Source organism: Neolamprologus multifasciatus, chromosome 5 (genome assembly GCF_963576455.1).
Source record: "Neolamprologus multifasciatus chromosome 5, fNeoMul1.2, whole genome shotgun sequence".
Classification (NCBI taxonomy): Eukaryota; Metazoa; Chordata; class Actinopteri; order Cichliformes; family Cichlidae; genus Neolamprologus; species Neolamprologus multifasciatus.
Window position 1 is genome coordinate 27,842,248 of NC_140443.1, and position 61,202 is coordinate 27,903,449.

The 61,202-nt window shown below is 41.1% G+C and overlaps 2 protein-coding genes across 3 annotated transcripts in view; both read right to left on the minus strand.

The window, feature by feature from the left end:
- prickle2b (prickle homolog 2b) overlaps positions 1-3,293 on the minus strand; it is an 88,405-nt gene extending 85,112 nt beyond the window's left edge. Inside the window, exons 1-2 of one of the 2 annotated variants that reach the window (XM_085158954.1) lie at positions 3,030-3,293; positions 2,501-2,583 (exon numbers count right to left, since the gene is read on the minus strand). In XM_085158954.1, the coding sequence (XP_085015080.1) occupies positions 2,501-2,583; positions 3,030-3,071 (125 nt within the window). In that variant the 5' untranslated portion in view covers positions 3,072-3,293. Of the gene's footprint in view, positions 1-2,500; positions 2,587-3,029 lie in introns of both variants that reach the window. The other variant, XM_085158956.1, reaches the window with a different exon arrangement.
- A 6,459-nt stretch (positions 3,294-9,752) lies between these two features.
- adamts9 (ADAM metallopeptidase with thrombospondin type 1 motif, 9) lies at positions 9,753-49,445 on the minus strand. Its single transcript, XM_085158953.1, has 40 exons — positions 48,927-49,445; positions 48,230-48,630; positions 46,711-46,873; positions 43,196-43,533; positions 42,529-42,612; positions 42,324-42,448; positions 42,146-42,186; positions 41,920-42,025; positions 40,816-40,962; positions 40,191-40,332; positions 39,540-39,644; positions 38,005-38,150; positions 37,441-37,622; positions 37,174-37,310; positions 36,712-36,829; positions 36,433-36,528; positions 35,366-35,532; positions 35,055-35,184; positions 34,019-34,145; positions 33,714-33,924; positions 33,429-33,593; positions 32,405-32,566; positions 30,726-30,845; positions 28,264-28,371; positions 27,997-28,164; positions 26,380-26,622; positions 25,351-25,512; positions 25,041-25,217; positions 20,507-20,677; positions 18,810-18,986; positions 16,471-16,641; positions 16,061-16,255; positions 15,474-15,603; positions 15,041-15,135; positions 13,213-13,307; positions 12,932-13,065; positions 12,458-12,549; positions 11,955-12,059; positions 11,028-11,136; positions 9,753-10,856 (listed from the first exon to the last, which is right to left on the minus strand). The coding sequence occupies exons 1-39, from the start codon at positions 49,021-49,023 to the stop codon at positions 11,047-11,049; spliced, it is 5,823 nt and encodes a 1,940-aa protein (XP_085015079.1). The 5' UTR covers positions 49,024-49,445; the 3' UTR covers positions 9,753-10,856; positions 11,028-11,046.
- Positions 49,446-61,202: the final 11,757 nt, after the last annotated feature.

Genomic DNA, 61,202 nt, shown 5'->3' on the forward strand with positions numbered 1-61,202 from the left:
GGTTAATGTTAATAAGGCTGGTAATGAGTCTCATTAGTACAAAGAAAATCAATCAAGCCAAAGGCAAGTATTAATTATTTAGCAGGAACATGTTGAGCGAAGAGAATCCGCTCCTATCACTAACCTACCCAGAGCAGCCAACTTGGCTTACTCTGTTACACATGGACACTAACACACACGCAGCCAGCAAACCGAAACTCTTTCATGTGTCCATTTTGTATCCACATCAGGACAGCAACTTCAAAGATCCCAAAAGACGTTTAGATGTCCTGGATCTTCCACTGTACCTTTAACATTAAGCAGACCGGAACCATTTGGTTTACTTTGGTCTGTCTATGTTTTTATTTTTGTACACAGGTCTCTCCAGAAAAAGAGTTCTCAATCTCAGCGAGATAAATGAAGGATTTATCAATAATAATTATTATGATCGCATTTGAGTAAAACAACAGCTATAGCATATTCTCAAAGGGATTGTCTCCTCACTTTAGCACGAATAGCTAATTTCTATAAAACACTCACTTTTATAAGCCAATCTAAAACTAAACCAGGCTTAGCTTTGTGGAAATGTCAGAGATTAAACCAGACCCCTTACTAGGTCTAGTAGGTAGAGTGGTTGCCCCATGATCAGAAGGTCGGGGGTTCGACTTCACTGAACGGCTACCCTGAGGTACCCCTGAGCAAGGTACCGTCCCTACACACTGCTCCCCGGGCGCTGCATTGGTGGCTGCCCACTGCTTCACTGGGTGAATGGGTTAAATGCAGAGGAGTAATTTCCCTACGGGGACTAACACATACACATTACACTACATTTAGAGGATTAAATGGCAAAGAAAATGTCAATGCTGAAATTCTCTTTTCAATTACATAAATTTATCAGCGTTTTAAATTTATATTAAGAAATTTGGCAGCAACACAAAGAGAGCAACCACCTGAAGTCCCAATAACTTCCAAAGACTAATCCTAAATTATCCCAGATAGGAAATCAAGCTCGTCATCAAATTTAAATTCAGCTTAAAGAAAAGACTAAGAGTAGCACAACAGTGTTTTAAGTTGAGTCCATCAGCAAAGCGTGAACCTTCAGCATACATGGATATATGAACCAAAATGTCACGGCAGATCATCCAGTAGGGTGGATATTACCACATAATCTATAACAAATGTGTGTTGTTTTTGTCAAGCAGCTACTGTGACCAGAGCGCACAGTAAGTGTACACACATGCACGCATTTCCCCCCCTTCTCATTCCTATCTCTGACCCAAGGGTCACTTTAAGTCCACTGCATTGCAAAACATTACAACTACGCCTTAAAAAAAGGATAATAATTTTTTTTTAAGCATGAAAACCCATTAAGTTTGGCCTGGTATGGAAGTAGGACATTCCTTAAGAAGTTACCCTGTCTTTTTCTCTGTTTAGCCTCAGACACAAAGAGTTGCTGAAGCAATAAAACAGCCTTTTGCCTCAGCACACAGTCGTGTTCCTGCAGGCAGTCTGTGTCCACTGACTTTTTATTCCAGCTTGGTGGGGGTAGAGGGTGGGGAGTGGGTTGACTTTTTATTGTGGGACTGCACAGACGAGCAATTAAAGGCTGCATTCCTGAGGCTGCCGTTGCCTCTGTATAGTTACCGGCAAAGGAGACTGGATGGTCTTTATGGCTCAGAAACTCCCAACCTATTGTGGATTCCTATCAGACAGACAAAACACTTCATAAATCCATGCTCTCTGAATGAAATGTCTCCGACCCAGCTGACTTTTGTTTTACCAAAACACTGCGGTGAGTTATAACGTCTTTTTGATGCGTTCTACATCTGTGAGAAAAATGGTACTAAAATAGTTCTAACATGCTGCAGAACAAGGTCATACTTTATAGGTTGCACAGGTGTAAAAAACACAAACTTCTCAGTGTTACTGAACTTATAGTTTGGAACCTCTCTTCTCCATGTAAGCCTTACTAGGGGGCGGGGTCAGGCAGCCTATTCTTTTCCAATGCTCACAGCATCTCCACAGTTGCACAAGCACAGTCACCGGCATTCACACTCTAACCCAATCCTCCCGTACTCCACAGCAGGATTACGTCTCCCAACAATATGCAGTTTGTTTCGCAGCATAAGCACATTTATACCCTCACAGTTGTGACAGTGTGACTGCAGAAGCAGCAGGCTTGAATCCTTCCTGCTGCATGAATGGTCTCTACTGTAAAACTATTATCCTGGAGCACACAGGGGCACAACAATTGTTTCCTCACAGTATGATGCATGGCTGACTCCATTCAACAGCCCAGGAGTTTGGAAGAGTTCTTGAAGAAGAAATCACAGTGTTGAGAACGGCTGCTTTGCCAAACTGGGTGCAGGAGCACAGCAAATGACTCTCGCTTGAACCCTTTTCAATGAATGAATGAATTCAGTGACTTGTAAAGATGTAAAAAACAAAAGAAACATTGGACCTTCCCCCATCACTGGTGTGATATGGATTGCCCACCCATCTGGGTGAACAAGTGCTGTACCTCCATTTGTGCAGGGCAAAGCCAGGACACTGCTCTCCACAGGTGACACAGGGCTGTCCTCTCTGACTCTCATCTGCAGGGTTCTACTTGGAACAGAAAGAAACACAGGTCACAATAGCAGGTCCCCTAAACTCCTCACTGCATGGGGCTTTAAATGACTGTCAATTAGCTGGTAATTTAGACTATTTACATAACGCATTGCATTTTCAAAGTGTAACAATATTTTAAATGACGTCCCTAATATGACTTGGGGGGTATTTATAATGGAAATATGTGTGTGCGCTTCAGAATTCGCTCAGAAAGCAACTGTTCGCAACAAAAAACATCATCATGCTGACTGTGCTGTTGTGTCACATCTTGAGTTACATATCTCGACAGCTCAGATTATACTGGATCTCCTTAGCAACAGGGCAGAGCAGATACAGAGAAGAAAACCACACAACAAACACGAGCATACCGCGTGCAGTGGGAGCTGAAGCAGCGCTATGGAAACCATCAAACCTCTACTAACTTTATCCTGCCAACTTACCGATCTGCTGGGATCTCTTCTCTTGGAGCTGCGACTGAACATGACCAGATGTACAGTCGTGCGCTATAGAGACAAACTGAGCACAGAGAAAACTCGGGATTAAAAATAACAATAATAATAATTAAAAAAAAAAAAACCCCTCAAGATTCGTCTAAAAGTGCGCAGAGCGCTGGCGGCTGTCCTGCCCTATTAACCTCCTTCATTAATGAATGAAGACTCGCTGTTCCGGGTAACAGCTCCACCCTGTTTATCCACAGCCAATGGAAATCTGGCAGTGTGGGGGTTTTTTTCTTCTTCTATTGGACAAAAAAAAGAAAGAAAAAAAGAAAGAAAACAGGTTATTACAAAATTTTGTTGAAAGTGGTGATTAATTAATCAATTTGCTGTGTTTTACTTAAAAGCTAACAGCAAACTTGGGCTGAAAGTTGAGCAAGTTTTAAAAGTCACATATTTTTCAAAGAGAGAGAGAGATGTCCACGTATTACAGTGGATGGGTACACGAAGCAAATAACAGAATTATCACTGAGGAAATACATTGTTGATGTGTTTAAGGCTGTTTTCGCATGTTCCTGTTTCTTGTTTTTCCTCTATTAGAATGAATTAATGATAGCACTTTGGTCCAAAACGGAAAAAGAAAAAAGCGAGAAAATAATGCAGTCTTTCTTTTACTTTACCACAAACCTGCACTGAGCCCTCCTGGGTGCTTTCCTCTCTTTGGTCTGACAGCGTTGACTCTCCAACAATCGCCCTCCATTTATCACCAGAGAAAAGGCTTTTTAACATCAGTGTAAGACTGATCTGACTCACAGGCAGCTTTTATGCTGCTCTGACAGCCAACTTAAAGTTCAGGGATGCAACAGTAATGTGTGATGGTTGCTGTGCACCGTTTTGGTCGTTTATATTAGACGTAATGGGGTTTCTTTTCTTTTTTTTTCTTTTTAAATGAAGTGGTAAGATTGCACAAATGTCACTGCTGACTAATACAGCTCCACGGTCGGTTTAGAGACTTGCAGTCGTACTGCTGCTGTGCACAGCTTAAGAAAAGGAGGCTGAAATTTGACATCTGTTTAGACTGTTTGAGAAAGCGTCTGTTGTCAGATAGGGTTATGGCTGATAAGAACGAAGACAGACAACCCTGCAGGTGTTGTTTCCTTTAAAGAGGATGAAACGAGGAGCAGACAGACAAACTGGGAGATGTCTGCTTGTCTCAAGGACAGAATCACAACCTTGAGATAATCAGATGTAGCAATGGATGAAGGCAAAAAGCATCAATAGTCAAACGATGGCAGTGTGAAAGAATAACAGAGAAACAGGAAAATGAATCCACATTTGCTCACAAAACAGACAATTACCTTTCCAGATTCAGGTTAGGTCACCTTTGCTCGGGGTCATCATTTGAATGACCTTTTAGCTACACGAAATTCTTGAGTGTTTTGTTGCCTGAGCACATGGGGAAGAAAATGTGTGATTCTTTGATTGTGATTCCTCATTGTTGCATACAGTAGAGTGCAAAGGCCTTTAGCCATCTTTCATTTCTTTATATTGCATCAGGAAAATGGGAAATGAGTGCAATGATTTATTGAAACATCTGCAAATATTCACTGAAACACAGCATGTAAGGCAAAGGCAGAGTTTGTACAATTCTGATTCTCTTGTAATTTCCTGAAGTATTCTTCAGGAATAGTTCTCCAGACTTCTTGAAGGATATTCAAAGCTCTTCTTTGCATGTTGGCTGCCTTTTATTATATTCTCCATCAAGATGATCTCAAACTGCTTCAGTAATGTTTAGATCTGAGCTCTGGGGAGGCCACTCACTGACTGTTCCATTGTGTTTTCCTATCCAGGTGTGTTTTTTCTGCATTGGCGGTGTTTGGGAACAATGGCATGCTGAACGCTGGCCATGCATACAGACACTTTGCAGATGGCATTGCATGGTGGATCAAATATTGAAGCTACTTTTCTGTATTCATAAGTCCATCATTTTTGACAAGATTCCCAAACCATGAAAAAGCCTCCACCATGTTTTATAGATAGCTGTAGACACTCATTGTCCATCTCTCCTGACCTCCTCCATATATATTGATGATGATTCAAACCAAAAATTTCAGATTTGCATTTATCACTCCATAAATCCTGTTACCAATGATTTTCTGTCCAGTTTTTTCTCCCTGCTTCCATTCATTAAGCCATTTTTCCACTCAGACCATTTGTGAGTAGCTGCTAGCAACAAAGTACTTAAAGATGCAATTTAAAATGCACACTTTGCCAAATTGTCTGTTATGACACAACATTGGTTCATACCTTAAGTTAGGTGCCTTTTTGTGCTTGAATGATTCATAGGTCAGTGTTAAGTTGTTCAATGATTAAAAAAAATAAACTTATTTTGAAAATAAGCACTGAAAATGAGTGAAAAAGAAGGAGAACTATTAGTCATGACCACTATAAAATGAAAACAAAGCCTGGCTGCTAAGAAAGAAATGAGGAGTACCTCAAGATTTTTGAGCATTTTCTGAAACATATTTACTGCATGCAACAAATACAATTTGTGAACATGCAGGAGCCTGCTCAGATAAATAACTTGGTGACAGAAGAGAAAAAGAGAAAGCATGTGTGGCAGTATAGTAATAGGAATACAAAGGAAGGGGAATAGGCAAGAAACTGCAAGGAACATATTCCAACTACAGTAACAATGCAGAACAGTAGATGTAAAATGGGTTAGATTACAAAACAATGTAATCTGTAAAAGAACACCTAGGCAGTTTTGTTTTCTTCATTTGAATCATAATTTTTTTTTACTGTAATATATTATTGTACAAGCTGGGATAGGCTCCAGCGCCCCCCGCAACCCTGAAAAGGACAGGCGGGAGCAAATGGATGGATGGATGGATATTATTGTACATAGTAGATCTATTCTGCAGGATTCTTTCACACTGATAATGTAACTGTCCTGTGCTTTACATAGACAATGGGACTGATATGAATGTAGAATATGAAGAACCTGCTTCTACTGGTTATCATACTGATTTAAATTTTTCAATGTTTTGACATCCTCAGTTTCTCAAATAGTCAAAGGAAGCGGTCTCTTTGGTCTGGGTGTGAGTTACAGCCCATTGCAGGCTAACTATAATGTTATGCTGGATACAATGTGCTGCTTTCGAAAATGCATTTTCAAGTGCTTTGAAAATGTTTCAAAAAATGTGGCAAGGCAGTTGAGGAAAAAGTGTAACACATAACGCCAGTGTATCTGGGTATCCAAATTATTTGTGCGTGCATGCCGGGCCTCAGGCTTACTACTAAGCCTCAGTTCAAAGTCAGCCCAGATTACCTTTAGGAATGATGATGATAATGATGGTGAGGGAAGCTGACCCTGGGGACTCATGACTTTAAAATTCCCCTCATTAAGTCTCAGGTTAAGAGTCTAAACAAGCTTGGCAAAATCAAAAACAGCTTTCATGCTATTTCCAGGAGCAATGCAAGAACTAGGTGGCAGTCAAGAAAAGCTCCTTTTTTGGTTGCATGCTAAACAGGGTAAAGTGAGTTTTTTTATGCAGTGAACTGCTGCTGCCACACGCTCAGATCTTCTAATTAGGTCCATTTTTGCTCATATTTTTTCACCATGTAGCCTGTGAACCTTCGACCACCAGAAGTCTGACAGGGCTGATTTTGAATCATTGTTCGCAAGCTTTTGGAAATGCCGTTCAAAGGTTCTGAGAAAGTCTAATACAGCAGCTTAGATCACACATATAATCCTTGTGGGAAGGTCTGTGAGACGAGGGTGCAAAAAACAGTCATATAAAGATATGGAGGCTACACAGACTGATCGCAGTATGAGTATGTACATGTGTAAATGTTCGTTTATTCATTTCCCTAACAGTGGAAAAATCTGATATATTCTGTGTCAGTTTGCGGACTTATTGTTGGAACACTTGTATCAAATATTGCCCGTTCTCTGTCTCCACCTAACCCTAACTATCTTGGTCACGCACTTGCAGACTAATCAAAAGGCACTTTAGAGGAATGCCTCTAGCGCCATTCCAGTTTGTAGCTACATAATTCAAAATCATACCTCTGTGGTTTTCTTCAGTCAGCGATAAAAGTGCTCATTCTTCAAGGGAAACATACCTGATGAGTGCTGTGGATCACTGAACCTGGAGATAAGAAGAAAGCCTGAGATAACATGCTGCTGGAGTCTGAGTAGATGTTAATAAGAAATTATATCAAATAAAGGCTGTAAAGATTAAAAGTGTATTAATATTAGTGTGTCATTGTAAAATCCAGTCATTTAATCAGATAAGACATCTTGGATGAAAACCTGGAAATAGTGGCAGATCCAGTCTTCCAGCTGAACATGTCTTGTTTTTTAAAAAAATCTTTATGTTAAATGCATTTTTACCATACCTGAGAAATTCATCCTGACTTTTAGGAGTGATGAAACTCGGAGCAGGATTTCATTTGGCTACATCTGCCGGGGAGAGAAGGCTTCTCCGTAAGTGTTTTCTTTCCTTTTCTGGAATATCTGATGCAACGGAGACGTGCTGACATGCTGCAGTCATGATAGCAATGCTGTTAGACTTTTTTAAAAAGGGGAAACACAGAGTTCTCCAACTGACCCCAGGGGTGTTTGCACATCTACACCTGAATCACGTAGTTAAGTTTAGACAAGCCTTGTGGAGCTGCTGAGAGCTCCTCTCTCCACCAAACTGACTTCTCTCTCTTTCCTTTTCACACTTTTCCCCATCTCCTGCTAAACAGCTGCTCCGAAGCAGCATTTCACTCAGCCTGCTGACAGACATTTGAAGCATCAGCCTCAGAGTGACTGGCCAGCTCCTGTTGCTATGGCTCACCTGAGAATACCAACACAAACAGTAAGAAAAACTAGAACACGGAGGCTGGTGCAAGGTGGTCAGTGCTGCATACTCATGCCTCCACACAGTTGGCACTTCATTCCTTGCTCCATTTAATATTAATATCAGGTTACGTACATACAGGATGACTGTCTGCTGAATACAATCAAGCAAATATTTTATGTTCAGCTTTCCACATGTAACTGAGCTTTGTGGACCTAGTTTAGACAGTGTTAAACATAAGGCCCGGGGGACAGAATGAGACTGGCAAAGACTAGAATCCAGTCCACTGGATGGCTCTGAACTTTAACTGTATTCCTTAGTTTTACAGTTTTTCCTAGAAATAAAGAACCAGACTCTTTCTGTTTATATTGCTGGTGCTCCTTTTGAAATGAAGAATATTTGCTTATAAAATTTAGATTTTGTTTCATTTTGTTATGGACAGAAAATGTCTGACAATGACTGGATGTGAGTCTAAACTGGCACTGCAGTTTAGGGATCTGCCACCTATAAACATTCATCTTTTCCTTCTGCTGAAAACTCCTCATCGGTGAATTAGATTTATTTTGGAGGACCAGTGCTGACACTTGGTAAATGACCCGATAATTCACAATTATGAAGACAGACAGAGGTTGGATTAGCTTCCACGCTTGCCCGGTTAAAAATCCAACTGCTACAACGATGGCATAAAATGTGTTACCATATAAATCAGAAGTGCTACGGAGCGAGAATTTTATGGTGCAAACATTAACCAGACTATCATCTTCCCATGATTTTTTTATTTTATTTTTATGGCTGGTATTAAAATCGGACGACACGTGAAGGACAAACTGTAGTGAAAATGATATATAAGTGCAAAAAGCAGACAGACAAGTGCATTGGTATTACCCACCAATCTTTGCTTCATCTGCTCTCATACATAAATCATCCTTTTCACGCGGATATACAATTATATTATTATAATTGTATTATTATACAATTTATGCAAATATGACACACATAAATAAACGCACTCATAAAACAACAAACGCTTGGCGAGATGCTTCATTTTATGGCAATACTGTGCTGTGATTCATAGTCGTTTATGATCGAGGCGTATGTACATTCACAAGAAAAGAAAAAAATAAATATTTGCATATAAAACAAAGAATATAAGAATATGAAGACAATAATACACTTTTATATGTCTGATAAAAATGCAGCAGGTATGCAACAAATAATAATAAGATAAATACAGTTAAATACAAGAATCCCTTCTTTTATGACACCTGAGAGCTACATTCTGACATTCGCAGTGAGAAGAGCACCTGTCAGCTGTGGTCTTCAGTAAGACACAAAACGTCTTCTTCCCTGTGTCTTTTGTACTTGTTTGGCAGCAGATTAAAACTGCACTCAATTCCCTTTTGGCTGAATGTGCACATTTTTATATAAGGCACTGAAACAGCACCATATGGAGCAGCTTACATGCACAAATAAGGCTTCTTAATCAGATGTAGCTGCATGATGTACCACACAGAACAAACAGAACACAAGGACAGCTCACAATACTGCACATCAGTGGCTTCATAGATACAAAACCCAGACTTTTTACACAAAATAAGAAGTACCCTGATAGCTAACAGAACAACAAGTCAGGTTGATCTAAACAGGAGCAGATGAGTATGCACACTTTGGACAGACTCTTCAAAACAAAGATGGAATAAAAGAATGTGAGGTACAGGAGGTAATGGTTTGCAAGCAGCATCTGGACAGAAATCAGGGCCTGCAGGGCCTGTGAGCTCAGCAGTCTGAAGGGTGTCTCCAGGGATGGACCATCACATTATATGGATCTCCGGAATAACTGCTAGGATTTTATAGGCCTGAGGTGAAGTCTTTTCCCCCCCCCTTTCTCTCTCTTATGAAATTCTTTCAAGTTGCTCCAGATAAGATAACCTGCTTGTTTTGTAAGATCTAAAAGCTAATGGCTCTCCCCAGCCACTGCACACTACTTGAGAGATATGCAGGAACACAGAGAATCTGATGTTTGGTCCATTTAACTCAACCATTTTTATAACCTATACCTTTACAAAACTTTCATCATCTCCAGGATAGCGGTAAAAATACATGGCACTAACACCTGACCTGTTGCTAGAGTATTGTACCTCACCCTGGTACTCATCATTTGATGAGGCTGTAACTCAGTTCGAAAGATGCACTCTCCTCTTCCCTGTATACGTGCTTGATGACCTAAACCTACAATTAATAGATGAAGTAGTTGTTGATGATTTTGACAAAAATCAAACAACATCTCACTGAGGCGGCAAAATTTGGACTTTGACAGGATGTAGAAAAAAGTTGAAGTAGGTGTACATAGAGTCTGATGTACTTACTGCAAGAGATCATCTCATCACACAAAAGGAGGAAAATTAACACCTCCGTTCAGTGGCCAACATAATGGCCATCTACACATGCGTCTATAAACTCTGAAGCTATAAAAAAAGGCCGATAGCTGGGAGACACCTTGCTGCATGAGAACCACAAGTCTGGTGAGCACCACAATAATATTACTGGATTAAATACAACTTTGATAATAGTTATTTTAAAAAAACTACCCACCAACAACAGCAACTACAACAAAAATGGCTGTAACAGAATTACTGTGGCGTAAGGACAGTATTAAAAAGTTAAATAGGCTAATGCTAAAATACAAAGCGCATTACTTTGGTAAAAATCTCACAAAAAGGCAACTGTGTGGTGTTATTGCCTGATGCACGGTGTGGTGCTTTGGAAAACAAAACACTTAAATTACATTACAGTATAAAAAATAAATTGCACAGTACAATAAATAATAAATTTTATCCTTCTCTTTACAGTATTTACATCATTTTAAATTACGCTATAAACACACAGGAGGAAAAAGAGGTTGTTTGGAACAGTTTGAACTCAAAGTTGGCTGTAGCACCAAGGAGGGACATGTTCACACAATGAGCACCTGAACACAACACTGCAGATCAAAGAAAGAGAGATAGAAGACATGAGCCACGAAAGCCAATTACCCTGCAGAGTAGCAGTACATCAAAAAAAATGCATTCGGTGAGCGCAAAAGCAGATTATAGTTCTGTTTTTTGATAGAAAATATTTCATATTTACATATTGTTATCCATGTTCACCTCACCTGTTTGATGGCGTTGTGTTCATTCCACTGTTATGGGCAGACTGTGACCAGAGGACGGTATACATTTACCACAATAGCCTCCACACATTCCTGACACTCTGCTGCCATCCTGTGGACACGAGAATAATAACATGGGTACTGTGACTATCTGCTGTTTCAAGAATTTGAGGATAGGTACAAAAGAAGCTGAGTGAATTCTTCTCTGTCGCCTTTAAAGTTTTGCTTTTTCTTGTTAATGATTTTAGGAATCTTTGTAGAAAAGATCCTGACGCGTAAATTTAAATGCACCCTGAAATGTGTTGTTTTGGGGTTTGTTTTTTTTAAAGACACACAATGTCTGAGGCCCACCAAGCAGGTTTGTTTCTAAAGTTTGGCAAACAGCCTCTTAGAAACAAGCGAGAAATGTGAGCTAATAGAATTTCACTAGCGTAGGTAACAGAAGAAGGCAACTTAATAGTAGTTTCATGCAAACATCTAGAAGCAAATTGGAAACTGCATTAGAAGAGTGCTCCAAATTCACTATCCCATGACATGAAAGCCACAGCACCTAGTACGCGCTTTGTCTGATTTTAACTGGAGTGCTGTCTTCATCCCGCTGTCCCAACAAGGCTTTATCTAAACTGCCTGGAGTGCCCAAAGGAGGGCCAGCTGGCTTTGGATGTCAGACTCTGAACACTTGTTGGCATCTCTACTTCCTCCTATTTTTGCCCTGCCAAAAAGCACTCTCCAGCCTGATCTCCATTTCAAAAAGTGGAGGGTGGTTGTAGGGGGCACTTGAGAGAGAGCAGCTGCCCAATAAAGGTTCTCTTTCAGCAAGGAGCTCTGAACACCGAACCTCCTTTGGAGCTATGTCTGCTTAATCTGAAGCCCAACAAACACAAAGCAAGTATATGAATTAATCCTCTGGGCATGTACGTGATGTTTTACCTGAGATTTTTTTATCGTCTTCACTACAAAGGTGCCCTGGGACATCCAAGAGGTGTCGTCAGCTAGCCTGAGCCCTGTTCCTGAAAGGTTGATCTTAAAGCGGCCCTAAGAGGACAGATGGATGGAGAAAGGACAGAAATGAGATCTGGCATTAAATTATAGTGAAAGTTCCAACAGAAATGAAAGTAAATCTTGCTCTCTGCTTCAATACAGAGACCTTTAAGTGCCTGATGTGCAGTGAGCTACAGAAAAATAAAGAAGCACAACATCACAGAGTAGGAAAGGGGTTTATTGTTATTAAAAATATATATTTGACTGCAAATTAATTGTATTATTTACATAAAAGACAACTTATCATATAGATTAGATATTAGATTATAAGAAAAGCAGTCCTTGGTCAGCTGAGCAGTTTATTTGACATTTTATTTATCTATTTTTTGCCACAGTTTGGCTTTTCTTGATATGAAAAGCAAAATAATTATAATAGATGTCGTCATCCTCACCTGCGGACAAGGAACGGCACTGTAGCAGTCTCCAGCTGTACCAAATGGAACACTCTTGCCTTGGTGGGTAAACGCAAACTGCCAGTCTGTAGCTATAGATCAAGATAAAGCAACAAAGTGATCTCTTAAAAACGTCTCTCTAGGTATTAGTCGCTATAGTAGCTCGAATGAACCTTAATAATCGTGACTTGCATCTGCCATGGTGAGCAAATCTTATGCTATTTACCTATAAATCCAGCCTGCGTTTCAGGCTGAGCCAAACTCATATCAGTATAATTCCATCTAGTTAGAGCAGTTTCATTTAATCCCCTCAAGCCTTGTAATTATGTGTTCCTTAAATGGACCTTAAAGACATCTTGAGCCCATTAACCCTCGTAAGCATGAACATAATTAAATGCCAAAGGAAGTTCTCATTTTGAAGTAATGTGGAGTTAACATTTTGCACAGGATGCTGTGAGACTGTGGGCAACTTACTGATGATGTTCATCTTGCTGAGGTCCAGGCGGACTTTGGAGAAGGTGGTGATGCCAGCGGCACTGTAGTCTCTTCGACAGTCGCAATCTTCTCTTCTAGAGCCATTGGCTGGACACTGGGTGGGGTCATTGAGCCTGGGAAAACACACGTTTGCCAGATACCTTAGCTTAACTTTACACTTCCATGGAATTTCTTCATTTACAGAGAACATAACACTGCCAGGAGTCAGGTGGAGTTTTTGTAATGAAAATGGCTGTTTTTATTGTTATCCTCCTGTTTACCTGAAGCCAAAGATCTCTGAAAAATTCTCCCCTTCACCCGTCGCCAAGGTGATGTACTCCCGCGGAGCCTCTGTCTGCATTCCAGCACAGAAGACCTGAGGAGGGGAAAAAAGCAGCAGAGGAGCAAGAGGGTAAGTAAAGGAGGGAGACCAGAGATGGGGCGAAGGGTAAAGGAAAGGCATAGAGGTGATAGGAAGATACAGGAAGATTTGTCAAAGTACAAACAAGGTGCAGAGGGGAGGAAAGAAATAAAAATAACACTCGTAAGGAGTTGAAAAAAACGACAAGAAGAGAAATGTAAAAATGAACAATTAAAACCCCCTAAATCCTGCAAGAGCTTGTGGATATTTTGGCAAATGATAGTATGTAATGGTCAGACAAAAAGACAGATTTCTTGTGTTACATGAAAAGTGCTACATCTATTTGCAACCTCATATACAAAGCCACTGTGTCCAAAAAGTACCTAAAGATTTTAGTGAGAATTGATTTTAAGCAGCTGTTAAGTGTGCACGTGAGGAGATCAAAGATGTGAGCAGTGTAGAGGAGCATTCTTTGATCCTCAAATTGGACCTTCTTAGCTTCCACTCAAGGAAAATAAGCAGAAAGCAGGTTTGATGCACTTTTGCTCTGGCTTCACTTTCCACACCTGGGAGCCAAGTCCATCTTAATATACAATCTATGACAGAAACTTTTTCCAGTAGGATCTCTCCTCAAGACATGCTGCAACACCGTCATTTAACTAATATAAAGGTGTATATATTTGGTATATAAAGCTTTTTTAAGATCTTTGTCTTCTGTAAAACACAATGACCAAACCAAACTATTTGGGAGGCTCCTTTTTCATGACGCTGGGGCAGAGGACACAGTGCAGGCGACTGACAATATGAGTGGAGATTTTGACTGTGAGCTGAGTGCGAGCGTTATCAGGATGACTAGACGAGATGCACCATAACCTGGCTTCAAACTGTTCTTGACGGAGTCAAAACTACACTGATAAACACAGCCAACAGAGAGAGATGCACTGACAAACACAACTGGGGGGATGTGGAGCGGACGGATATGCATATATGGGTGTGGTGGGGGGGGGGGGGGGGGGGGGTTCTGCTCAGGTGCAGAAGTAGAGGTGGGGCAGAGAGGTTCAGGCAGCAGCGTCACGTAGGACTTACGAGCACAGGCAGCCACACACTTACAAATCATCTGGGCCTTCCTAAGCAGCACAAGGCTGGGACCTTGAGCTCTCTCACACACACGGAGAGCTAACTCAGGAGGGAAGACCTTCAGGATCATTTGCGTGGGCTCTGGGGCACTGCGCTGGTTAAGGAGCTCGCAGCCTTGCATATTTTACTGTGTGTGAGCTCCTTCACTACGTAAAGCTTAATAATCAAAGAAAGGTCTTTTCTGTTTGGTGAAATGCTCACCGATTATGTGTCCTTCATTTTAACTAGCAAATATGTTTTAAATAGTAATAGTAATAAATAGTCACTTCCTATTTTATATGTTAGCAAGCAAGAAATAAAGTCCTGAGTTGTGTCGGTATCATCATTTTATCTACTGATTCGTTGCACTTTAAGGGATTTGTTTGGTACATGCTATTCTAAAAGATTTGGAGAATCCACAAAAATCCCTGTACGGACAGGGTCTGAATTATTTACAGTTTGGATAGAAGAAACGGAATAATTAACATAAAAAACATAATATACGGGTAAGATAGAAATATTTCAAGAGCAACCTACTTTTCAGCTGCGTTTTCCCCATTATTAATCAAACCAGTTGTGGCCTCACACTGTGCTTTGAGCAGTTGTGGTGTAATAAGCTGATATTATCTTACCTTGAGTGTTTTGCCTTGTATGCTGAGAAAATGCTCACTGTCTAGAATGGGGCCATTCATGGTCTGGATCTCTTGACAGCTAGAAGGCAAACGGCCTTGGAGAAACACAAGAAGAAATGAATAAATATTCTGTGGGGATACGGGCTCGCACGGTGCACAAATGTGCAAATGTTGGCAGTCACATCAAGTGGGGCAAATCTTTTTATCGAACCAAAGAAAATGAAACACCCCTCATGCTTTGATGTCCCACGGTACCGTGGGGAAGCAAACAGGCTAAACAGTAAATCTTTGATGTTTGCTTCGGCTCATAAATATTTCACTAAAGTCCAGATTTCTGAAATGACTAGGTCGTGTTGAGCAATTCCTTGGATTTTGTCTAATCCTAGTAGTCTTGACCTTTGTTAAAAGAAAGGAGTTTTATCTCAGCACTCACAGTTTGGATTCCTGCAGACCTTTTTGGCTCCTGGCATTACATCTGGGGAACACTCGTCGCTTTTCTGACCACCGGCTGATACACACTGCACCGTCCTCGCCGTCACTCCATCTCCGCAAGTCACTGAACACTGAAAGGAAGCAACTTATCATAACAGTCCGAAGGTAATTCTTGCAGGTGAAAGTCTGTCAGAAATTCTGTCTTCAAAGTGTCACTTTTTTAAAAAAAATGGACATGATTCATTTGACCAGTGTTTAAGCTCAATGCTGAAACACTAGTTGAAGACAAGATTTTTCACATACAATCAGCCAACTGCTACTGTTTTAATGTCAAAGAAAGCCATGAATCGTCACTAAAAAAAAGAGATTAATTTTATAAAAAAAATCTTTCTCTCTCTCTCTCTCTCTCTCTCTCTCTATATATATATATATATATATATATATATATAATTATAATTTAATGTCAATAGTCATGCCTGGCGAGGTGAAAAACAGTCCATTTTATCATGCATTTAGGATTGACATCAATCTGCCTTTGATAAACTGATAAATCACTATATCCCATTTAGGCAGTCCAGACTCACTCACCGGTCCCCAGATTCCAACCCTCCACTCTTGCAGCAGTGGGCACAGGCCCAGATTACAAGGCATGTAGCTCTCAGGAGGGGTCCCAGGGCAGTTGGACAAAGACTGATGGCCATACTCATAGTTGTCATTCTCCACATGCACCTCACTGCATGAGATCAGACGCTGGCGGTAGCCCTGGCCACAGCTGGCCGAGCACTGGAAGATAGCATAAATCACCGGCATGAAAAAAAGAGAACAGTGTACTTTCCATCATGTGCGCGTCATTGGACTGAAAGGTGGTGATTTGCATGCTCGTTCTGAAGAGCAAAGCATTACCAATTTAACTAAAACACAACTTTTACAATTAAGATCTGAAGACAAAAAAATGACTGACACTACATGGTCTAGATGTCTGCTTGTTTGACTCTCACCTCAGTCCATTCCCCTGTAATCCAGATGAATTCGCAAGTGTGGGTGTTGCAGCTTTCTATTTCTGGGGGTCTGATCTGGTTCACGCAGTACATCTCGTGGACCTCCCGCTGGTTGTGGTCCACGCATTTCAAGGCTCGTTGTCGGCGACCCGATCCGCACGACTTACTACACTGTAGAGGAGACAAGACAGGAAACAATCTTTCACAGAGGGTACAAATAGAAAAAGAGCGGTATTATTGGAAACTCTGTGGCACTGCCAAATTAAAGTTGCAATATACAATGCACACACAGCAAGGAAGCTCCAGTTCAAGCAAAGCAGGCATTCAGTCATTAAGCACTGCTTTGGGCTATACAGATGTTAAGAGGAGGGGAAAACACAGTGCTCACATCCCGTGCCAACAACATGTCTGATCATAGATGAAGTTTCAACACCTAGACCCTTGGCCCAAAAAAGAGCTTTTTTCTTACTGTCAGACAACAATCATCTTCTTATTTTGAAAGTAAAACTTGAAGCATGGTACCCATTCATACCATTCTTTTATAACAGCTCATTAGATCAGACCTAATATAAATGATGTATATTTTCTAAACAGAGCTGCTTTAGCGCAGATCAGCAGCACAGCTTAATATATCTCTGAGGAGATTTGTGGTATACAAGGCTGGAAAGAGAAACAGATATCTATGATCAGGGTGTAACAATCTAATAGTAAGTGCAGAATTGTGTGATCAGCCCCTGACCTATACTAGATACATTTCCATTTCAAAGATTGGAAAAGCAAAATGGGCACAATAAAAACCAGTTAGCACCATTTCGTGCCATTGCACAAGTCACCGTGGCCAGTATTAAAAGCATAAGAGCGGCAGAATGAGGTGACTGGGATTAATTTGTTGGTTTTTTAATCATGGAACTACTTTAATAATGCCTTGTAAAGGGGCTTATGTGCTGGTTCAGATGTTACAACACTCAAGTTTGCTAGAGTCATAAAGATTTATCAAAGGTCCAGAAAGGCTTCCACATGTGTCAGAAACACTCAGCAGTCAACCAGCAGGTCTTTTTCACTCTTAATATCTTTAACTTTGTCAAACAACTGAATTACCTTAATCTATCATAGCGAGTTGTGCTGTCCTGAGAGGTACTCAGGTTTTAGGTAGCCAAAGATACTATATTTCATTCTGAGATGTACCGAGACAGGATACTGTGTCCTGTCCTTGTACAAGGCAGGGAAAGAAATACTGCCTGTGTGAGATGTAACTATCTTATATGTGGGTACAGTGTGTCTAAAACACGGTAATACTTCCTAGTTGAAATGTTTTAACTGCCTCCAGCTGTTAAATGGGACACCCAGGCAGGGACCTCCGAGCACTTCTGCAGAGTGATTGGACTTTTCTTTCAGAAAGGCATTTCATGTTGTTTAGTGACGCACATTCACCATCACATTAGCAAAGTGAAGAAGGAGCTCCTGGTGCATTTCCTGTTCTAATAAACAGCAAACATGTGCAGACTCTATCCTGCAGAAAATAGCTGATCATTACTTTGCACCAAATAAAAATGGTTAATATTAAAGGGACAGCTCCCCCCAAAATCATTTACTTATTTTTTCTCTGTTGCTCTTCATCTATCCAAACTGACCGAAGCAGAGAAGAAAGAAAATAGTTCCTAAATAAAAGCTCACATCAAAAGTTGATTTTTTTTCCTTTTATTTATTTATTTATTTACTGTTTTATGATTTCTGAAGACAGGGGTTTTTTGTCACTTTGAGCAGCACATGGTAAGTCACATTCGATCCCATATATCCAAAAGAAAGGTAACATTTCCACCCTGGAGATCTCCAACTCCATCTCTTAGCAGTAAAGAGTACATTTCCCTCCTGGCACTAATAATGGGGCAAGTAACAGGCAGATCTGTGTAAATGAAAATTTACACAGATCTGCCTGTTGATTACAACTCACTGAATTCTCAACCAATTTTCGAGCGCTTTTGTTTGAGTATAGATTAGAATAACCATCTGACTGGTTATTGGATCCTCAGTGCCAATTAACAGTTTTGCCAAACTGAATACTTTTTGCGTCGTCTTTGAGTTTAAGTAAATAGACTAATTCGCTAATGAGAGGAACTTGAGTTATTTTGGGGTAGGGGAAAAAGGGGATTGCCTGATTTTCATCTGCCTCTTCTGCTCCCCTCCCCTTTGGCCTCCTGACAGGCAGCTGTGCCTCCTACAGAAGCAGAGACTCTCATCCTTGCCCAGATATATCAGAGCAAATTCATCCGCGGCACTAGAACTACTTGTTTAAGCATGCAGATTACAGTGTTTGTTTGTGCAGACTTCTACTGGCTTACCGGTTGCCAGTCCTCCTCTCTCCACCGGTAGCGAGAGGGACAGTCGGTGACCCGGCAGCTCTGGCTGGACGCTGGTCGGGAGCGCTGGGGACAGCCGGTCTCCTGCGAGCTCCGTTGGTCTTCAAACTGGCAGAACACCTCCCGCTGCTGGATGCCATCGCCGCAGGACGCTGAACACTAAAGACAGGGCAGGTAAGAGCTTTGCAATGAAATCATTCAATCTGTGTTAGTAGTTATCCATTGTAATATATTTTTATATAGAAGACTCATAACTGATTTAGTCTAAAGTATTTATTTATGGGAATGCTTTTGCCAAAATGGCTATTTTATTCATTTGTAATGCCAAGTAGATGCTTTTATAACAATAATAATAAAAGACTATGCAAATTACATTTTAATGATAAAAGCAACCAAGTGTCTGTGCAAACATTTAAGCTGTATCAGATCAATGCCAGTTCTACAGATATGTAAAGAATCAAAGTTGAAGTCTGGAAAGTGGTTTGGCACATCTGTGTTTAATCTAGAGCAGCATGTTTGAAATGAAAGTGTCTTTTCTGCTGACATACAGAGCACATCGTGTAGAGGGTCAAATGAATGAGACTGGGAGGTGGGGGGATGCCTGTCGTTTTCTGCCCTTAACCTTAACTGAAACGTAAAACAACTGTCTTATTTTGACTGTTTGAGATATATTTGTAAGACGATATCTTACACTAACCAATTTTTGTCTCCTTTCAGACAGACCGCACTTCACTGATATCAATGTAATGCTCCTGGATCACATAACGCCTATGTAATAACAGATGATTTCGAGACAAATAAAGTGATGGAGGTGTAAGGCGGTTTGTGTGTTCTGGAGCTCAACCTATAAAAATGCATTTACTACAGGCATATTTATGTGTCCATTTATTTGTAACTCAGTGAAGCAGCTGAACTTTGAGGCACTCCAGTGTGCTGTGCTGTGCTTGACTAAGAGCCTCGAGTGGAGTATCATTTTCTCCTTGCGTCATGCTCCACAGCTGTTTAGAGGGGGATGCACATCCTCTCTGACATGTAAGATGTTTCTGTGTGCTCAGTCCACTCCGATTGAGAGAAAAGGTGTTGAAAGGCAACGACCAGGTGCACTTTGTTGAGTTTGTTTGGCGTGATGATGTGAGTGTATTGCCTCGAGTAGCACATTCAAAAGACCAACATGTGGTTCCCATTGGTGAGGCAAAAAATAAAATTTAAAAAAAGAGAAAGAAGGGAAAGAGGGTATGGAAGAAAAAGTGGGAGAGGGGATGAATGGAGACAGAGATGAGAGGAAGTTGAGGACCACAGAAAAAGAAGCTATAGAGATGAAAGGGGTAGAATTACACTGGCTCTAATTCAAATACAAAGGAAGGGGTGCACATCCATCCTGCCGCCCAACTTGGTGGACGGCGGTACTGTAGCACCAGTGTACACCACCTCAGACTCTGGCTCCACCCTGGCAAACCGCCGTGTGATGTTTAAAAGCAATCACGCCTCAGTTAGTGGCTTAGCATGGTCCATGAAGGCAGTCAGGTTCAGCTGTGGCCTGTTTCACACATATAGATATACTTGCCTGTAAGCTGCAAAGTATTAAAGTGGGGCTACGAGAGAGAAACAAAGCCAACATGTCTGGCACCGTGAGAACAAATAGCTGAGAAGTGTTTAATGGCTGGGTCAGAGAGTCCTACCTCCCCCCAGTTGCCAGTTTTCCACTTAGGACATCGTCCACCTCTGCAGCGGCGCCGCTCGCTGGGTTTGGATGACACGTGCTGGCAGTACTCCTCTGGGACAGGACGTCCTGACCGGGTCACACAGCTCACTTTGCGGGATTTGAAGCCTCTTCCACAGGAGGCTGAGCACTGCAAGATGGAAATAAGGAGGCCAATAAGAAGCATGTGAAGTATGTTTTAACCTAAAGCAGAAAGTGTAAAAAGTGACACATTTCAAAGCAATGAAACTCAGATTAATAATTTCCTTTTTATTGTTTTTATTGAGGGGGTATTTTGTTGATATCAAGTTTAACTGTAATTGATTATTCAGCATTAAAAATGGGATGTAATAAACAAGAAATGAAGAAAAAATCTCATTAGTATTTGTGAACTTGTGGGCCCTATTTGTCACTCACAAAAAAAGGATATGAGACCCGATTACATGGGGAGAGGTGGTCCAATAGTAAAGCGTGCCTGATCATCCCGGCAGCAGTTTGTTTCACCTCCGGGTTCACCGCGTTACTGAAAAGCTAACTCAGTGTGACAGGCAGACTCACACACACACACACAGCAGCACTAAGGGAGGAGTGAGTTGGGCTGGACTGTGCTTGGATAATCAAAGGGGGCGTTGCATGTGGGGATGGATGGGAAGCGACAGGCTCAGAGTTGAACGAGTACGTGGCCCAGCATGTGGCTCTGTCCTGATCAGCAAGGGACTGTACCGGACAGGAACAAGCTGTGACCCCTCGCCTCATTCAAGGAGGTGAAAAGGTAGGAAGCCTTGTAAAAGGAGGGACGACTAAAGTGCTTGTTCCCCGTTATAAACGCAGGCATGCCAGTGCGTTTTGTAATGTACTTAATTTATTGTAATTGTCTTGCAGGTAAATTGTTTATCCAATCAATAAAGACAAACGTGAGTCATATCGATACAGTGTGGTTATTTTAAGGAGACTTTGTTCAAATTTTGTAACATTTCACATCATAAAATTACACTCTCCTGCTACGCTTGTGTGTCTTTACTGGAATAGTACATGCTTATCGCATGTACTATTCATATATTACTATTATAGCATATATTACTATTTTTCATATATTGGTGTAAAATAACTGACAGTGCTGATGTATAAACATAGCTGAGAAGATGATTTCCACCCATGAAATTTAGTGGCAGATCTTTGGTCTACACAGTGTGGAATGGCATCTATCTGCCCTCCACCAATGTCACTTTATTTTGTTTGGCTTTTGTCTTTTATTTCATTTTTCTAAATCTAGATCACGAGTAATTTCCCACAAGTCTGTCTGTGCTGAAGGGATGAATCAGGATGGGGCCCCTCACTAGATCAAATGTGACCTTTGACCTGCCAATGCACCACTGAATAGTCTTGCTGACGCCACCTTTTATTCAAGTCACTGTCAAAGGCCCCCACAATGGTCCACTGTCATTAACCCGCATTAGACCAGAGCAGAGGGGCCTGCCAGAAAGGGGGCAAAGGGCGCTAGCAACTCCATAGCCGAGCGTCCCAGAAAAAGCCTCAGCGTGCATTAAGAGTGAATGAGCACAGTAAATGCAATGGGAAGTACGCCGAGGCATTGTCCCGCAGGACTGAGATTTACCTTAATGGAAACAGCTTTGAACTCTTGACACATGGTGAGAACATACTCGCTGACAGAGGTCAACAGAAGCCCTGAGCGCATAAAACAACAAGGGTAACGCTTGGGAAAAGAGGACTTCTTTATAACCTATTTGCAAGCGTTCTTTTCTCATCTTTTAACCTAAAGCACTAAACAATAAAGGCCACTTCCTTTGCATGAACACACTGCAATTATCAAAAAGCTTGGGCTGGTGAAATCCTAATATGGGGGTTAGCAGCAGGAGTACAGTGTTGCAAGCACTGATGCTATTAGCATTAATGAATGTTGCTAAAGGCTGGCACAGGGATCGGTTGCTGCAATTTCAGCATTTCATTTATTTTTAAAGCCAGTCAGTGCAAATCACCAGCATGTTTTAAGTCGTGTCTTTCCCTCAATTTAAAGCGACCTCGGTGTGGTCGCTGTATGTGATGTAAACCTTTTTATTCAGGCAAGAATGAAAAAAAGCCTTCGATAGTACCTCTACTTCACTTTAATTGTAACCTTTTCTGCAAATGAACAGAAATCCAACAAATCTGTAAAAAAAAAATTAAATATTGACATAACATTATAATGAATGAACAATAAATACAAGTAATTACATAAATATACAGAAATATTCTTGAAACATAGACTAATACTGCCATTTGTGAATAAGAGACATACATTATACTTATTTCAAGAGCCTGTTGATATAGTGTTTGTGTTATACTGCTATTCTGCGACAAGAGGTTGACTGCTTAGACTGACAAATGAAACTGGAGGGGATTATGATATAATTCACTATTGTGTTCCACTTTCACTGATTCAACCTAGATTTGGTTTTGTGCTGCCTTACAATCACACGTGGGAGTCATTACAAGTAAAAGTTCTCATTAGTAAATGACGTGTGGTAAAAGTGTACTCACTGCTGTGTTAACAGGCCCTTAAAATAAGGTGTGATGTTGGTACAGACATTTATGACCAAGAGAAGTAAACTGGGTGGGCTTCAGGCAAAGTTGACCCTAACCACAGATTCTGGATCAGTTTGAACCGTCCTCACAGTAATGTTAAGCGTTACGGGGCAGGAGATGACACGCGCTACAGATCTGTGTTTAGGGCCAGCATCTGCGCAGGGTAGCATCGACAACTCATGCTTAATCTTAGCCAGCCAAAATCCCTCCAGTGCAAGGGAGAGCAAGATACGGCAGGGGGGGCAATCATAACAGAGACTGAGGTAGACACATTAGGTTGGCTCAGAGTAAGAGCTCTGAATACAAAACACCATTAACTTCCCCTGTGGTCACAGGTATTACATGTTTCAAAGCATGACATTTAACAGCCCGTTCTCTTAAAGGTGAGACAGTCAAAGACAATTCAAACATTATTTCATCAGATCTGTGATACACTTTGCATTTAGCTGATCAATCAGATCAGTGCAAACTGCTCATGGAAAAAAAAAAAGTACAGAAGAGGCAACGTGCCACAATAAACACCTAACCAACCAAAAAAATTTAAAGGTTCTCTTTTTGAAAAAATATTTATATCTCATATCTCCCTTGTTTGGAAAAAGCACCACTGTTATGCAGGTCATCATTGTTTAATGGCTAGTTGAGTTGTGTTTTGTTCCAAGTGAGGTATTGTTGAGCATAGCATATATAGCAACTCCAAGTACTTACTGTACAAAGCAAACATTAACTAACATAATATAAATACACTCATATTAAGCACCTTTGAAGGATTTAAAACTACTGTTTTGGCCACACTAAGGAATTCTGGGTGCAAACCCAAAACTGGAATACAATGGCTATCCGGCCTAACTACCACAAACTCGTCGGAAAGAGACACTTTATTTTACAGTGGCAGTACAGCCACTGTTCGCTGGTGTTTACTACTGATACTGGACGTTTCAGGCACTTTTGACTTGACGTATGTCTCCTTCACTGTCATTGTCATTACGGGACAACAGCGTTGTTGCTTTCAGGGGGGTAGATACATGAACTGTAAAATAAAGTGTCTAAATAAGATTAGTAACTTCTCTACATGTGCCTTAAAACAAATTGAATTCCTAATATAATAGCCATTTCATAGATGCATATAGTACAAAGATGTATATATAGTATACAGCCCATATACAGTCAATATGTAAGGTGGTGCCTTTTACGTTCATAACAGAACATCGACTATATCATGTAGCACCTCATACGTGGAGATCGTGGGCCATTCTTTGGATAATAAAAGAACAAGGCAGCATATTGTATATTCCTGATATACAAAAACATTCATCAGTATTTGCATATGAACAATGATTGGCTAAATGTGCGAATACAAAGAGCTAAGACACCAAATAAGACACTTTTTTAAAGTTAATACTATTTACAAGAGATAAAAAGGAAAACATCTCTCAATAAATTATCTTTTAAAAACAATATTTTACAAAACTAACTTTGATTGTGATACAACGTAATCCTGAATTATTAAAATAAAAAGAGGAGAAAACTAGTACGAGGCTCAACAACAGTTTTCTAACTACTCATGAAAAAAATTCTTACGGTCACAGCTGTCACTGAAGTATTATTTTTTGTGTGTGTGTCGTACTTTTTTGGCATATTAAGCACATGTTTGCCATTCAAGTGCAACAGAAATGAATCTTTCCAAATGTCTTGAGGAAAAACTGACTGAGCAGTTGCCAGCAGCAGAGAGGGAGCAGTAAGTGGAGGGGGTTAAAGGTAAAAAGCTGGAGTGTGACATCTCCAGTGTAAAAGCACCACAGTCAACCTGCCTCTTTAAAACTGTTTGTGAAAGAGTAAGACTACATGCATTTGAACATATGTGAGGTTAAAAAAACCAACAATAAAAAACGGTTATAGAGTATTTGTTTTTTTGTTTTTTTTTATGAGCGTACCGAGGTCCATGGGTCTGTGCTCCAGTGGGGGTTAGACGGGCATGGCTGAGTATTGCACTGCTCACGATCTGGGGGCTTGTCATGGATCTCACAGCTCAGATCATTGAAACGCTCGCCGTTTGGACGCTGACACACCACCAGCCTTGTCTTTATCCCACCTCCGCATGGCTTCGTGCACTGAGGACGGCACACAGAGAGGTCACATTTTATAGATGCAAGTTTATGGATTAAAAAAAAGGAGCTGACCAACATGTTTTCATGTCAAAATATGCCTGTCTTATGTGAGATTACTTTAGTGTGTCCTTCTTACCTCTCCCCAGCTGCCATACACCCACTGTGGACATGGCCCCGATTCGCAGGATCTTTGCTCGCTGGGTCGGCTGCGATCTTCACAGCTGTTGGCAGGGTAGCCGTTCTCATCCTGGCACACTACCACACGCCGCTGGAAGCCTCCTGCACATGTGCTGGAGCACTGTTTTTGTGTTTTTTTAACAGAGATAAGAGGGCACAAAAATAGTTCCTCGTTATTCAGGTGTAAAAGAGTTTAGTGGATATTTTATGCTTCGTTTAAACGTTTATTCTCAGCCTCGCGGTATTAAATCAGTGCACATACAGTATGTGCAATATGAGGTGTATATGATGTGAACACAAAGCCCACACAAAATTCTGACAACGCGGAGACGTCACATGCGACATGGCTAAACTTCTCTGCTTCTAAAATAACGTTCTGAGGAAGGAAGCGTGACCAGAAATATCTTAAATCCTTCCCAGAGTTATTTAAAGGTCACGGCTATTTTTTGTCAAAGATTATCAGTAACCCAGTTAAAACAACAAAGAAAAAAAAAACTGCAGGAACAATACAGAGAAGGAGCTCAGTGGGACAGGATAGCCTGGGGCATTTAGGTCACAATGTCCTTCGGTGCTATTTCTAAAGATCTCATCCTAAAAAGAGTGAAGGGCCTAAAGAACAGAGTCCAACTTTTGAGCTTTTATTCAGGACTGTGTGACATTACACAATGTTTCTTAAACCCTACCCTGCAGCTCCAAAGCACAGATGACATATAGGTATGACTTTGATTTAGGGCGCCTTAAATGAATAGTCCAAATTATCCTCACTCTGCCCTTGCTATAAGAAAAGCATAGATCTATATAGGAAGTTTTTATGGTTGATATTTAAGTAGAATTTGAAGATTGTTAGCTTAGATTAGCACAAAGGTAACAAAGTCTGCCAACCTTTTACTTATTGAAGTGATTGGTCCCAAAAGATTAATGCAACATCTTAAATATCACACCCCTGAGGTTTGTTGACCAGCATGATGTTGTGTTTAGGAAGCCTCACCGCGCCCCAGGGTCCAGTCCGCCATTGGTGGGATTGGCTACGTGGCAGGTTCCTGGTGCTGGTGTTTGGTGAGGACGGAGGTCGGGAATCACTGGAGCGGGACGGGCACTGAGACATGGCACAGTCCTGCTCTGTGGCAGGACGGTCGTCTGGGTCACACTCACTAGCGTTCACTTCTTGGTCACTGAAGTTGACGCACAGCACTTGTCGCATCGTCTTTCCCTGGCCACAGGTGACTGAGCACTGACAGCACAAACACACGGAGAGGGTGAAGAAATGAAAAAGGAAAGGTAAATACAAATATACACAAATCCAACTGCCATAAAAGGAAAGCTGACTTTCTTTGATAGCAGATTCTTGACATTTCTATTCATTGTGACCTGCTGGTGGTCGAACCAGACTTGATGAACAGAACCATGTCAGATACAAAAAGATGTCATCTTCATGCTACCAAAGAGCTAACTCAGACTTAACCTGGTGTTAAGGTTACAGCAAAACTAAAATTTCTCTTCAACAGACTCTTACAGTATCACTTATTTAGAAAAATAACACAAGGCAGATCTTCCACCAATGCTAATGGTGTCTCCAATCTTGCTCCTCCCTAGCAGAGTCCACTCAGTGTCTCGCGTGATCCATTTTACTTATCCAACAGCAGTTCATAAAAAACATGACCTATCCAGAGGTTTACATGACTCTGTCACAATGTTTCATGTTATTACAGATACTGTAACATGGTTCTGCATGCATTAAGTTGATGTATATACTGTGACGCTACATCGAGCTGTACTGTACTGCAAGCTGCACTGGCCCGGAGAGCAGTCACAAAAATCTCTCAATTTGGATTTTTCTGTAACAGCGAGCTAGAAAAAGATGATTTGCTTTGGGTTTATAAATCTGCCGTTGTCAGTCTTCTGTTCGTGTGTGTGTGTAAACATGGGATAGGCCTCTGAAATTTTAGTGGCCTTGGGATGATTTAGGATATTTCTTTTCAGGGGGTCAATGAGTGTCTTTGGCTTGGCAGTACATGTGTGGGTGTGCATGGTTGTGTGCTTGTGTGTGTTGTGTATGTGTATGTGTATGGTGACCAGACCTGCAGTCTGCCTGAACTGTATCGCTAAGGCTCTGATGAGAAACATCTGTAAACAAGACTGGAGCCCCTCACTACAGCCCCTCGCATCTCCCAGCTCAAGAACTTCATTCCTGATTCCTCTCTCTCTCTCTCTCTCTCTCTCTCTCACACACACACACACACACACACACACACACAAACACACACACACACTCCTCCTATAACTTCACTGCAGCCCTCCTCCAGTCCAACATCCACGCATTCCAGCTGCCACCCTGTCTCCACATCCTGGCTGGCTAACACATTAACATCTGCATAGCGTGTGCAGACACTGGTTGTCAGGGTTAAAATGAGTCTACAGTGAACAATGGAGCAAACATGGAGGGGGGAGAAACACATCTGGATGGCAAATATTGATGACACAATGTAGGTTAATCTGTCACTATAAGGAAATAATTATTATTGTCAGCAGAAAAGCTCTTCTGCAAGTTCTTAATTATTTGAATTATTTGAGTCAGTCAATCATATACACATGTTGGTCTTCTTACCACTGTCCATTCCAGCACTTTCCACTGTCCACATGCCACGACTGTGCACACTTCCCTTGAAGGAGGCTTTGGTAGGTGGGCGCATGCCGACTCGTCGGCCACGCCGCCCTGGTCGTCACGGCAACTCACATAGCGCATCCGTGTCCCTTTGCCACAGCTGGCGCTACACTGTTTTGCGGAAGACAACGATTAAGAAATCGGAAACCAACCAAATGAGAAAAGCAGATAAAAAGTAAAATAAACAAAAAATGTGACAGCACTGCCAACCTGGGTCCAGGAACCAAATCGCCACTGGGTTTTGTGGCCCGGGTGGGAAGGGACTTTGGTCCCTGGGGGAACAGGGTGGCTGCTGGGACACTGGGCTATTTCACAGTCCTGTGGAAGAAGAGACACATACACCCATTCATGCAGTGATTAGCAAAATGAATATACTGTAACAACATCTGTCCCTGACAACAAAATACCATGAATATCAGAGATAGCTTTTCTGACATGGGACAGTCGTGAGCAACTTAAACTATATTCCTTCGGCTCTACGTTTGAGAGTAGTTATGCTTCCCATCGACCCTTTCCCCTCAACTTACCAAAACAACATTAACAGGGTCCGCCCCGTCAGTTCAAACTATGGATTGTGGCAGTAAGCCACTCAGCATAAAGCCCTGATCCCTGTCATAACAGGTCATAGTGGAGTGGTATTCAGGGCTCCAATGCCTATGCTGGCGTGGTTGTAAACTCCACCCCTAATCCACCCCCTTGTCCCGCACCTTCCGCCTTTCCCTCTTTCCCCTCCATATGCCCTCTGGTGCCCTCTGACCTTGTGTCTTTAGGAATAAGTGCTGGATCGGGTCGCACAGACTTGGGCTACACAGTCAGCATGCAGCCTCCAAAAAGAAACAAAGTAACAGGAAGCTCTCCACATGCTTCCTGTCGTACTTGCATTTGCATGCATCAATAGAATATTAACAAATATATACTACAAGAAATCCAAGACATGAACAACCTTGTACTAAAACCTCCCTCCATCTATCAGTCTCTCATCCTATGCCCTGGAGCAGGGTGGTGGTGGGACTAGTGGCCTGGTGGCCGACTTCATGGCTGGCTGGTTAGAATCACAACGAGGTGGGGCGACTGCTTCAGGGTCACTGGTCACCAGTCTCTGCTGGTCCAAGCACCGGAATTGCGAGCTGCTGTGACTAGAGGGGGGCCTCATCCTGAGTCTGCATGCTAAGCGCTCTGAAATGGGTTTACGCCCTACGCTGACCAAACAAACCTCTCATTCAGTTCAAAATATTGCAAGTTTCTGTCGGGGTTTCTGTGCAAGTTGTGTGCAAAGTTCACCATATACACACACACAAACAATTGGCAAGAAAATTAACCTGGGTGAGTGTCATTTCCCAACATCGTATGATGTAGACTGACATAACCCTTTGTCAGTCTACATCATGGGTAAGTGGAGGAGAAGCACGGCTTTGAACTAGCCTACTTTAAACACTGGTAATTATTTATTTGAAGCATGTCCTCTGTGATTTCTAATTTATTTATGGCTGCCACAAATACAGGATGTTTTGACACAAAACATGCGTGAAAATCAAACTGGGGGTAAATAACTGTGCACTCGTGGTGCTGAAATCATTGGAAAGTTGAGTGGTAACGAGACAGAGAAATCGCAAGCTAGTGCTTCTTCAGGTCCAAAAAAATAATGCTTGTAAGTTGGAAAAAATTAGTTAATACATCCTTAAGTCCAATCACTTTCTAAAACATTCATCCATCCATGGAGGGAACTAACTGGAGCCTATCCCAGCTGCATAGGAGGAGGCAGCAGGGATGGGCTCTTATGATATGTTTGCTAGATAATAGAAGGTCATCAGTCTATCACAGGCTTAATATAGAAAGACAGACAACCAGTCACCCTCACATTTACATCTAAGGTCAGTTTAGATCATCTCTGTATCATGCATGTCTATGGACTGAGTTAGAAAGCCAAAGTACCTGGAGAAAACGCACAGAAAGGACCCAGTTGGCTGGTGGACTCCAACCCCAAACCATCTTACTGCATTTTTTAAAAGGAGCTTATATTAGTTGATCGTTTCCATAATAAGCAAATTCCCATTGTATGCTGAGGTAAGAGCAGGGTAGGTAAACTTTGCTGTTTTAAGGTGCAGGTTTGGTCAAACTCTGCAGTGGGCTGATGTTCCAGTCTATGCTTCTATAAGCATAAAGAACTGTTTGTATTTAACCCAGTCTGATTATGTCTGGGAAAGTTGGTTTAGAAATTCAACAAATCTTTTAAAGATTGTGCACTGGGGGTTTGTAAAAATTACAGAGGAAAACTGGAATTTAGTGCAGTCTCGCAAGTGTTTGTGCATGTCACCTCCTTCTCATGTGCCCCAGGCTTAACGCAATCATTGCTTCTGCCACACATTTCAAGTGTCAGCTAGATGACACAAGTGAAATTGTTTTCAAGAGAAACATATGAGGGATTCTGTCTCAGAGTTTTGTCTTTATGGTGGGATAGTGAGGCTGGTAAACTTCCCTCAGCATTTGGAGCAGGCGGGACAGCTTTTATTGAGACCAGGTGGAAATGAAATGCCAGGTTTTTTGTGTACATTTTCAGTACAAGCGTGCATCTTCTTCCTTCACAATCAACCACAGAGCAAAAAAACGCTCTCAGAGTGAGGAGATGATAAGCAGATTGTGGGGAAAAAAGAAAGGACGATAAGACCTCTTACCTGGGTGTCAGTGGGTCGCGTGGCTGCGTTACATTCGGTGTCGTCCATGACGGCACCATAAGAGCCCACCACGCACTTCACTGCTCGCATCTGGTAGCCTGGCCCACAAGAGGTAGTGCACTGGGTTCAAAGAGAGAAAAAAGAAACAAAGGAGGCGTGATGGGAAAACATTTGCAACAGTCAGCCAAAAAGAAAACTGAGAAAAAGACAAGAAAGGCAAGCAAAAAACAGATGTTTTGTTGGAGCCACCAGACCAAACCCCTGCACACATGAGTATATAGAAAAAATGTTAGCTCACTTTAGAAAAAAGTCTTCTAACAAAAATCATACATGGGGATATTCATATACATTGGACTGGCCGTTTTCCCACTGCAGCTCAGTCAGAGGGTACTATCCCGCGCTTTCTTCTGGCTCACTGCCTTCAGTGAAACGGGGTCAAACTTGTGTGGCGGCAACTTCAGCTACCATTTGATCATGCTTCATTAAACCACTTCAAATATACCTTAAAATGTGCACATCCTCTGACGAGGGGCACAAAATAGCTCACATTTTTGGGTGTTCTGTTCTGCACACGTACACAAATGAGAATGGGTGCGCACACAGATATATAACGCGCTTTCTGGGAACACGGCTATGAAGACTGTCCATTGCTTTTGTATCTTCATTTTCATGACATGTCCTGTGATTCTAAACAGCAGAGAGTTCAGTGCTAAATAACGAGCGTAGCTTGTCTGTGTATCCACCCGATGATTTACATTAGAGACCAATTCATCAGAGAAGTAATAGCAAATTTCTCTTGCTGAGCTGTGACCCATCAACTGGGTAGACTTACATATTGCATGTATCCAAGTATGAAAGCAGTGGCTCTAAATCTATATATACAGCATACTCTTTTAAACGCCTTGGAAAAAAGATCTGCTATAGAACTATTAAATTATTCAACCAAACCTATTGATTAAAGATAGATTATGTCTTCTTTAAATAAAAAGATTTACTCATGTCAGTATGCAAATAATAATTTACATGGAACCCTTGAGATAGATAGAACCAACCAGAGTCAGTTACCATATCTTCCTTTATATTTAGCTCGTCTTTTTTCCTGTCTGCCGTCCCTCACCACCAACCAGTTGTGGCAGATGGCCGCCCCTCACTGAGCCTGGTCCTGTTGGAGGGGCTTTTTTTCCTGTTAAAAGGGAGTTTTTCCTTCCCAGTGTCGCCAAGTGCTTGCTCATAGGGAGTCGTCTGATTGTTGGGGTTTACTTTCTATTATTTTTAGTCTTTACCTTACAATGTTAGGCCATTCAGGTGACTGGTGTGGTTTGGCACTATATAAACAAAATTGTATTGAACTGAAAATAAAACTGTCTCCCACACACACAGATGTGGATCAAGAGCATGCCAAAATTGCATCTAGCAATTTTAAGAGCTGTAAGTGAACAAGGAGAGACAGGAAGGACAGCATAGGTTGAGAAACAGATGAAGAAGCGTGGATAGAGAAAGGAAAAAGCCCCGCCAATCATGCGGGTAAACATTTGAAAAGTAACCTATATCCACATCCACATCATCATACACTGACGCTCTCAGCTGATAAATGACCCGACTTCTTACAGCTTTGAACAAAAACAATCGAGCACTGTGTACTGAATGCTGCACAGATCATAAATACAGGGGTGACTCACCTGTCCCCAAGGTCCAACCTGCCAAGCGGCACACTCCTGCTGTTGGCACGTCTGCACTGACTCAGGTTTAGACGACCCACAAAAGCGATCATCTAGACGGTCCTCACCAAACTGACACCACGTCTGACGATGCTTGTAGCCTTTACCACATGTCACAAGGCACTAAAAAAAAAAAAAAATGTTACAGGTTATAACGCCATGAACTGCATACATAGTTAATCGCTACATGAGTACAAGAAATGAGCAGTTACAAGTATTCAGATTCATGATAGAGGAAGTTCTCTTGGTTTTATGTAAAGCAGTATATGCACATTAGAAAGCCCCTAGCCCCAAAAACAAAAAAAGCGTGAGTGTGTTTATTTATGTGCGAGTACAGTCCATATGTATATATTACAGCATACGGGTTCTGGCAACACCACACGGGAGATCTGAAAAATTCCCGGAATGCAGCCCACAGCTTTGCAAGCTCCTTGCTCTACGATGTGTAAACTGTGCAGCAGTTTAAGAACGATTTCACCCTGCAATCACCTCTTACCCAACACTCATTTGGAGTGGAAGGAGGGGAGTAACTCTCCTAAAGCTGAGACATTCACAATCAGCACTGGGATTTGACATTTGACCCAGATCACCGCTGCTTTAATACTCCAGCATTTACAAAGAAGTCTGTTATTCTTTACGTTGAGTAACCTTAAGAACATACTCGTCTAAAAATCTCACAAACAAATCACTGAGTGAGTTGAAAACCTGCACAGAAACACAAAAACACATACATCTGCAGCTTGAAAAGGTGTCCACTTTAACTACTTAGATAAAAGTCTTATTTTCTTCTTCTTTTTTAATTGTGAGGTAAACAAGACAAAACCAGTGAGGACAGGTGAACAATTCAATTATGACTTCTGTTTTAACCACTTGAAACTGTCGGCCCCAGAGCAAGCCACCAAAGGTGCAGAGAGTGCAGCGCACATACCCCTGGGGTCTTATTTTCTTCTAAACGCAAAGACAATACAGTAATTGCTAAACTGACCTCAGACCAGTCTCCAGTCTTCCACTGCGGACAGAGGAATTCATTGCAGGGTTGGACGGTCAGCTTGTCCCTTTGACTGCATTTGCTGTCATCGCCACCAGCCTCAGCTGCCTTTCGACACACTGCCCCTCGACGGCGGGTTCCTCCACCGCAGCTCTTGGAGCACTGCAGCACAAACATTTGAGCATCAACAAGTGTAAACACATACACAACCCGAGATAAACTTGGACAAACATCTGGTCAGTGCGGACAAACAAATCCCCAGACTTCCAACTGAGTTCATACCTCCGACCAGGATGAGTACTCCCAACCACCCGGGTTACAGTCTCCGTGACAGCCTTCCTTGTCATCAGGTTTGCGCTGACCGCTACAGTAGCGGTCATCAACCTTCTGGGTCTTGCCGTCTACACGGTTGATTTTGGCACAGTATATTTCCAGGGTACGATATCCTTGGCCGCACTGGGCTGTACACTCACTTTTTCGAGCAACGTGCCATCTGCGTAAAGAACAAGTGGGTAAATCTTTGCACTGCAAAGACCAAATAAAGTGTCAGTCAGATGGGTCAAATGGTTTAGAGTGATGATGCAAACCTAAGTTCACATTCAGTGTTGCATGGCTCAGTGATGACAGCAGGTCTCGCTGTGCCGTGGCACCTCTGGTCTGACACCACCACCCTGTCTGATTCTCTGCTACAGAGAATCTTCCGCTTGCGCTCTCCTGTGAGGGTACAAAAATTGAGGTTCTAAGTGACAGCCACTCTAAAAGATCTTGGCAACACACTATAACAAAAAATAAATCAAACATGAGTCAAAATGGCAAAGGAAATTGAAGAAAAGCTGTATCATTTAAATAAATAGATCTGTTTTATAACTAATAAGAAATGTACAAAGATGTAAACAGAATATCAAGTTTGAGTTACAATCTCGGGTTTCATAACTTTATCCTGAGATGAAAGTGAGTTTTTACTGCCCGACCTGCAAGTAGTTATCAGGGTTGATGCACCATCTGGCTCAAGTAAAATATGGCTCATCATCGGGAGTGCAATAAATGCCAGCGTGAAAAGTGTGTACACCTCACTTTGGCTTTTGTGTAAAGTTACAGCGCGATATGAACCTTAATGTGGCAATAGATCAGCACCTCATGTTACCAAGTTTTGCAGCTGAATGCTATGAGAGCTTAATGTGTTATAGGCTAGATGTTTATCCCGCTGTGAACTGTGGAGTTATTGGTTTCCCTTCAGTTGCTGAAGCAGGGTGGTGTCAAAAAGTGGAGAAAGGCATTCTTAAACAGAAAAAAATTGACTTGTAACACACATAACAGGTTTTCGAGTTTGCTTGCAATCTTCCTCCGCACACCCACGTACTCTGACCTCTCCACAGTCATGCCAAGCAGATGTGCCACGGCATAGTGTAAAACTCATATTTAATCACTTGTACAAAGGCTAAATGCCTAATGTAATGTTTAATGGTAACTACAGCATCTCCTGGGTCTCCTGCTCAGCATTTTCTAAATGTTCTTCTTCCTTCATTCCATCTCCATCCCATCTCATTTTTACTCTGACCACACAGTTTATCATTCACCTTTCCCATCATTTCACCCTGCAAACCACATGTGCCTCCCCCTCACCTTGGCACAGACGACTACACTCCTGCCAGGGCCCATAAGCATCCCAGAAGAACTGTTGAGGCTTATCCTCTATGGGAATGTTAAAGGAATACCTGACATCTGGGTTGTAAAGGTTCCCCACAGAAAGCACCTGGGAAAAAAGCAGGCAATGTGATATACATTACACAACCTTACAATTGTAAATTTGAAATATCAAGTCTGTAAAAGGATTTATGATCCTGCATTCCTCTCTTCTAAGCTATTAAATCACCATCTTCTATCTTCACATCTCCTGCACAAGATACCAAATTGTCACGATAAGGACAGCTTACCTGGATAACGATCTCCTCTTCTATGCGGTCAGTACAGTTGATCCTCTCAATGACATGGTCGGAACCGCTGTACTCGATGATGGCATTTCCTACTTTGATTTCCCTTTTGAACATGCTAACCACAAACTCCCCATTAAGCAGGAACTCTCCGCGGCTATTTGATATGGCTACAGGGAGGAGGAACCAGTTAGTTGGCTTCATCACACTGAAAAGAGTTTGTGTAAACTCAAGCTAGCTTTGATTTATTAGCTGATTTAAAAAAATATATGCATAAAGGTGAATTACTTTGTGCAAATCACTGTTTATGGCAGGAACCTGCACAAACATGAACTTGTTTCTGTGCGCAGCAGAGCAGCTTAGAAAACACAGTGGCTTAAAATGTTCATTTACAGTAAGGCACACACAGTGGGTAACAGTAAAGCCTTATTGGGCTAAAATAATCCTCTGTTCCCGAAGAAGTCCCATCCAGGGGCACCCTGTTCTGTTCAACAGTCAGTCTTCTGCACTCGTTCACCCTAATGCGATTATGGAGCTAATTTCCTGCCTTTACTTTCCTCGCCATTTCACACATTACACTAATATGGTTGTGGAGAGTGGCATTTATTGCACACGCACACAGACAAAAAAAAACAATCAATCCGCTTTGGGTTGTCCCAATATATAGAAAAACAGAAACACACAGTTAAGGATGACACTATGTTCAGAAGTTTGCATCAAGGACATGCACACAATAAAAACAACACACGAGCACAAAAACACAAGTAGGTCAGTGGTACCAACAGGCTGAGACAGAGCCTTAGAGCAGGTACTAAACTAAGGGACCTAGCTGGATTGGTACCCGCAGGCATTTAATGGATTTGCATGCATAGTATTTGCAAAATCTACGGCAGTTATGCAGTGCCAGGCTTTACACTGAAGGCTGAACGCTGTCCTTCTCATAAACACTCAAGCACATCTCATAAACACGCGTCTTTTTAACAGCGCATTCCTCCAGAAATGACTTCAAACAGCACGACTGGAAATGTAAAAAATACAATCAAAGTATTAACAATTGTTGGCTGTCTTACCGAGGTAGTTGTCATCCTCTGGTTTCCCTGAGTAACTGTGTTGACGCACATCTATGTTTGTAGCACCACTTGGTATTCGCACCACTTCGTTATAGCCTGCAAATACATATGCAGTGCATTAGCGCACCCAGGTCTGTAAATGCACTAACAAGTGAACCCATCCATCGATGCTTTTCTGCTGAGGTGTGTAAGCAATATAATAACTGCCACAACAGCTATTACCATTTATATGTACTGAAATGGAGACTGATGGGGGTAATAAAAGAGGTTGTTACTCACCATAGCGTACAATGTTAAAGGTGCCTGCTACAGTTTTGCAGGAAGAGTTATCGCCTCCACATACGCCACATTTGTCCCTCCTGGCTTTAGAGTTGAGTACATGATCACAGCCCGCCTGCTGCTCAGTACGGGAAGTAGGAAATACACAATAAGAAAATTAAGGATTTTTAATTAAAGGACTTTATTAGAAAATCACTAAATCATAGCAAATATGTAATTGATTCTTTTGAGACACATTTTAGCTTAGCTTTAGTGCATCTATGAATATAAAAATCCCATTGTCTGAGCTGGAATATATTGAAAACTGTGTGTGGTTTGGAGATCACGTGTTATGTTAGTAATGTAGGTGCTTACTATTTTATCCACTAAACACGGTTACTGTTCAAGAATGTTCCCTGCTCTGCTATTATTACAAATAACCATGAACCGCTGCTGCTAAATGAACAGAATTAGAAAACTCACTCTGCACAGGCCCTGGACACAGATGTCGTTGGTATCGGGTCCACATGGCGTGCCGTCAATGACCCTGTCCCTGAGCTGATAGTAGGCTGTGCTGCCTGCAACCCTGCAGAACAGCTTACATCTGTCCTTCATCAGAACTGACATAGGAGATAGAATACAGATAATTGTTTCACGGTGACTCAAATAAATGCAAAGCTTACATTATGGCTGTTATTCATGAAGTAAGTATTAAGATGCCACTGTGATGTGAAAAAAAACTATTCTCACTTCCGCTGTACTTGGGCACCCAGCGAACATTTGGAGGTAGACCGTTGATGTTAAAGTGCCTGCCGTCAAAAGCAGCACACTGTTCCTCCCTGAAGTCCTTCTTCTGCTTGGAGCAGGGCTCAGAGTTGCAGGAACGAAACTTCATCCGGCGACCAACACAGTACGTTCCTCCATTTCTGGGCCTGAGAGTGAAAACGTGGGATAAAAGCAGTAAAACTGAATCATTTCCTTGTGTTAAGCATCTTTTCTCAGAGGGCACTTATCAGTTTATCAGTTTCCCTCTCTTTGCTCAGCCTGTTGTCTACCACCATACACCTAGAATTAGTTTGTAATTTCCAACTTATCCACACGCTCTACTATTTTCTATTCATCCATTATTCAGGAAGACTGACTGATCTCCATATTTACCAGGAAACAATCCTGTAAGATATGCCATCAGAGAGCCTGTTTTGATGAGCATTAGCTATGGAAAGAATTCCCTTAAGGAGGTTTGATCTATGGAACACTGACTTTGGAGACAAGGTCCAATAGGCATGCGTGACTACAAAGGAACGGGCTGCTCACACGGGTCGGTTGCATTCGCGCATGGCAATCTTTATGCCTCCGCCGCATGTCCGCGAACAGGTGCCAAAAGGACTCCAGACTCCCCACGCTCCCTCAACAGGTGAGGCATCGTGCTCTTTGGCTATACACAGCCCATGTTTGCAGTGCTACAAGAGAGGAACAAAGGGGAAAAATAAAGGAGAGATGAGTGAAGAGAAGATAATAAAAAGAAATGCCAACACATCCATCTGCTCTTCTGTGCTTTAAAGCTAATCTGGGAGAAATTTGGAACTGGGAAAAAAAAACTGTGTCTGGCTGGAGAGAGGACAAGAAAATGTCACCCTTACAGTCAATAAATATATCTCAGCTCCAAACAGAAGGATAATTTTATATTGTTAAAAAAAACAGACTTCATTTTAGTCATTAGTGTGGTGTACACTGGCATGACAAGAGATGAGACGAACACGAACACCAAAAGGTTTCAGCTTGTCTGTGTGTGTGAGTGTACATGTTTAGACAGAAAATTGGCATGCTACTATTCTTGTGGGGACCAACAGGGACTTATGGCCGTCCCCACGAGTTTTAATGCATTTTTGAGGCTCAAAATGTGGTTTTAGTGTCAGGGTTACAATAAAGTTATGGTGAGGTTTACGCTAAGGCTTAGGGTTAGACATTCAATTTTGATGGTAGGGTTAGGGTAAGTTGCTAGGGAAACCATTATGTCAATTAGATGTACTCACTAAGATATGAAAACGAGTGTGTGCCTGTGTGTGTGTGTGCATCTGCAGGTCTTGGGACCTGGAGGTGTAGTTCGGCTGGTCCATGGTGCTTTCATGTCTCAGTCTTAGTGACAGGAAGCAGGAAATCAGTGCAAAAGTTCTAATTATAAGTTCAGGCAGAGTAAGCATCATTCACAGCTTTCCACCACTCATTTACTAGTAACAGGAGTTTACATGTGTCAGTGGAAACTTGGCTTTTGGCAAGTCTTGCTTTGTCATTTTGCACAACAAATTATCGTGCATGTGTTGAGATAACCTGCCAGTGTTTCCCTCAAATTTTACAAATGACATAAGAAAACATTTAATAAATCCAACTAAAAAGGAATCTTTAAAACCAACAATAGCGAGATTTTTCTTTTTCATGTGTTTTGGCAGATTTTGGCTTTTCTATGAGTCAAAAAAGCCACAACATGAGAACATTTTAAAGTAAAATGTTTCTTACCAGTAACTTGACACAGTTGGGTAAAACCACTTGACATAATTTGTAAAGTACATCTAAAAAAACATAATATAAACATTTAAAAAAAAAAACATTTCGTTGATTGTATAACGTCCCCTCTTCCTGGCCACCAACACTAGGCAATGCTAAGGTTCATGGACTTTTTTTCTTGTGGTAGGCTTAAATCGCCACCTTCAGCCGAACTGAAATGATTCAAATATCGCATTCCACCCCTTACTTAATTATCCCCAAGCTTCTGGCTTAATTAAAATCAGTTCAAGGGTCTTCTCCTTTACCATTTACACACTAATGCATTACACTATCAGCATTACCCTTACCTTTCCAGGTGAACAGTCGGTGCCATCTGCCCACGGCATGTGCTGAGTCCTGCAGCCCCGCTGGGCGCCCTCTGGACTTGTGCACCATAGTCTTCGACACTGGGTCTGAGAACAAACGAACACACACACACACATTAAGAGTCAATGCTGGGATTCCAGGAAAAAAAAAAACCTAAAAGAACAAGCTATGGCTCATATTTGTCACGTTTATTTCCCTGACTGTAAACAGCTCCATTAATATACAGCATGGACTCAAGCCAGCAGACTTCCAATTTAGCACATTCTATCAAACAATATGCCTCCCTACACTAAATTTGCTGCATCAACAATTTCATTTGCCAGGTATTTCTAAGCCTGCATGACCTTTTAGACTGAGTGAAAACCACAAGCCAAGAAACTATAGTGTCACATATTTAAAGACATTTCTGTATTATTAAACTGAAATGTCACTTTTTTAACTTAAATTCAAATTAAATCTGGCTTCACTTTGCTTGTGTTTCAGACGAGAACATGTTAAACGTGGCAAGTGACTTTAAAGGCTTCAGAGTCATCCGAGAACCTCTGCTGCACTGAATCTCAACTCCCTCAGCTCCCCTCTGAGACCCCCACGTGCAACATGACAGTTCAGACTTGCACACCGAGTCCGCTTACCATATAAGGGCACACCTGCGTTCCCGGCCCAAATATCAATTCACACTGTTTATTGACATTGTATATCCGCCCGGGCAGCTGCTGCGAGAGAGCGTACGGTCTAGAAACGGGCTCATCGAGCAAGCACTCACCATATCCTGTGCTATTAAGAAATAAAAATAAAATGACTTAAAGAAAAGGGATAAAAACAAGAGAAACAAACAGACAGAAAGCACACTCAGTACAGCTGGAGTGGTTATTTTTCTGCACAAATACATCTTGAAAAACGTCTTGTGTTGAACTAGCTATATGTGGTAAGTGGTGGGGAACTCAGGAAGTCAAGGATGGAGGGATACTATGCATTGCTTTGGAGGTAGGTCATTAAATATTATTACTCCAAGAGTTCTGGGTCTTTCTCAGTGTGTACGAGAGACGAGACTAGAGGGTGCAACAGCCCTGAGAAATGATGACAGTTTGACTGTGGCTACCAATGCACTGTGTGTGTTGGCGTGTGTGTGTTTGTGTAAACCTGCACAGTTATTAAAGAATATTTAGCCAGGTTTTAGGGGGTCATTTTTGCTACGTTTTCCTAGTTCTATTCCCCATGCATGTTTGGAACAATGATGAAGACAACAGTATGACATACTCAAGGAACTCTGTGATGTACTTCCTGCTACACTTGGACCACATCCAAGGGTTTGTGTTGTAATTAAGTGTGGGAGCCATCACATGTTGTTGAATCTTAACTCCATCCTCCTTACACTTGTTACTGTCATCGTGAGGCATGTTGAACCTGGAAGAATAGAGGAAAAAAACATGTTCAGGCATAAAAAAAAAAGCTATTTATATTAACAAGCAACAAATAGAGCGTTTTCAAATGTCCCCACTAGCTGTACTTCCATGGCTCTGCATGGCTCCGTTTTGCCAGTGTGGTTATTGCTTCTTGGCAGGACGTCAACTTCTTGATATGTTGTATTGTGCTTCACAAAGTGGCAGTGACAAATAGCAATTTGTGTTGTGTTTGACTGTGCTTCATTTCTTCAGCAACATCTAAACAGCAATTCTATTTTTCTACTGTCACCATCTTATTGGCTTTGGGAAACTCATTCAAGGTTGCTATACAAAATAATGCATAGCCTTTGTATTGCCTGCCTGTGGCAAGACTGGATAGAAAGATATTAAATTATATGAAAACTGAGAGGAGAATAAGTGAAGCATTCAAGCTCCTGCAGGGTAAACAAATGTGCTCCCGGTCGATGGTGGACAGGTACGGCATCACACTCCTTGTTGCTAAGCTGTCCACCTACAACACCGAGCTTTGTCGCAAATCAGTCATCAAGCATGCTGCCCCAGCCTGATGCAGATAAACATGTAACCCAATAATCCCACCTTTTTGTATAGTGGTAGAAAAGGAGCATTTGTTTGAGATGAGGACTATTAAAGTCTGTAACAGTCTCCAGAGTAGAACGCTTACTCAGGACTTTGGACAGTGGAGAGTTTGCTGAAGGGCAAAGGAAACCGAGAAGTGGTTTAAATTCAATTCTGAGAATCCAGGTTACAGATTTTTTTTGCTCTCAAAATGAAAAGCAGGGATACATTTTTTTATCCAGATGTGCAGAATTTATGGTATCAGCTGTTATAAATTCCTAGAAAGTGTTCTGAAGCTCTAGTAATGTGTAACTAAGAACAAAACCAAGTATTTATGACTGATGAAAAAACAAATCGGTGGAAAAAAGTCAGCTGCTCTTACACATGTCCAAGTTCGTGGGCAATGGTGAATGCAGTACTGAGTCCATTGTCCTCACTGATGCTGCAGCTCCTGTAGGGATCACACACGGTCCCCAACTCTGCAAGTCCTGAATAAGAAGAAGCTCTGTTCATTTTCTTTTGTATTTATTTAATGTACATTTCTACTATAATTTGCATCACTCTGTTAAAACAAACAAACAAAAAAAAAAGAACAAATATGCATTTACCTAAGGTGTCACACTTATCCCTCGCTCTACAGATGTCCTGCCTGTGGTGAAAATAAAGATAATTGATCTCAGTCATTGTTAGTCTACATTTTAGAATTTTGTCAGGATCCCTCTACATTTTTGGTTCATGGAATATTTGCATTTTGAAAAATGAAAGCTTCCACAATTCCTCTTGCACCTGGTGATTAGGATGGCAGTGTCGTGATGGGAGTGGTGGTTATCATCCAGGACGTTCTGACTCTGCTGCCAGATGCAGAAGTTCTTTAAAGTGGTCTGTGCATTAAATGAAATAACTGGACCATCCTGAGAAGGACACAGAAAAAATAATAAATTATAGGAACGTGTGCCATGTTGTGGCGTGGAAGCAAATTAAATATTCTTACCAGCTCATTGTTTATTATAACTAACTTTACAATCACAATGTTAATCAGGTTTCCAATGCTGGGGTCCTTGTATATGGAAGACACCTGAAAAAAACAACAAAGAAACAAAACGTGACCTCAAACCCAAAGAGAAAATCAATGTTTAAATTAAGTTGAGCCAGATTGGATGTGACACTGTATATTTAGTGATCGTGGTTTTATGGGCTGCTTACTTGCAGTTTCAAGCAAGTACCAGAGATTTTGTTTGATTGAAGAATCAGCATGATAACAGCTTGAGCCCCTGTGGACAAGTCAGCCTTTCCCCAGACTAGAATATGGGTCATCGCTGCCTCCCCAGAAGGACTTTCAGTTCAGCCCCAGATGCAGGCGGAAACTGGTGTTTGAAGTGGTCGAGAGTATGCAGCCTATGTAGCATACCTGAGCCCATTTTTTAACATTCATCAAAGCTGTCAGGCAGGCAAGCTGCCCTCTCTTCCCCCGAGCCATTTGAAAATGTTGTTTACCCCTGCCCTAAGGTGCCCTTTTACCTCCCTCAACTCTCCTCCAAAGGCTGAGCAAAGAGGAACACGTGTGTACATTTAGTGCATGAGTGTGCACGAAGATGTCCTACTCTGTCCATATCTGCGCAAAAGATTTCTACCAACCAAACATAGAGATCAGAACTTACTATAGACATTAACGTGAGTATGTAGTGCTGTAGGTTGCTGCCGTGATGCTCCACCATTTTGCTGTCGGCCACCAGCATAACTTCAACAAAGCGCGGGTAGGAGAGGAAGCGCTTTGATCTCCTGTGAGGTCCTGAGTCACCGCTGCTATCATTTGACGGTCTAGCGCTAGCACTGCCATGCTGTGATCTGAGCAAAGCATTGCTGGCCAGGCCAGTGCTCAGTGACTCCAGGTCATTGAATACACCAGTACTGACCACAGGGACTGCTTTAACCACAGTGCTGACCCCAGCCGCTGGCCTTCTTTTCACCTTGTGTCTCTTATGTCTGTGTTTGTGTCCTAGAATGAGAAGCCAAAAGAAATGGAGCAAATGTAAATATACAGGAGTGCAGGCCTGAGAAGACTGGAAGCATATTCGCTCAAACAAGGCAAGGGATAATTCATTCTTTGTCAAGAAGATGTGTTTGCTATTAAGCTGAAGTCATGTTTAACTTTTAAATGATGGAGCTATATGAGATCTGGAAGTGGATATTGTCAAAATAAGCTCCCCCTCCACTGAAAAGAGTTTGCTGACAAATGAACATTGCCTGAAGTGCCTTTTTTTTCTCTCAGAAAAGGGAGGAAAAGAGGGCAAAGAGTTCAAGCAAGGTAAACCTGGAACCCAGCCATAAAAAGAGAACAAAATTGCTGTGCACACATCAAATGAGAACAATCCAACAACTGGGAAGCATTTTTCTTTAACTCTGGAAAGGTTTTATGTCCTTAGATAACATCTGCTGAACTACTGAGTCTTTTTGTTTTCAGATCATCCTTACTGGATTAATTAATAGCGCTAAAGATCAATTTGCTGTTCCTAAACACCCGCAAGAAAGAAATGTAATCCATGTATATTTTTTTCACATCCAACTGAGAAGTATTTTGTAAAATATCATGTTAAATGTCTTTTCTTGTATGATATGTTTACAGCATCCTTAGCTCCATCTTTGTTTGTATAGTTAAAAAATGTAGTGTGTTGGAGTGGCTAGTAACAGCTTCTTTTTGGTATGTCGCATTGGATAAACTGAAGGTTACCACTGGATAACTTTCATACACCACTCTAACAAAAAACACATTTGCATGAGCGGTCATGGTCAGCTCACTGCAGTCAATCAGGGATCAATCTGTGTGCAAGCTGAAGGCTGGTCAAATGCAACAGCCAACGACGTTTGAAGCCTTTTGGCATTTTATGCAGCGTGAATGATTAAATATTAAATTCATATTTTGTCCCTGCCCATTTTCTGATTCCTTATTGTCTTTTTTCTTTCTTTTTTTTACTGATTTTGATCAAATCAAAAGTACATTGTTTGTGTGTGTGTGTGTGTGTTGTGTCTCCATTCTCAGTTCAAAATAAAAAGAATGGTCTACAGATTCAATAGCACTTTGTGCAAGGCTGAATGAATCGTGTCCAGAATAGCGTTTAGTCTCATTTATGTTACTTGAGGCTAAAATGAAAACACAAACAATCACTCAAATGGAGTGAGAGCAAGCATCTTCAGAAGGATCTCCGGCACACAAAGACAAACGATTTCCATATTTATTGCTTTTAGTTTTGATTATTTTACCGTTTCAAGTTGACATCACTTATGTAAAAATTTACACTACATCTTCATGGAAGTAGGTCTACCAACTTTCTTATCAAAGGAGCAGAGGAAGTACAAGAGTCAACAGGAAGTTCAGCCAGTAAACTGAGATGAGGCGATATAAGTGTGAGCTTCCAAATGATTCTTCTTGTGCGAGAGCTGGAAAACTTCCTCATTACTGTACTGCAGCTGTGGGCACTGCACTGTGCAGGCTATAGCATGACATGCAAGCCAGGATAGTTTCATACAATACTTTAATCTTGTCATTACATCTCTGACTGTAGCCTATTTATGGCAGAATGTATTATTTTATTTAGATATAGAACTTTAATTACTTTAATATTTAATCAATTGCATTATTAGTTTGATGGTGGTTTTTACGCTGCCATTTGCTTCGGGTTCACTTTAAGTCTTTATGGTCATTGCACAGTCATACTTTGTACAGTACTACAACAAAATTTAAGTACTGTTCCACATTGGTGCCAAAAGAAATTCAAGCTATAATTGCAATAAATAATATATGTACAAAATATATACAGTCATTTATGAGTCCAGACATTCCTTCGGTTCCCAAAATCAACCCAACACTGAGGCACCACTGAAAGTTAAAAACAGTACAGCTCCAATAAAAATAATTCACTAAAAAAAGAGGATTTACAAGGTTTAGTGACATTAGAAGTTAGCAGGAAGTTATGTTGCTAGTTCCAATCTAAAAATGATAAACCAGATTCTTATTAAAGTAGTTTTTTTTTTTTAAAAAACCCAAAAAACCTAAATGTTCAAACTCTGCTGTCTATAGAGGACTAAAGAGCAGTGAAATAAACTATGCAGGGGTTAGCTACACAGCTATGGTTATGCTAATATAAACACATTAGCATGAAGGATGAGGGATACATTTTTCCTCAGTAAAGGTTTATGTTAAGGGTGCTCAATGGTCAGAGACACATACCATCACATGGCAGGAAAAAGACATGGAAACAGGTCAAACTTCAGCTAACAGAGATTCTGAGAAGTTCCCATTCAAAAGACAAGGTTAGCTACTAATATATACCTATGTGGTTTGGATTAGGTGTGATCTAAGCTTCAGTATCAACACTGAAATCTTAGTCTACTTTGTCTCCTCTCCTCTGCTCGCTGCCTCACAAAGTGTATGTGTTTGTGTGTGTGTGTGCACAAACCCCCTGTCAAACTTGAGTATTCCCAGCTAGCATTTATTTATCATACAACTTCAACCGCCTGACAAGCACAGGAGGAAAAGTTTGGACCCATTTTTGCTGTCAGAAATGAGCTATTCTTCTTCAGTGCACCACAACAATATAGTTTTATGTATGGAAATCAACTCCATACAATAAGAATAAAAATAAGCAAATGAAAGGAAAAAGAGGCCCCTCCCACCAATTAAAAAGTTGTGTTTGCATTAACCAGATAAGCAGCATATCATCCTAGAGGGCCATGGTACAATTACTGTAATAGCTCACTGACTATTATATAATTGGTTCCTGTTACAGCTGATACTGGAGACTTTAAATTTGAGTGATTATATCTGCGCAAACCAATTTAAAGGTCCCATGTACATAGTGGCACACAAATGTCAAAATTGTCTAATCACTCTGTCCCCTATCCCACTAAAGCACCAAGATGTGCATTAACCAATTACATCTAACCAATATATACTGTTTCTAGACACTGGGAGGTCCGTTCTCAGCAGCAGAAGTATGCTGTTTTAATAGAAAGAGGACACTGGGTGAGGGTTTACTAGAGCAGATATTTAGGTCAGCTGACTGATCAAACACAGCACCTCAGTAGCAAGGTCTGGACCTGACGTTTTAGGTACAGAGCTGTGTCTGTTATATATCCTAATGGCATACATGCTTACTCATCATATAATGTACCGTACCTGAAGTGTCACAAGCTGAGGTCTCCTCAGTGGTCTGTTTCTTGGGTGCACTTTTCCTGTATACAATATGAGGTTTTGTGTGTTCCTCTTCATAGTGTTCTCCTTGATAGCTGTGAAGGGGCTCCACAAAATACTCCCCTTCTGGAGACCTGAAAGTGCCGAGCTGTGTAACAGAGAAGACACATAGCAGTTAGGCTACAGCTATCTATATTCTCTAAGTGCTTATAAAACCAAGGAGAATAATCTATATCTCGAGGATCTTTTAGTATTGAGCTCAGTGCAGATCACATACCAGTTTGTACTTAACGTAGGAATGTAAAAAATAAGCAAAACACAGACAAAGCAGCTGTCAGTGGTAAAAACAAAGTACATTTGCACTTATGTTATAACAGAGGAAAGGTCTAAATGTGAGACCTTTGATGTCTATCAGGAAAACACTAAGACTGTATGTTCTTGGCAAGTATGCTGCAAACCTTGTATGTGTTTGGCACGTTTAGCATGAGTTGGTTAACTTAGAGGTCTAGGATGTTCCAGATAAGATTCGTGGACAGTAAAGCACACATATGGAGAACCATCATGAAAGCTTGGGGGGGAAAGGTTGGTATAATGTTTGCTTGCCATATGTTTCTACTCCCAGATAATCAATGGTAAAATATATATATGGTATATCATAAGGAAAAAACGATTTGGCTATGTGTATTAGTATTTGATGCTATTTGATGCTGTTTGTTCTGCTTACATTTTGTTTAGCAAGACATTTTTTCTATTACTCTGCAAAGGCCTGCACTTGAACTTTTGTCTGGCAAGACAAAAGAGGATCTCGCTACAATAAGTTATTTTAGAATTTACTGTAATGAAAGGCAGCATTTCCTGTTTTAGGATGGAGGTTTTGGATAAATAATAATATATGCTTCATAAATGTCAGCTCAGCCCCACAAAAGTTCCCTGCAGACCAGAGGATTCAAAGCATTTTATGTTTGATTTGTCATTTGGGAACAAAGCTGGCCTATTACTCTTGTCTGTCACTTCACTGTGGTTTCTATGTATAAACTCCTCTGAGTGCACTTTTTCTCCACTACAAAGCATCACTCATCAGGACTCCCTCTTTAGGAAGCTTGGGAGCTGGAACGACTTCGTCGTGACGTCAGTACCACCCGTACTCCGGCTGAACTCGCGTGCATAAAGACGTCACCGACTACCGGTGGACCAGAAAGAGACACGAATGTGGAGTAAACCTGAGTGCAGTCAGCCGACTTGGGCTCTTTGCAGCAAGCCACAGCCGAGATTCTCGGTAACTGATCAGTTACTTACTTTCTGGATGCGCCCCACTACACGATCCTACCACGAATACAATTTTGAACAATTTTCAAAGTTTTATTTATTTTTCTTAAATCAGCTACAGCTTCACTCAAAAGTCTCCAAAACACGTACACAACTTTGTATGCCCTCATGCTGCAGAAGTAAAGTGAATGTAAAATGATCACGCGCACGACGAGTACAACCGCGCGTAAAAACTCACCAGTCCAGAGCACAGACTGATGACTGCGGCGTGCTCTGCATGTGCATTTACTTGTCCTTTGTAAAAGCAGTGCCTTAACTCCGTGTCCTCCTCCTCCTCCTCCTCTCTCTCATCTGCTGCAAAATCCGTTACGTTCTCTCCTCGGGCTACTCCAAGTATTGTCACAGTGTAGAGAGGTGCGATAAATCCCGAATCCAACGTCAGGTTGAGGTGATAGTCCTGTCCGAAAGCAGATATCCTGTAGTGGATATTCGGCGAGGCCCAGTGATCCGTGCTATTGCCTGTGCCCTCATCCAAACTTCGCCTTTTCCTTTTGAAGTGCACACTGGTTGGAAACTTGTCACCGGCTTCATTCACTCGCACCGGTGTTACAATCTCATAAGCGCCGACCTCCTCGTTTACTGTGGAATAAAGGTAGAAGAATGTAAATGTGGTTTAAAAAAAACCCCAGTCTGCTTACATTATAAATCAGTGGGTAAAAAGGTTTAAGGATTATTATTCTATCAAAGTTGTTTCTGTCTTGAAAATCTGTTGTTTTAGTCAGAAAACGATAGTCAGTGTACTTCAGGCATCTAAACGCTGCAAGTCATTCGCTTGACTGAATTCAAAACTCATTCATTCTCTGCCGTCAGTGTTAGAAAACAGCTGCATGAGAAATTTTAAGAAATGCGGGGGTTGTCACAGCAAAATACTTTACCCGTGCTTGAATTCAAAAGCAATGTCCCCGTAGATGCGACTACATTCAAGAAATCAGGGAATAGTAGGAACCCCAAGCCCCAGAAGAGCACATGCATGATTGTCCACGTTCAGAGGAGAGAGCCAGCCTGTATTCCCTTAGTAGTACTGTATTCCTGCGGTAACTCCGGGCTTTCCGCCTCCGGTCCGCCTGCCACATCCAATTTTATTATCCTAGACTCTTGAGTTGATGGTCTCTGGCCGATGAAGTACACTGCTGGGACGTGAGCGCGTCGCGGATTCCCTGACGAACATGCATACTGCAGAGAGGAGTGGGCTGCTCCAACATTCAACTGCGATGGGCTCCGCTTGCCCGTGAACCAACTCTCTCCCTAGCTTAGAGGGGCGGGATCAGTCTAATATAATATTATCAGTTGTGTTGTTTCAATCTATACCACCTATACTCAGAGAGAGCTGCCCAACTAATCTGACATAACGTGTAGACAACGTGTGCGCAATCCAGCTGCAAATTTGCATCGTGACACGAAGTGACATACCGACTTTTATTGTTGAGTTAATCACGTTTCAGAGGGGTGGACAGATGCGCAGCAGATCGGTGACTATGACAGTGAGGTGGGGCCCATATAGGAAATGCCTGCCCTGGGGGCAAATGAGATAATCTTAGCTGTATACTTAGAAGTTCACGGGATCACAGAGTGACAAAATTCAAACTGGCAACCGTATACAGCCGTATACAGGCATTGCTTTAGGTCTTAAGTAGGTGATGGAAAAGGTATTGTCTGAGGACAGTGGTTATGGTTTCATTAGGGTAGTCTTGAAAAATCTGGGTCAGTCATCTCTCAGGGAGATATTCCAGAAAGATACTTTAACAAAATTACTCGGGCGTTACTGTAGTGCATAATCTGGATTCTGACATGTACTCAGGTAGATTACTCCATTTAGACTCATTTGATTGAAGGCATCTGTGCATGCTTCCCAGCCCACATAACCTTATGTGGTGATAAATGCTTGCAGCTGGCATATGACTTCACAGCTCATTTGTTGTGTGCAATCAACACACATGGCCTAGAATGAGGCTACATGAAACACTGGGTGTGCAGGTGCATAGCTGAAATTAAGCTGTTGTTCAAAAACACAAAATAAAACAAATAAAAGTGGAGAAAATAGCTCAGTTGCTTCTGTAATTATGTTGATTTCATATGCGTGTGAAATCTATTTTTCTTTTTCTTTCTTTCTTTTTTAATAGAGAACATCTTTAAATAAATTCACACCAGCCTTTTTAATCATGGCTTTTTCCTCTTCACAAAACCAACATTCTTGGCGAAATGGCAACCCATTTGCACCAGTAAGGGCTAATTTTCTTGTATGATGGATGATCCACCATGAACAAGTTTAGTATGATCATAGGGGTCAGTAAAATGTTAGCATTTGAGATCACTGGTTGTAATGACCCACACTTGAGGTTCCTAAGAATACCTTTACGTCATGACTTAAAAGAATTCCCAAGCCTCCTAGCCCTTCCACTGGAGCTGGAGCACTTTTTTTCTTTTTTTTTCTTTTTTGGAAAACCATCCCAAATAACAACCCAGGGACAGCTGTGGGTCACAAACCCCTGTTAAACACACCCCTTTTATCTCCAGTTAGTCTCTTTTCCAAGAATTCTTTTTAACACAGTTTTACAGCACACTGGATCACAGGTAAGTAATAACAGTTGGGAGAAAATGTGCTTAAGTAGCATGTTTATGTACAGCAAATACAACTTCAGAGGGCTATTTACTCTTGTTCCAGTTGCTGCATTGTTACAGATGCTATTCATTTAAAAGAAATTATAATTATGTTTTTATAATGAATGGCTATTTGAGTTACTGAAGTCACTGTTGACACAGCGTTTATGAAAATGGATTAAAAAGCTACTTTTCCAACTTAAATATCAGCATATGGTTAACATCTTCGGTGGGCTGATTTTGATTCTCAACAAAGCGGTTACTACAACTGGGGGCGTGTGTAGTGTGTGTATACGTGTTCTCAATGAATGGTGGTCACTGAGGTCATCAGAGTCACCCTTCCTGATTTGTGTGCGGGCAGCATCATTCAGAAGAGCTATCAGCAGTGTAAACTTCACTTCCCCTCCAGATCAGATAAAGAGCTGATAGGAGGCGGAAAGCTTGAATGAAGTAGCCAAGCCTGGCCTGGGATTTCAAAGAGATACACTTTAATTGTTTGGCTTTTAAAATGTCCCTTTACTTGATCTTACCCTCAGCCCCCACCCAACAGACCTTCCCGGCCCAGTGATCTTGACAAGGCGATATCCCTGTGTAGTGTAGTGAATGTGAAAAAGACCAAGTACTGAATCTTTATTTCAAGATCATTCATTCATAGACATGCACACCAAAATTGACTTCAATTAAGTCTTAAAAAATAAAAGATTTTCACGATGAAGCATGAAGGATGATTTCAGTAATGCGAGTGAAGAGACTGTCCAAAGTTTGGTGGCATGGCAACCAATACTTCTGTATTACTTGTCAGCTGGTTGCAGGGTGAACAGGCTGTGGGTCAGGTGGGGTTTCCTTTCCTTTTGTCCTGTTTTTTTCCTCTTTACATCACTTAAGTTTTAATCAGTGTTAAAGGAAATATAGTTATTCTTAAGATGGAAATTGATTTGTGTACCAAATGTATTGTTGGGCACTCCAATATTTGTTGAGATATTTCACATTAAAACACATGAGATGCTAAAATTCATGGTCCGACACTGGTGCCTGTTTGCATACGGACAGACTGACATAGCTACTGTGACATCACCGCTGGCTTCTGAAAGTCTCGAAATGAGCACTGGTTCTCAAAAAATGGATGTGACTTTGACATGGCATGCTCATTCGCCAATGATGTGATTGACAGTTAGTTAGCCAATAAGCATGCTCTCTTATGAAGATAATTCTCGATTTTGAAACATGGTATGACCAAGATTTACAAAACATACTAAAACATTTATTCAGTATAATCAAAAATGATTGACTGACCCTGTCAATTTAGCAGGAAAGTGTTAAAGAGGTCGACACAGAAAGCCATTTTCTTGTAGACTTATATGTGACCACAAGTATTTTTGCAGCCACAGCTATCGCCATCTGGTGGTCTTCAGCTGAAATGCAGTTTTATGTCACTTCTGCATTGGCTTCACTTTTCTACATCATTGTTTTTCTGTGTATGAATTCAACACATAGCATGGCATAACCGATGCATTGATTGAATAATCAAAATAACCAAATGATCCATCTATTTTCTTTATACCGCCCCCTGGTGATAGTGTATAGGCATAACATGTAGTCATAGGTATGAAAAGCTCTTCATAGCTCCTACTGACTACCCATGCATGATTATGCTGGTCATTACATGAATTCATTCAGGAGTCTTTGAGATATTACAGTGGACTCCAAAACAGTCCACTTGTCAAACATTGCCATCCATTAAGCCAATGTTTTACCATAGCCCAACAAGGCAGAAAATACATATCGCTATTTCTAAGGAGTTATTTGCGTTTGTGATTTCTAAAATGGAAAAATGTCTCAAATAAATACCTCAGAGCTTCCATTTCTGTGGCCTGTACATAATATACATCAGTATAATCCACAGGCCATGAAACAGATGTATTCCTAGAAGAAAAAAAATATGGTTTCTGTGGCTGCACACTTACTACATCTTTCAACATGAGACTTCCAACAGTACATTGGTAAATAACCAGACACAGAGACGCATGGCTTCCTAAGACCTGCAGGCAAAGACGGGCAACCGCACACAAACACAAATGGGTGGACATGTTCAAGCTAAGTCACATGCTCTTATTCTTTAACTAGCAAAGCAGACAGCAGGCACTGAGAGTTTTACCAGGGAGGAATGGAGGGAGGGGGAGGTGATCCTGTAAATGGGCTTTTTAGGATAGTCTCAGGCAAGTTTATGTTGGGTGAGAGCTTGAGCGAAAACATTGTTCAACATCTGAAGTGCAATTAAGGCTTTGGTGGAGCTTTCACAGACCACAAGATAGAGGTCTGGATTCTGCCCAAGTCGTACAGCAGCTGTCAGCAGGTCTCTCCAAAATCAGAATGCTTCCCAGATTCTCTGGCTCTCTGTGGAATGGCAACAATAGACTTCATGCCAGAGACCAAATTAATCACTCCGCAGATTCAAGAGGGGAGGGGGATAGTCATCAGAGGTGTAGTACAGCACAGCTTGTGTAGCACTGTGACAAAAGGTACCACATTCGTACAGTAGGGGATCCAACCTCTGTGATCCTTTAAAATCCAAAAAGCTTTCTTTAATGAACTCTTTTGTTTACAGAGGAGTGAGCAAACAGAACCACTTCTTCACTAAGTCTTTGTAGAAGGTAATCCATTCTTTCACACCAATATTATGATGCATCCACAGGGTGAAGAGTAAAGTCTGCAGGAGGAGGTTCTGGACAACTATGGTGTTATGATAAGAGTGTTAGTAGTTTGGTCTTATTCACGTTTGAGAATGCTTTTTCTCACGTGAAAGTGACTCTGCGTATTAGTACACATAACAAACGTTTCAGTCATGTGAAAAAGTAGGAACATCAGATGGAAATTGTTGGCTTTCAGGCCACCACTTCAACCTCTTTGAAGCCGAGTCTAAAAATAAAGACGGTATATCGAGACAAATTACATGTAAAACTGACATTTTATGGTGACTTTTTTATTTGACATGACACCAACTATGAATTGCACCGACTATGAATCTTGGTGGTGGAAAAGTCTTGGTTTGAGGTTGTTTTGCTGCCTCTGAAACTGCAGCTTGGAGTTACTGGTTTAACTATGAAATCTGCATTATATCAGACAGCAATTTAAGAAAAAAAGACACTTGGATACTAACTGATAGTTAGTTTTGCCAGACAATTGGGTTAGATACTCATTTGCAACACCATACCAACACTCCTGTTTTAACTTAACTAGTTGATACACAGTTTCATACATCACAGTTGCAGACAGGCAGGCGCACAGCCCCACTAGCAGCTGAACACACAAAGGCAGCACAACAAACTTGGAATCTTAAAGATTGGCAACCAGTATTGATGAGGAATTTTGCAAGGTTAGTAAAGCTCCTGTTTCAGCAGCATTTAAGTATTCCATAGTTATCACACATGTTAACCTGGCCAGCACACATGCTAACGTTAGCTGTTTAACTATTAGCACTAACCTGATAGTCATTATTAAGATAGTTGGTAGTAACTAGTAATAAAATGATAATATTAACATGGGAGCTAGGCAGCAAATATTTTCCTGTCCATCTGTAACATCAAGCGATAGCTTTTAGACAGATATCAACACATGATCTTAAATAGTATATAGTAGCATACGTTGAGATGTTTGCACAGACCAATATTGTTCTTTAATCGTTCTTTTTTTTAAATGCATGCCTCTTTATTTCGTCATTGTTATTTTTGTCATTAATTTTGATATGTTCCCTTGAGTTGTGATATAGCTGCGGCTCGGGTGGTAGAGCAGGTCATTTACTAAACAGAGGGGCCGCGTATTGATCCTGGACGCATTCGTCGGAGTGTACGATTGGATGAATGAGACTTGTTGTAGAAAGTGCATTGAGTGCTTAAAATTTGTAGAAAGGTGCTATATAATTCTTGGTATCAATGGTACTTAGTATAAAATCTAGTATTGTGACAACTGTATTAAAGATAATGTGCAGATAATTATCTGTCTAAACGTTGTGGTTAAATCGGAAGATTAAGGCAGTGTAAAGAAAATCCATGGATCACCTTGTTTTATTTTTTTTTCAAACAGAAGAGGACATCTTAAGCACATTAGCATATCCACCCTCCAAGTCAAACACTTTTCAGTGAGGTGTTATTTGTCTGTGAGCCTTGTTCAAAGGGGGATTCCTTGTCTAATTTTTCCACATGACTGTATGTCAGAAACTTGTAATTGTGTTTAAAGACACTGACACTAAAATCTGCATACTCTGCATCACTGTATGGTTGTGGGATATATATGGGGTTTCACGTTTTATTTTTTTTTTTTTTTTTCCATTAACAAGCCACTCATCAGTCTGCAGTGAGATCTATTTCTCCTCTGCTTCATCTCCTTCTTTGTCATATTGGATATAGTTTAGTGTTCTGGGTCAAGGATTCTATTTTGTGCCTGTCAGAGCTTGTAGAATAGGCTAGCCTAGGTCCTGCTGGCAAGGCCACCGTATAAGTGGGTCATCTGGGACCTAGAGGAGCCAGCAAGCTCACTATAGCTGACAGGCACACAGCAGTGTGCACCAGTATGCAGCCAGATGTCAGGGGGAGTGCTTTACCACAGAGAAAATTTGCAATAATACAAAGAAATTTTCAATGAAAAGGGTATGAAAAAGGTGTGTGTGTGTGTGTGTGTGGGGGGGGGGGGGGGGGTGTTAAGGACTTATAATAGAGGTGCATGATTCTTCTACAAGGAGGAAAATTTAAAATGTCTTTGTAAATATAAAAATTCTCTCAACTTGTCACCTGAAATGTTTCCATCGCGGGGCCATAAATCCTGGTCTGCCTTAATCTAATCTTTCAGAAGCCATTCAGGATTAGCTTCATCAGCTAACAAAGAAATAATTTTTTTGCCAAATCAGATTTCATCAATCAATAATCGCATCATGGAATTAACACAGAGAGGTGAATGGCACCAAGGCCACAGTGACTTTGACTGACAGCATGAAAGTGGAAAATATGAGCACACACACACACACACACACACACACACACACACACACACACACACACACAGAAATATCTCACGTCATGCTACACACAAAAGATTTATAATGCTTATAAATGGAAGCAAAACTTTAGTAAAACAAAAATGTAGTATTTTATTTGCAAAAATAAAAAAAAAACTGGTGGAGTTAAGATATGAAATCCAACTCAAAGAATGTAGTTAAACATATTTCTCACAATACAGTAGAACCACAAAAACCTTGTTCTACAACTTACAACATGATGTATGCTACACTGTAATTATGAAGCATAAAAAATGGTAAACAAAAAGGCAAATTTGGTATAAACAACCAACCAGCAATGCAGCTTTTCAAGTGCGAACTGTAACGTTCAATCTAAAAGAATGAAGGAACAACCAATTTGTTGTTGTCAGCTTTGTCTTGGCTGCTCTTATTGGCTCCATATGCAGAAGCTGTGAGTCACCTCTGTAATGATTTCATGTTTTTCTGTTTTGCTTTTTTCAAACAGGATGTAAAGCAGAATATTCATGGGATATACACAAAAGCCAGCCATCTTTAAAATTAAATTAGAGCAGTCGCAGCAGGCTGATTCTGATTATATCTGGGATCAAAACTATAGAAAAAACCCCCAAAAATCTCTGTGGCCAGAGGGTGCTGGATTAGATCTGGGCTTTGCTGTAATGTCATTAAAAGTCAAAAATCTGCAGCTCTAACACAAATGTCTCTATATGTTGTTGTACGAGTCACTTTAATTTTGACTCTTGTTCGACACCTGGCCATGCCGTTTTAACAAATGAAGATCTGTGCTGAAAAAACTGTTGTAGAAAAATTGGTCGTCTTCTATACTGTGCATTTGTTTTGTGTATCTTTCTGTTTAAGACGTCAGAGGTACAGGTAATATCCCATTTCAGAGATCTAGGATTCCTTTAGATTAAATCCTAAGGAAACAGCCATTCCAGACAGACACAAAAGTAAGAGCATCAGTCTATGGAGGAAATTGGGCACGGCAGACAGGGATGCTCTGCTGTGAGGTTGTAATAGAGATTTAAGAAGTTATTGGTACACTACAAACCCCACAGATCTCTACTTTCAAGCCTTTGGATTTTTATGATGCTATTCTGCGGTCAATAGCCCTTTTAAAAAGCACTGCACTGCAGCCGAATAAAAAATATGTCACATGGACATGCTATGACAGCTTGGATCTTCGCGCAGTTCAAGTGAAACGTCCAAAATCTGCAAATGAAATCGCAGACGTTTCATACTTCATTGCTTCTTATTGCCTCCAGATACACAGGGGAAGGCAATCGATCCAAAGAGATCAGGACTGCCCACACTTGCTCTGCTCTCTCCGTCTTCTTTGTCGTGTTTTTTGCATTTACTCCTACCCAGATCACTCTGAGGTTCAGTTTCTATCCTGTTTAAGCGTTGGCGTCTCATAGCTGAGGTCACATCATCACACATTAGTTTGAAACTAGTTGTCATCTTATTCAAGCCTCACGGGTGACTTTTAATTCTAGTCGGTCTCGTTGTAAAATGCCTCTGGTTTTTGTTGTTGAGTAAATCCAGACATTCTGAAAGTGTGACTCATCGCAAACAACATACTCTATTGTGGTACTCTCTTATTATGTGTAAGCGTGTTTTGTTGTGGGGGCCGTGAACATCAGCGAGCCAAAGTAAGGTAAAAATTCTTCATATCAATCTCATTGTGGCACCTGTTTCTTCATTTTTGAATGTCTTATTATGACAGGTATGACAAGTTAGACACAAAGCTAAAAGTTAAAAGGCAGCGTGTGGAGTTAAGAGAGGTGGAAAGCTGCTCTGTTAATGGCTGTGTAGGCGGAGCAGGCCTCTGTTTTTGACATCAGACAGTGCAAATGTAGCCATTTTCATAAGGAATTCACAAATATCAAGGAGTAGGGATGAAAGTTTTGGCTAAACCAAAGAAGTGTGCCACAATCGGCTAATGGTGGTCACGTTTGGGCTGGCTTTTAATCTGCACTGCTGGGATCTCACGACATTTCCCATATGAAAACGAGCAACACTGACGGGTTTTTGGCAAACAAACAGAAGTGAATTTGAACATATTCATGAGCAGCACTGTGGACGCAAACCAATTTACACTCCATTTAATGTGAAACCATATGAGAGGTAAGCCATTTCAGAGCATAAGACTTATATTAAGCCATATACTCGGTGTTGACAGGAGCCAGTCCGCAAGAAAATAACTTTGGGAAGTGAAAGATGGAGATGCTTTGCCTGCCTCTGTCCCAAACCAAAAGCTTGTTCAGCTGTTATTAGAATTAGAATAGTGTTTCAGGTTTTTCTACTGTATTTCATATATTTGGGTTGCTATTTTATCAGCCGTTCTTTATTAGAATTGGAGAAACATTTTCAGAGCTCTGAAAAGCACGTGTGGCATCATCCCAAAGTAAAATCTGTGACCTGAGCGGGAAAGCATGGGCCAGTGTTAGAAACACAAATGCACGTCTGCAGTGAACCATACAATGCAAAAGAAAACCTCAAAGCCAGATTTTTTTTTACCACTTAAGTGCTTAGTGAGCAATTTTTCAGTAATTTCAATTGATCAGATGATTACTTGAGTGGTTTTTCAGATCATACTTTATTATTATAACAGAAGCTCAAGCAACTGTGGGGAGAAAGCCTTGCTCCTCTGTCCTTCTCATGCAGGTTTCTGCTCTCTCCATCACTTGCTTGCCATCTGTTGGGCATCCTGCTGACACTATTTTAGCCCATTTCACAAGGGTGTGCTGACCACAGCCTTTGTAGTTTGTATACTAAATGCACAGCAGAGAGGGAGCCCTTTTGGACGCGTGGTTTTCTGAAACAAGCCATCTGCAACTGCTCTGCTCTCTGTGCATAGCCCGAGGAAAGGGGACAGACACAAACAAAGCAGATTCATATACTGTATGGCCCTCCACAAGGAATTCATTCTTTTTCTAGTCCTTACTTTGGCTCATAAAAACGCTTTTGTTTTGGGGTTTTTTCCTCATCTCAATTAGAATCTCTGTTAGAAAAGTCCTTTACCTCAATATGAATATCTGCTTTAAAAAGAAAAACTGAGGCACATGAATGGTCAAGGCCATCTCTCAGCTTTCACTTTGTTCCTTTTTCAGTACTTATTTCTTTATTCTTTTCTCTGTATGAGCCCAGTTTTAGTATTGATGATGAATGATGGTCCATTATTGGTATAATTAAAGTCGTAGAATGGTGAGCAGTAGCACCAGGGAAACGCGATTAATGTTTGACCTCCTGGAATCAGCAGCCTCATATCTATAGTTCTAAAATATTTCAGGAGCTTGCAGTCTGGATTCAGATGTGCTGCAGGAAAACAGGGAAAAGTGCCCAAGTGACAAAGTGAGTGCACTATGGGAGGTGATGAGAAAAGAGTCACTGCTTCACTATTTATCCAGGAAAAAAACATCCACAGAGAACAGAAAATTACAAACCCTTTCATTTTGCAGCTGGGGCTTAAATTGAGTATCACTTGAAAACCACAGCAAGAAAAGATGCCATGCAGTCATTCCAATTGAGGACTTCTTGGTAAAACCAGCAAATAATTGTTTTATACGACAATAGCAGATGCATAAACATGTCAAAAGTCACTGTGGAAAATCATTTTTATTGTAACACTGTCTCCCCAAAGACTTTGGCCTCCGGGGGAAACGGTGCTCTGTCTCAGAGTCAAAGCAACTACAAAGACTTTCTCAGGTCATTTTAATTCTAAAGTTGCTGATATCAGCTGTTAACTCTGTAAAAGTTGGTATTTCAAAGCCAAACAGAAAACTTGAGTTCCACAAAATTTCAGCCCACACTGAGTGAAGCAGCCACAGCTGGCTGCAGCTTTTTCTCTCTCATCAGTGTTTGCAAACTTCACTCAGAACACCCCACAGAGCCCAAGTGGCTACACGAGGACCGGTCCATCAAATGAACAACAGATGAACCTAATTATACAATTTCCATCTCATTAGCAGAAAGCTCTTAACCTGGTTATTCCTCTAGTTTTGTTTTGTATCTGATAAGACAGTCGCTGAGTGCCCTGCAGGGTAAAGGGCAGATATGTGCCAGGTCAACTTCCCCTAGCACGATTACTAAGCTTACCTCCGACATTAGGGCATCCCCAAAGAGTCAGTTAAATAAGCTTTAACAGATTAATTCGCAGGTTTTCACATTTGTCCATGTAGCTACGGATACCGAGGGGAAAACCTGTACGTGGCAGCACAGTGTTGACACAGAAACGGGTCTTGTTACAGTTTGCCAGTATTCATCTAAGTCTTCATTTGTTTTCCCACACTTCTGATGAAACGGCTCTGGAAAAACATTTACTTCTCTCAACATGAAAGCATGGATTTATCAAACACCCATATGTTTTAGGTCTCTCTGTTGTGGAATTTTCACAGCAGTTATCACACAAATGTCCAGCAGTTAATTCTAAAACACTATCTTTGTGTCATTTCCATTACTTCACCCTGCAAGTATGAAATTCAGTCATCATCTCTAAGTAAGAAAGTAGGAGAGGTGCTGCCAGATGAAGCTGCACTTTCATACTTATGTTACTGTGTGTCATAAACACCATCAGAGAACTTTCCATACGGGCTCCATGCGGGGCTCCAGATACTGACATCAGCCACCTTCTTTCAGTCTCTGGTTTCAATAAAAGTGCAGAAATCAACTCAGAATTCCCCCTTGAATCCGCGACATCTGTTTTTCAATGCTGAGATAGGCACAGTCGTGCTCTGCATGCTTTGATGTTGTTAGCGATACATGACATGTCGTTCTCTTTTACAGGTTTAAACACCATCCAATAAACAGGAGAGATGACAGAGATAATTAGGGAGAAAAAAACAACTGAATTTCTGCTCAACATTTAGATATAAAGGAAATGGGGAAATGAACACTCACATAAAAGGAGTAAAAATGTATCTGTAGTTAAAGATATACAGAATATACATAATGGAGTTTCATTTCATTAGAGTTAGTCTTTCATAGGCTCAGTGTTGTTGGATCTTTGTAGTGTCTTTTAGCCAGGCTGCAATTTCCAGCCTTTTAATCAGTGTTTATATGAGAATCTGCCTGTGCCTGATAAGGGTTGGATGTAGTAGCCCAGGGGAGCATCCTCCCCTCCCATCCTGCTCGCTGAATGGAAATCAATGAGATTACATCTTCAAACACAAAAAACGAACCATATTACTATACAACCAAATCCCGTGGTCAGAGGAACTATGGATACTACTCATCAGAATTTTTCACAGGAGTCATCATCCACTGCCACCCACCCCAAACACTAGCATCCCTCAACACACCCCTTCGTAATTTGGCAGGAGTGGCGGCCCCGCTCTGCCGGGTGAACAAATCGTTTCCAGCTCAGGTCCCATTCGGGATGTTTTAATTTGAGAATGACGGGGGGTCCAGATGTGCTTTCAAAACACATTGTAAGCCTCTTTGTTTATGGAAATCGCAATCTTCTTTGAAAAATGCTGATGCAGGGTTTTTCTTTCTTGAAAATAATACACAGAATCAGTGACTGTTA

Excerpts from the sequence above, each read along its gene's own strand:
- adamts9 (XM_085158953.1), bottom strand. The coding sequence starts at position 49,023 with ATGCATGTGCTCTTCTGGGGCTTGGGGTTCCTACTATTCCCTGATTTC. Across the intron at positions 40,333-40,815 it reads TACATCACAGAGTTCCTTGA|CACAGGATATGGTGAGTGCT; the intron begins GTATGTCATACT and ends ATTTCTTAATAG. Across the intron at positions 12,550-12,931 it reads CAGCAAGATGAACATCATCA|CTACAGACTGGCAGTTTGCG; the intron begins GTAAGTTGCCCA and ends CTTGATCTATAG.